This window comes from Gossypium raimondii, chromosome 9, assembly GCF_025698545.1.
Source record: "Gossypium raimondii isolate GPD5lz chromosome 9, ASM2569854v1, whole genome shotgun sequence".
In the NCBI taxonomy this organism is placed as follows: Eukaryota; Viridiplantae; Streptophyta; class Magnoliopsida; order Malvales; family Malvaceae; genus Gossypium; species Gossypium raimondii.
The window spans coordinates 7,342,210-7,414,298 of NC_068573.1; the positions used below are offsets into that span (position 1 = coordinate 7,342,210).

Here is a 72,089-nt window from a genome sequence, read left to right on the forward strand (position 1 = left end):
TACGACATAGTCATGTGGTGCACACGGCCGTGTGACGCTGGGCAGTTTCAAAAATAGCCCTTATTTTTCAATTTTTTTGAGTTTCAGTTGAAGTTTTGGGTTAGTTTAACACACCTAACTATATTTATGATTAACCACACAACCGAGAACTCACGAATCCTACAACCATTCATCAAATTACATCAATTAACCATCAAAGACCCATCCAACATCACATTCCCTTATCAAAATTTCAGTCCCTAAAGTGAAGTTCGAGCACTTACCACTCAAAAAGCAAAGTCGAAAACAAAAATTACCCTACTAGTGGGACTTGATTCTCACACCCTTCGCCTAAACAAAATCACGAAAACACTTAACACTACGTAAAAATAAAATTAAACATCAAGAACTCCTATCTTGTCCAAGAATAAATCCAATCTAAAATAACAAAAAGTTACTTAACAAACCTACACCATGCTTGATCCACGATCGAAGGACGAAAATTGCACACGAACACAGAAAACAAATGGAACAGCAACAAAGAAAAACAATAGACAAGAAATAATTTCTAATGAGAGAAAAAAAAGGAGAAAGAAGAGAATAGAGAGAAACCAAAAGAATGAAAAAAAAAGGTGAGGGGAAAGGGGGTAGACTATTGGGAGTGGGAGCAAACTTAGGGATAGATTTTTTTTATAATTCAAAATAAGATAAAATTAAATGAAATAAAATATTTTATCAAAATCTCATCCCACAAAATCCTATCAGTTTTCTTTAGAATTTGAATATAACCTAACTTCTAACACACGGCAAGAAACAAAAAATATTTTCTCACACTGCATACAAAGATTCAAACACAAGATCTAATAGTAAATTAACATTATACCACTGAACCAGCAAGCTTATTCTATTATAATTTGCTTAGAAATAAGATTTAAGCCAAATAATCAAAATAGGAATATAACCAAAAATTAACAAAATTTCCAAAGAAATGACTCAAACCCCAAACCTCATGCACACAATCACAACCCTCAACCACTAAACCAAGTTAAATTATTTAATATAATTTAGCATTCCAAACTTAAGAAAATTGGGGTGTTGCAATTTGACATGTTCATTTATTATTATATGATATTTGATACATTTATTATTATTTGATTTTAATAATACTTGTACAATTGTGAATTTTTTTTATCATGATATTTTGAAGTATTATGTGCTACACAATAAGGTATTAAAGTATGGGTCAGTATTTGGTACACTAATAGTGTGTTTTTTTTTAATTCCACAAGCAGTCCTAAAAATTTTCCATTTGTCTCTTTTTTAAAATATTTATTTTTAATATTTTACTATACCCCTGTAGGACACTTGTCAACCCCCTGACCCTACTTGTCGAGTTTAAAACCTTCTGTAATACCCCGAAAATCTTTACAGTAAGATATTATCTTTGATATAATAAAATAAGAAAATAAAGCGTCAAAAAGGGGAAATTTTGGAGTTATGTCAACATTGGGTCGTATATTATGACATATTAGTTCAAGAAAGGATTAAATCGTAAAAGTGAGAAAAGCTTTGTTGCCCAAGAGTAAATACTCAAAAATTAAGGGGTTAAAGTGTAAATATGAAAAGTTGAAGGACCAATGGTGTAAATGTCTTAAGGGTGGAATGATCTAGAAACTAAGAAAAATGGATTGATTAGGACCAAATTGAAAAAGGTGAACAAGTTTGAGGGACTAAATCACAATTTTACCAAATTAAGTGATGACTCAAGATGGAATTTTAAAATATCATGAAGGGCAAAATGTTCAATTAGAAGAGAGAGAAATCTAGAAGATAATGATGATGTTGGAGATATTTTAGATTAATTAAATAAATAAATATTAGTTTATTAATATTTTGATTTGATTTTTAAATGATATGTTATTATTTTATTATTTTAATATTTAGTATATATATGTGTGGAAAGAAAGATGAGAAGGAGGCAACCCACCATCTTTTCCATGCAATTCACGTTAGAAGAGAAGAAAAGAAAGAAAGTTTTACTTTCTTTACAATTTAGTCCTTCCACCAAAAATTCATCATTTTTATCTAGAAATCAAAAGAATTTCCATATCCATCAAGAGAGAGAGATAACAAGGAGACTATGGGGAGCTAGAATATCAAGTTAGATTCAAGAAATAGAAGCTGGAGGAGAGAGAAAATCAAGTTAAAGATTGAAATCAATATGACAAGGTAAGTACATCAAGATTTTAATATATTTTAAGTTTGATATTATTGAAAAAGCATGGAAATGATGTTAATGTAAAGTTTTTGTATATATGGTCCTATGTTCTTGATATGTTAGTGAAGAGAAAATAAGAGAAAGTGATGAGAAATAGTGTAGAGAAAGAAAATAAGGGTGTTATAAACATGGTAACAAACATCTTGCACTAAAATGGTTTTGGACAGTAACAGTGGGCTCACTTTGAAAAATCACCATAAATTATGATAATAGAATTAGAGTATGAATAAAATATGGATATAAATATTATTGAGTCTAGTTTCTCATAAAATAAACGTTGTAAGTAATGGAATTGTAAATTATGAGATATAATAAATTTTGTGAGACAAGGTCAGAATGAATTCGGGTTCCCCTGTTCTGACTTGGAAAAATCATTAAAAATTGTACAAAAATAGTTATGGGTTAAAATCTATATGTTTAAAATCTTTAAGGAGTCTATTTTCAATAGAAACAAATGGGGACATCATCCGAATTCTGAACAAAGAGATAATTAATTTTTAGTGAAGAAGGGTCGGAATTGTCAGACAGCAGAACAAATGTGACTTTAAAGAATAAACTGTACTTATTGGCTTAACCAAAAATTCTGAAAATTTTATGGTAATAAGGTATGTGAGTCTAGTTTCAGGAAAAATTATCAGATCCTAATTTAGAGTTCCGTACCTCAAGATAAAAATAATTTAGTGGCTATGACTCAAATGGACAGCTTTGAATAAATTTACAAGTAAATTGTGAAATCATAGATAATGTTACTTATAAGCATGTATTATAAATTAAGGATGTGGAATGGAGAGGAGGAGGAGGAAAATATATATATGAATATTCAGTTAGCATGGATAACTTGCACGTTTTAGACTCAGGGACTAAATTGAATAAAAGTAAAACTTTAAGCGTAAATTTGTAAAAATGTCAAAAAGTGACCAAATTGCATGAAATGAATTGTTTTATTATTTAAATTAGTAAATGGAATGAAATATTAATTTAGATCAAGATTGGGTGAAAATTTTAGAAAATAGAAAACTTCCAAAATATCCCTCAATTTTGGTATTTCGCAATTTAGTCCAGTAAGCTTGAATGAGCTATATTCGTAATAATTTTAATTGAAGTGAATGCTATTTGGTAATGAAAATTATATATATGTGTATTATTATTGGAATTAAATTATTATTGGTAATATGTATAATTATTTGATACATTTAATGATTATCTAAGCTAAATTGAGTTGGAAGCTTGTTGGAGATATATCACAAGATCCATTGGTTCTATCGGTAATTTTGGATGATTTGATTCTGGTTATAATGGCATGTATAAGTTAAATTGGTTAACGTTAGCTCATTAATGTATTGATTTTGATTGGTTATGAATATGAATGCTAGATAAAAATGAAATGTCTGAAAATTAATTAGTAAACTCCGGTAATGTCTCGTACCCTATTTTGGTGTTGAATATGGGTAAGGGGTGTTACACCTTCACTGACAATGTACCAAATATTATTTCTTAAAATATTGGTCCTTTGTAGAAGAAATTTTAACTTATATTCTAATGACAAATTATTTTATTTAACTACTTAACATTTTACTATTGATTGTTTATCACTTTTTTTTTATTTTCATTACTTTAAAAATGTTATTTTATACTCTTAATTATAATCAAACTTAGTTAACTTTTTATTCTAAATTAAACCAATTCTTATTCAATTAGTATAAATATATTTTTTGATATTATAAAAATATATTATTTAATGAATTAAAAAATAAATACTTAAAATCCTTTAAAAACTAATAAAATTAAAAAAATTAATGAAAATATCAAGATCGCAAAACAGATTTTATCTAAACCTAATCCCAATTTAATCATAAATTTTTTAATGAAAACCTGACCTATCTTGCCTCATCCCAAAATCCTACGAGGTCAGGGTGGGGGAAAACTTGATAATTTAAGCTTTTAGTTGTTCAGTGTGTACTAAAGTTAATTGGGGATATTCATCTTCAATATGTGTGAGATGTCTTCTTTGTATAAATATCTCAATTAGGAGAAGGGATTGTATAAAATTGTGATTCCACGTCATCCCTATCCTTTTTTAATAGGAAAATGACAAATCAGATTTTTTTCTCCTAATTTTTAACTTTTTCGTTCTTAAAAAATTCAAGTACAACTAAAATACTAAAAATCAGATGAAAAAACCGGGCTTTTCATTCTCTTAGCAAAAAGATATATGGATAACATGAAATTATAATTCCGTATTCACAACCAGTAACACAATGTGGAAATAACAATGGGAAAAACTGGTTGACTTCCAAACCCATGTACTTAAGTCAATTGGACACTTCATTTTTGTCTTTGGTTTGGTTAATGTTTGAACATTTCAAACAAATAAGCTGTTTTAAACTTTGCTTTTAAAGTTTCACAATAACACGTTAAGAGTGGTAAATTCAGGCCATAATTAGCGGAGCCATTGACGTACCTTAGCCCTTATAGCTGGCCTTTGTCTTTTTTATCAATACAAAATCAGCGGTTGAGATACAAATGAGAGCTTTAAGCACTGCTCCAAACACCAGCATTTGAACCCGAATTTAATCTAATTAGTTAGTCTATATGGCCAAGTTGACATCCAATAAATCTGGGTTCAAATTCAAGAATTTAGCTGAGTTTGCACCAGGACCATGGTCTGGTTGCAAAACTCTCATGCAATGCCGGGAATAAATCGAAGAACCCGAAACAGCATTCATCATTTTCATCCGCACCGGCAACTACTGATCCGAAGCATATAACTCGAAGAAGCTTGCTATTTGCTGCTGCAATCCCTTTTACAAGCACATCTTTGTGTATTCATTTCAAAAAGTAACATAATAGTAAATTGGAATTGAAAATTTTATATTGAATTATCATATTATTGATACACAGATACTTGTAGAAGTATACAATAAACTCAACTCTTTTTTATCTCTTAATTCTAGCTTTAGTCCATGGAAACCAATCCAAACTCTGTATATGCACTAAAAAAAACATTATAATTTGAAAAAAAACTAGGTTGTCTCTTTGTTGTTGTTGTTTTTAACTTATTTGTTCACCAATCAAATCCAAGCCAACTACTAGAAAAGTCAAGCCTTGAAACAACAAGAAATAGAAATGAACTCCATGTGCAGACAGTAAGCTTCTTGCAGCAGCGGTGAGTAGAAGAAAAGCCAGTACCAGCTCTTTCCTATAGAGTCGATTTCTCTTCTTCAAAGGGGTGATTTCTTCTTGTTTTTTGAGTTTATTCAATGTCTCCAACCCGGATTCGGAGTGTCTCCTCGTGATCTTTTCTTCGTTCAATGATTTCGATTCCCTTTCAGCTAAGGCCACTAAGTCGGATTCTGATGATCGACCTGTTTTCTTCGTTACTACCCATTCGTAGGCGCTCCCGAGCTGGAATAGTCCCGAGATCATGGCATTAAATTTGGTTACCGACATTGTGTTTTCGAACAGAAGGTACGGGACTAAGAAAGGGAAGGATTTCAGGGCCGGGAGGATGTTTAGGAATGACATGAAAATTGGGATATAACAGATAACCCAAAGGGGAAGTTCAGCTTCAGGAATGAACATTGTTAATGGAAGTATGATGCAGAACAATGTGAAGGAGTAAAATGGAAGTATAAGCTTCCTTAGTAGGAAAAACAGGAATATCAAGTTGGCCTTCTTCGATACCGATATCTGCATGGATCAAACACAAATCATTATACTCAATTGCATGTGCATTTTAAGGGATTCAGATCATCATAAAACAAATCAAACCTTGGATGTTACAATTGCAGGGAGACATAACCGAAACAACTGCATCGGACCTGAATGCCATCGGTGCTGCTGTTTCTTGTAAGCTTCATAAGACTCAGGCAGCTCACAAAGCACTTTAACATCATTGAGGAAGATGAATTTCCATCCATTTAAGTGTGCTCGAACCGCGATATCCATGTCCTCAACAGTTGTTCTCTCAAGCCAACCACCGGATTCTTCCAAGGCCTTGATCCTCCACACGCCAGCTGTCCCGTTGAATCCGAAGAAGTTGAGGAAAGCACCATTCACTTGCTGCTCAACTTCGAAATGGAAGCAAAGATTGATGTTTTGAAGCCTTGTAAGCAAATTCTCATCTTTATTCACAAATGACCAACGAGCTTGAACTAAACCAAGCTCAGGGTCACCCTGCAATGGAGATCAACAATTCAACATTGTTTAAATCATTACAATAACCAAAATGAACCCGAAATTTGAATCTTTCTATTGGAATTTTCATCGAATACCTTGAAGTGAGGCACGGTTTGCTTGAGGAAATCAGGGTTAGGCTGGAAATCTGCATCAAATATAGCAACAAATTCATAGTCCTTAACATAATCACATGCCATTGCTGATTTAAGGTTGCCGGCTTTGTATCCGGTTCGGATTAACCGATGCCGGTAGATTATGTTCACCCCTTTCTCACGCCATAATGAAACTTCATCTTTGATCAAAAGCTGTAAATTCCCATCATCTGAATCATCTAGAACTTGAATTAGAATCCGGTCTTTAGGCCAATCAAGCTGAGAAGCAGCTGCAATTGATTGTGCAAATACCTGGAAAATAAAACAAGGATTACTTGAAAACAGATCAAATGAAACTGAAGTGGATTTTAAGGCTTAAAATTCACACCTCTCTTTCATTGCACATTGGGATCTGCACTAGAACCATAGGAAAACTTGAGCCATCTTCAATATCATAAGCATCTCCATTGATTCTTGGTTTCAAGTTCTTATATTTAATCCAGAAACAACCCAAACAAAGAATAAGGCGATCAAGAGACTGAATCAAGAAGAGAACAATGCAGAATTTGGACATGGTTAGCACCAATGGAGCAACATAATCAACTCTAAATGACAACCATGTCATATAACACCATTGGAAGAGACCTTGAACCTCCCATGGTTGAATCATGTTCAAATTCCATTTCTTCAAATGAGCAAAGATTTCTAAAACCAAAGCAAATATAGAGATAAAAAGAAAGACTTTGATGAATCTATACAATCTTCTGCTTTTGGCTTCTTCTTCACTCACATCAGATAATGCAATGCGTTTCTTGACCGATAAAAACATGGTTTTCAAAGCCATTGGCAGCCATGAAAGACAAGCAAAAACTCTGTTAGCTTTGAGGAAAAGGAACCATGTGAACTGTTTGGGACTCACTGCTTTTTGTTTCTCGAGTAGCAGAGTTGAATCTGAGCCATTGATTTCCACTAAAGAGAACTTATTAGGCTTCTCAATGGTGACCACAACTGAACTTGGAGCCATTTTCAAAAACCAGTAGATTCAAAACCCAGATAAAAAATTTAGCAAATGAACTTAAAATTCAAACTGGGTTTTCAATTCTGAGACGTGGGAACAAGACAGAAAAATGTAAAAAAACTTGTTCAAGTCAAAACATGGTGGAGAAGAGGAAAAGGGAAGGCTTTTAAGTTTTAATACCGATCTATTGTTCTTTTTGAGTGAAGAAGAACTACTAATAAAGGAAAACAAGAAAGTACCCTGTTTACTTGCATCTGTGGTTAGAAATTTAACATCTTAAAAAACCCCCAAAAAATTAAATTTTCTTCTTTTTAATTAAGTGATTAGATTTAGATACAACCAAGCTTAGTCAACATGGGAACATCTTCGAAAAAGAAAATAAAATTATTGGACCAAATCCAGCTTTGACATGTGACCAATGTTCACAAGAATCCACTCATCAACACTCAATCTCATGCACCCAAATTATGACAACTAGGTACAGCCAAACTGCAACTCACTGCCAAAAATTACTCGGAAATTGGAGGATGAAATAGGTAATTATCCTTTTAAGAAATGATTAAAAAGATTAGGTTAATTATGGTAATCATAGTTGACGCGGTATCATTGAGATCTACATTCACATTTTATAAAACTCCAGAGTCCAGACCCAGCTGTACCTTCTAATCAAAGTCACTTTTTCAAGCTTTAATTTCAAACTAAAATTTTCATCATGATTTGTCAACTATTAATTTAATACCCAAACCATTTATTGAAATATATTTCAACTTCACTACCCATTAACTGACATACACCTGAATTTTGTGTTTTTCAAATTTCATACCTTGCTTCCTATATTCATTGTTCCAAAGTCAAACAAGGGCTTACCATCTTTATCCCTTTCCAATCAGATGGAAAAATCTGATTTATCATTCTCCTATTGTGAAGGGATAAAGATGATGTGGAATCATAGTTTCATACAATCTTTTCTTTATAATGATATGTTTATAACCTTCCTCTTTAAAATACATCAAAATTATTTTAAAAAAGTATTTTTCCCTTTTTATAATTGTCGAATAAAAAATTTTAATGGCAAAATTAATCGAAGGGATTAAAAGTTTTAAATAAATTCTTTGAATGCATGCTCATATAGTGAAAATATGTTATAAGTTTATGTATTTTAATTAAATTTAAGAGATTTTTATCTAAAATTTTAGTCCAACGCAAATGCAAAAGTGAGATTTTTTACTTACGAAAATGAAACATGAAAATATTATTGAAAGAGTTCATGGGGCTATAACTAATTAAATGAACCCTAAAATTAATTAAACTTATTCTCATGTAAAATCATTTGAGAGATAAATATGTGTATATAAAGGTTGACAAATTGGAAATTAGAGGGTCAAAAGTAATGGTTGCGTTCGGATATTAATTTTGAGAGGGAGTTGAGTTAAATTAGATGTGCTATGTAACAATCAATTTAAACATATAAACAATCGATTCAAAAGAATCAGTATTTCAACATAATAAATTATTTAAACATATAAACAATCGACTCAAAAGAAGAAAAAGCAGTATTCCACCAATATAGCATATATACAAAGGAGAAAATTGCAAAAATCTTAAGGGGACTTTGCCATTGGTTAAAAGGGACCTGCAAATATTTTATGTGGCATAAATAAGTATAATAAAAACAATGTTAAAATAAGTTATTAGTCTTTATATTCTACTATACTTAAAATGTTAAAAGTAAATACTTTTATTTTTGGGTTTAAACTTTTTAGTGCCATAATTAATATTATTAGTATTTTTTATATAAATTTTTAATTTAATACATTGGTATTGAAGAGAATTAAATATATTAAGTTGATAAATTTTAACAGAAAATAACTAATAATAATTGGATTAAAATCTTTACTTTATAAAAAGTATGAAAATTAATTTTTAGATTTAGAATATAATAACTAAATCGGAGTAAAAGTAGAGGTCCATGAAAAGCCATTTTTGTGGTCTATGGATCGTCTACTTAACTCGAACATGCATGAACACCATAATTGCATGCTCGTCGTAAGCATGCATCGCTCACATAGTGCCTTAACCATGAATGCATCACATATAAAAACTCATTTTAATTCCACTTCATAACGTAACTTGGTATTTTGTTTTTCTTCTTATTTCTCCTTCCCATATAAGATTCATATTTTATTTATTAAATTTCAGTCTCGTATAATAGTATACTTATTTTACAAAAGATTATTTGTTCATGGACTGAGTATGACGATATTTAAATGGTCTAATGACTTATTCAGTCCTTTAAAAGTAAAAAAAAAAAAGTCATTTTAATTTTTATTTAATTTTTTTCGTCTTTTTAGCTTTTACACTTGTCATGTTTGTCAAATCATCTTAAAATGGATAGGAAAGTTAACTTTGTTAACTTTGTTGGCTTAATATACACGTGGATGGTCACATGAATATCAACAATTAATTATCTTTTAAAATTTAAAATTCAAAAAAATTATAAAAATTATTTTTAAAATTACTAAAATTATTTAAAATATAAAATATATCTTTTAATATTTTTAAAAATAATTAATTGTTGGTGTGGCATACACGTGTATTGCCATCTTTAGCAAAGTTAATAGACATTAACATTTCCATTCATTTTGGGAAGATTTGACAATCAATGCAAGTTTAAGGGCTAAAAGAAGTGAAAAAATTATATGGAAGGCTAAAATGACTTTTTAGTAAAATTGGAGGGGTAAATAACTCATAATGCATATTTAAAACTAGTGTAATGCACGGATTTATTATATTTAAAAATAAAAATTTCATAGAAAAATTCTAGCAACTTAACTTTTTCAAATTAAATCTTTGCTTTGTTTGCAGCTGCACTAGCCTTCGGGTTAGTTGTTGGTCACGGTTTCTGCAACAATTTTTTCGTGGTTTTATTTTGTTTTTAATTTTAGTCCACATAATCGTTATTTTGTCCACATTTTCATAGTTTTACTTTGCCCGTATTTTTCGTGATTTTTGTTTTGTCCACTCTGTTTTCTTTAAAAGCATAAATTGTTTTATTTTTACTTTTAACTTTTAGTCATATTTTGGCATATATGTAAGATTCGCAAATATAAGGGTGCCACTAGATCTATTAAGAACCGATTTCGAAGAGCTTTATCATTATAGATTATAGTGATGGTAACAAACCCGAGATGATGAGGAGAAGGATAAGCCAACTGAGACTTGACCTTTTGTGCATCATTGATACAGTGGGTCTCTTGAGGCTTTTGGTAGTTTTTTCTTGGCTGATCGATTTTCATTGCCAGGTTAATTTGATGATTAGGAGGTTAATTTGATGACTAGGAGGTTATGATGCAAATTTTAGTTATTTGATCTAGTTGATGCATTTCTAGTTTGTTTCAGAATTATGTAATGTTGCAACGACTTTCAATCTGTCCTCCGGTATTTTTTTAGATTACTTTGTAAACAGACATCTTGGCATTAGTTTGAATGATTTATTTATACTGTGTATTGGGTCATTTCATTTTGTTATTATTATTCAAGGTTCCTATTAGTAATAGTATTTTCTAAAAAAATTAAAATTATTTTTTAAATATTGCTTTAAATATATATTTTTCTTTAAATTATTTTAAAATAATTTTTCAACAGTTTTTTAAAAAGTTTAAAAATTGTTCTAAATTACATTAAAAATTGTTTTAAGTTAAGTTAAAAAAAGTTTTAAAAATTGTACCGAATTGAATTTAATTATTTTATACACAATTGAATTTAATTTATAAAAAGTTTATTAAAACTATTTTTTAAAATATTTGCTCAAGTGGCACCATATACTTTTACAGGTGACCTTTATTCCATAGGTCAGGGGTTTGAATCCCACCAAGGGTGAGACGCTTACGTCATCTCGTAATGGGTGGTCGTACATCAACGTACGATGGAGGAGCCCCCCCTCCCCCCGTGAACCATACATGACTCTCCGCAGAGGGTGAGGGGCAAAAACCCTCTCCTAAGGGACAATACCTTCCATTGTTGAGAGATTGGGTCAGTGTCTCTGAGAACGACATTTTGAAAACTTCTTCCGAAAGAGTCAATCCCCCTTCAACAATTATAAAAATTAATGAATAAATAAAATTTTAAAACCCAACACTCTATAAACGTATATTGAATGAGATGTTTTACATTTTTTTTAAAAATTAAATAAGCAATTATGAAATTGAAATATACAAAGCCTACTTCTACTTATAACCTTTCACATCTTCAAATCGAAAGAAAAACGATTTAAACACACTTGAGTCCATATCCTTCCAATTATTACAATATTAATGATGCGATATAAAAAGTTTAGAGAAATTTTGAATAAAAAATATTTTTATTATATTAGTAAATTAATATTATATAAAATAAATTTTATTTTTAAAAATAATTGATTTTTATTCAATTATAGAATTAAGTTAAAGTTGAATTCGATGTATTAGAAATAAATAATATCCATTAATCATTAAAATAGATAATAATATCAATAATAATTTTATTTTTGGATACAATTTTATTGGTTTGAACTCCACAAATATTGAACATATTAATTAACTATTAATAATAGATATTATTTTAAATTATCATTTCATTAGTTTTAGAGTTACATAGCAATTAAAGTTGAAATTTACCATTATCAATATCGTTCAACACTTCAGCATTTTCAAACAAATAGCATCCATAAAAGATGGAGATGATTAGTATTGATAAGTTTGAAGTAACATTCAAACGACAATGTTACTGGAGAGAGATGACAGATTATTTTAATCAATAATGAGGTAAAATTATAATATTCTTTTATCGTACATTTATTTAGTTTGTTATCGTAACCTACTAAATTTATTTTGAACTCACTCTTGTTCATTTTCCCTATTATGTTATAATAATTGTACATTCTTGTTCATTTTAATTTTACTTTATGTTATTTTTCTAATTACTATTATAATTGTATTTTTACCATACAACTAGATGATTTAATAATCCTAGTAGTTGTTTCAATTACAAAAATGAAATATTTTAAATTTAAAAATATATTGTGATAATCTCATCCGTTGATTTAGAACAAGATTCATAAAATTTAATTTGATTATATTTGATACAATTTTATTTGGTTTTAAATTAAAAATAAATAATTTATCAATAAATAAATAAATATAAAGTGCTAAAATAATTTACAATATTAAAATTAAAATTTAAATTTAATGCTTTAGGATTAATTTTAAAATCAATAATTAATTTTATTTATTTTAGCCTACTCATGCAAATTAAATCAAAATCTAATCTCAATTCTCAAAATACTCTTCTTCTTTTTTTTACATTTTGGAATTTAATTTTAAGAATTTACATAAATTTTCAATATAAAGTTGTAGTTTTACCTTTCTCAACCCATAATAATTGTTAAAGTGATTCATCTACACTATTATAAAAATAACATTATTATTTAATAAAATTATTACTTCATTTGCATCAATTTTGTAGAGATTTAAAAATAAAATTGAGAAATAAAAAATATTTAAAATCATTTAGGTTCAAAATTACATGGATTATAGTATAAATTTTACAATAATATAAATTGCTTGAGGAAATTATAACCCTGTGCATCAATTGTGGCCTAAATGGATGATTTTTAGCTTAAATGGATAATTTCAATCAAAATATTAAAACTTATATATTCATTTAATTTTGATAGTAATATAAAATTATGGGTAAGCCTAATCACTCTTTTTACATCATTCAAGTAAAAAATATTATTAATTAAAAATAAAAATTATTATTTATTTATTAAAACTAAACTTTTTTTAATTAGATACATGCAAACAAATTTTCTAAACATTTTTTTACTCACTTATACTGACTATATATTTTAATCAATAAATATATATTATATATAACTATTATTAAGTTTGTATTTTTATATTTAAAATAAATAATTAGATTAATAAAAATTTTAAAATATTTATTTATTTATTTGCCACTTATCAAAATATTATTGTTTTTAAGATGCTTGTGTATCTTTCTATAAAATATATATATTAGACTTTAAGTACATAAATTAAGTAAATTTTTATATGAAAAAAAATAATTTTGGTTTGATCTTAAGGTCCTATTATGGTATCATTTAAAGGAATATCCAAGTCTACTAAAAGATTCTTTGAAAGAAAATGGGAATCAAATATGATGGCAGCATGATTGTAGGCAACCAAAATAAAGCAACATTATTTGATTTCTTATACTAAATTACTAATATTTTTTAATAAAAAATTATAAAAATACTTAAATATATGCCTAAACTTTTAGAAACGTGATGAATTGATCAATCAATACGCAATTTTAACCACTAAATATTGGATTCTCCTGAACAATGCATAATTCGAGAAAATCTAAATAATGAGTTGTGCATTTCATCACAAAAATGAAGAGGAGAGAATCCAAAATTTTATTTAGTTATTTAACACAAATATTTTTAAAATGCAGTTCTCAATTAATTTAAATTTTGAATTTCAATATTTGTAATCCATTTTTGAAATAAATATTTTTTGAGAGTATAAGATAAATATATTTTTAATAAATAAAATAAATGTCTAATGATGTAAGATGAGGATAGTTTTATTTTAAATTAAGAAGTAATATGCTAATTAAAAAAAGTAATATGATAATGTCACATGTAAGAATATTTAAAAAAGTAAAATATACATTTAATTTGTATACTTTTATATTATAAATTTATTTTATTTTATTTAATAAATATGTGTTTTTTATAGTCTATTGACCAATTATTTTATTTTAAACGTATTCAATAACAAATATAAAAATCATTCGATAGAACTTTTCAATGAAAAATCATTGAAAATATAAGTAGATAAAGAGTAACTTAGCACTTAATGATATTCGGTACTTTCTTATGGTAAGATTTCAATGAAATGTAATTATGGGAATGTGATTGTTAAGAATTTAATTATCGTGAACATATTGTTACAATTTTTTTTGTATTGTACAGTTACAATGTTTGGCATACATGAGAAAGTATTAATTAAAATCCCAAGAAAATTATATTGATACATTTGGTTTACTAAGCATTTTACCAGAAATGTGATGATAAATTTTGAAATTGCCCCCATCAAATAAAATACAATTTTTATTAATTTTAACATTTGTCAATACTTGTCGATTGAGTATGGACATTATTGTCAAGGCAGGAGGACATGGGTTTAATTGCACTGAAGGGCATTATCCTCCTATTTATGGATTGAGAGGGACTATAGGTAGTTCTAGGTATTTCATCGAAAAGAGCAGATATGATCAAAACCTATAATGAGATTGTTCAAATATGTAATTAAATACTATTAATATATTAAATATGTATTTATAGTTTAAAGCTTAATTAATAATATTTAAAATAAATTTAAAAATAGATAGTTTTCTTATTTTGTAATGAAAATATTGTATAAAGATGGATGGACACTTTGTGTGAAAATTCTCTTTGTCAAGACACTGGTGCCTGTAACTCCTCCATGGAGGATTTAACTCCTAAAAAGGTTCGTTTTGGAGATAAATATGATGATGTGGGTAAGGATATGCTCATTGATTCAATTGTTGAACCAATACTCTCTTGGAAAGACAAATTATTGGGACAATCGTCCAAAGCTAATAGAAGTGGTCTAGAAGAAGGTAATGATTTCAATCTGATGGAAGGGGATATCCAGAAATCTATAGTTAATGGTATTCCTTCCATTGATTTTTCGGAAAGGATCCATCAATTTCTCATCAAGGATATGGAAAATATAGTGGTTTTGAAACTCTTTAGTTGAAATATTGGGTACTCTATGCTACACAATAAGATTTACAACATTTGGAAGTCATCATCTCCATTTCAACTAATGGACATCAAAAACGGGTATTTCCTCGCTAAATTCCAGAATAAACTTGATTGTGAAAAGGTTCTCACTGAAGGCCCTTGGATTATTTTCGGTCAATACTTGATAGTGCAACCGTGGACGATGTCCTTCAGCAAGTCACAATTATTCCCCAGTGTGGTTATGTCGTGGATTAGACTTCTAGGATTTCCAGGCTACATATATAAACATAAGATCCTCATGGAAATATGAGGAGTAATTGGAAGGGTTGTCAAGCTTGACATGAATACTGATAACAAGGTAAGAGGGCGTTTTGCCCGTATGGCTGTTTATATCAAATTGGACAGACCATTGATTCCTTAAATTCTTATCAATGGTAGAATTCGGTGAGTGAAATATGGATTCTTGCCAATGGTTGCTTCCACTGTGGACGTTATGGTCATGTGAAGGAAGCATGGCAACATAAGAGTACTGATCCTAACACTAGAAAGGAAACGTCGACATCTGATTCATCTCCGATAAGCAAGAATATGGTCACTGATAGAATGGGGGAGAAGAGACAATCGTTTGGACCGTGGATGTTGGTTGAGAAAAAATCTCAACACAAATCGAGGGAATCCCGACATCTGGGCACAAAAAAATCGATAAAAAATATTGAAATATCTCGATTTAGGGCTCTAATTGATTCTGACATAAATGAGGAAAATAATTCAACTGCTACAAATGTAACTTTAAGAAATCAGAGTAATAAGGAGAAAGAAATCGTGCTTGGCAATTCCCAGGGAGGAAGATTTATGCAACAAAAATTGGATGAAAGTGCTAGTGGGCCTCAGTTTGACACTTCTCATAATTTGGGATTCAAAAATACAGCAAATCAGTCCAAGATTAAAATCATGGTTAATAAGACAATTAATAGGCCCGAATCATCCACTAATAAAGTGGTTTCTCAAGACCGAATAAACACTGGGCCAACTAAGACTACTGGAAATGAAGATTTGGTCGCGCACAGGGGTTCTTCTGATTCCAGCCAAAAATGTTGCTGATGGCTTCAAAAAAACCTAACTCAGTGGTAGATACCCTAGTTCAAATCAACATGTCTATTGTAAACGACGGTCTATATCCCACCAAGCATACGGCCGTTTCGTTTAAAAAATCCCAAAATCAGGTGATCGATGATCTATTGGTGGAGAATGCTGAAATGACAACGGGAAAACGCCTTGCTCACTCCTCAGGGCAACCATTGATGGAGAGCCTTAGAGGTGGTTAGAGCAGGAAAAAACTTTATAAGGTTATCCAAGGGAGGGGCAATCGGCTTAAGTTCTTAAGAAACTCAACAGTCCTCCTAAAAGGTTTTATGGTTAACTTGGCTGACGTTATTGGACAAAAGGCTGTTGGGCTTCTTGAATTTAAAAACTCGACCCTTGTGGCAAAATAACAGATAAGGGAAGACTCTCCTAGGCAGTAAACTATATTTTAATTTTTGTTTAATTATTATTTTTAATTTTTTATGGAACTAAATATGAAAATTTTTTCGTGGAATTGCCAAGGTTCTACTAGCAGTAAATTTCTTCGAGTTTTTAGGGAATACAACAAGGAATTTGGCTCAAATATCGTGTATTTGTTAGAACTGGGAATCAACGGTAAAAAAGCTAACCATATTATTGATAAATTGGGTTTTAGTTATTCTCACCGTGTCGAAGCTATTGGATTTTCAAGAGGCATTTGGATCGGTTAGGAGGAATCTTTAAGGATTGAAATAATCCATAGTCATCCTCAATTTATTTCCTTTGTGTTTTTTTATAAATTCCCTTCCAAATCTATTTTTATTTCTTTTATTTATGGTAGCCCAGATAGAAGGAAGCGAAGAGAACTTTGGGATGATTTAAAAGCAATCATGCAAAATAAAACCTCTCTGTGGGTGGTAATGGGCGACTTCAATGCAAGTTTATCCCCTGAAGACAAAAGGAGTAGCCATACCACAGGTATAACATGTAAATTTTTTGGTGATTTTGTTGAATGTTGTGAACTGCAAGATCTAGGGTGTTGGAAAAACGAGTTTTGAAAATACATCAGAAAATAAATTTAGGGAAAAATCATATTTTTAATTTTTTTTTCAAAACAAGATCTTGATTGTGATATCTAAAGTAATAAGCATTTAATCAAAACTGTACATTTTCGATTCGTCTAGGATGAGCACTTCGACCGAGTAGTCTTCTCCGCTATCTTCAAGCTCATGTCTGTCAAGTGTGGGCTCGCTTCGAATCAGAAAATTTTTCACAAAAATTATTAGTGGGGTAATTTTGTAATTTCTCTAAACTTTTGGGTCAAGTTGTAAATCAGAAAAATATCTCTAGAAATTTTCTGGAATAATCTCTTCAAAGAATTTTCTCTCTACAACTTTCTCTTAAATACAAGTGTGTGTAAACAATGACCCAAGGCTCTCTTTATATAGGAAGAGTTCAGAGAGTTCAACTATGATTAAACTTAATCACTTTAATATTAAATTTAATCTAATATTTATCAAGATAAATATTAGATTAAATTTAATATTAAATCTTATTAAAATAATAGAATGTTTATCTACAAGATAAACATTAAATTAAATTTAATATTAAGATAATCACTTTAATATTAAATTAATAAAAGACTATTAAGATAAGTATTAAATTTAATTTAATATTAAACTATTAAAATAATATTATTTTTGGAATAATTAATCTGAAATCAAATTCTGTGGTAAAATCTCAATAGGAGTATAGCTCTTCCACTACTCAACCACTAACGACCAACCATCGTCGGCCATCAGGACGCCGCCATCGCAGCCACCGGCACTGTCATGTCCGGTGATGCAGGTGCGACACCCTTACGATACCCCTAGCCGGTTCGACTGCTACAGATTCGGTCCAAGTCAATGACGACCTGGTAGTCCGGTCTAGCCACCGATTGGACCGTCGACCTAGTTTCACATACCAGGCCCAGTTCGACCAATTTTTGGGTCTTGGTCTCAATTTTGGGTCCCAGGCCCAATTTACGATCTCATGTCTAATTTTCAAGTTCAATTACCTATTGGGTCAATTGTCTGACTTGAAAATTAACTTCCAAAAATATTATATTAATTTTAATTTATTTGATTAACTTAAATTTACTTGATCAAAATTAATTTTTTCAAAAATCACTTAGATTTTTCAAATTAATTTTTCAAGAAAATACTTTAATCAAATTCTCTAGTTGAAAAATTCTCACGACCACCTAATTTAAATCCACATCAAATAAATCGACTCAATTAAATTATTTCCAAAGTCATAGAATTTTCTTCTGATTCAAATGTAGTCTGATCGAGCTTTTGTTGAGCTAGCGGAGGGACCAATCAGACATATACAATTAGGCTTTAGTCATTACAATTATGTCCAAAAACATTGTTCCAATAATTTGTAATTACTTAATCATGGAGTTGGTCCACAAGAAGTACCATGATTGAAAACTCCTTATTATATACTTTTTTTGCAAAAGTAATCCATCCAATTGTTTTGTCCAATGACCTCGTCATGTGTGTGTTACCCTCATATGATATCCTTAATTCCTTTGAGTTAAATCTTTTCACACAATACATTCTTATTTTATCTCATTGTCACAATTGTGTCTTCTTAATGATTACTATGATCACTGTCAACAAATGACTGTGATAAATTGTTCATTCGAGAACAAGCAACTCGTGGTCACATTTTATATTTTTCAATCCACACAATGTCAATGATAGGATATCATTAACTCTTTAATTGAGCTATGAATTCCACTATTGCTAGTAAAGCCATGTCGTACATAAGTCATGTAACCAACATACCGGCTATGGGCTCAATCATCTTTAGATCATAAGTCTCCACTTATATCAAAGCACATGAGTTGCATATGCACGGTCAATGACTAACTCAGGATTTAGGTAAATTACACCATGGACATCACAAGTGAATTAATTCACAAACGGATTCAGAATTAATTCATCTTGAGTCCAGTTCAATGTATCATTCTACCAATGAATACATCTATTTCTCTACTCGTGGAGTCAACTGCTCCGATAGCCAAGACTAGTCATCTCCTTGATAGGAACTGTAGATGACATAATAATCCTTCTCAGTATTTGAATCAAATGCTCACTTTGATTCTTTTATGAGATTATGGACTCATTTAGATTATCTATTGAAGTAAGTTGTCTTTCTCTCAATGTAAACATTCTTTACAATGTCACTTATCTTCAGTTTAAACTTTCGACAATCAATGAGCTAATATTTGCTCGTCACAATTTCGCTATGCATGCAAAATATAAAAGACATAATAGTGAAATGTGAAATTAACTTTATTTATTTATTCATCATTTAAATAAATAGAACACAGTTACATGTTTACTATAATATGGGCACATTTCCCAACATAGGGTTCATAAGCTTATCCTTTACCTGGCAAAGAGGTGATATGTGTGAAAGATTAGATCGAGCTTTAGTAAATGATTCATAGGTGTCAGCTTTCCTACATTGTTCGGTTTCTCATCTTCAGTGAATCAAATTTTATTATAGACTTATCCTTATAACAATGAGACCGGATGTCAATTCATTCAAAGATATACCCTTTCATTTTCTAGTAAGATAGACAAAGCATGCTAACTTCTCCACTTTTTTCAAAGATAAGTGGAGGTTTTTTGGTAATATGGCTGATTCCCTTTATGAATTTACCTCACATGTAAAGGAATGGAATAGGTTTGTTTATGGTTTTATAGGTACTCAAAAAAGGCAGTTAATGAAATCTCTTTCTAGCATTCAATTGGCTTTAGAATGGTCTCCCTCTAATTGTTTAATTCAGTATGAGATGGATATTTGTGATGAGCTAGAGAAGGTTCTCATTCATGATGATCTACTTTAGAAGAAAAAGGCTAGATGTGACTGGTTGCATTTAGGTGATCGCAACACCAATTTTTTTCATAGTCGCACAATCCAAATAAGAAAATTCAATCATATTACTACCTTGCATCTTGGTAATGGGCAATGGAGTTCTGATCAGAGCATTCTTAGAAATGAAGCAATGGTTTTCTTTGAAAAGCTTTATAGTAAGATACCACAACCCATGAGACATCTTCCACCCAACATCTTTTCCCAGCTCAATCCCTCTGACATTAATTCCTTGGAGAATTCAATTTCGAATGATGAAATCAAGAAGGATCTTTTTGATATGGCTCCACTTACAGCTCCGGGAAGTGATGGCTATCATGCGCATTCTTTCTAGAGTCAATATGATACTCTTGGTAGTGTTATTTGTCAGCGGGTCTAAGGGGTTTTTGCTGGCAATGCCATCGATCCAGAACTGTATAATACCCTGCTCGTGCTCATTCTGAAGATAAATAATCCTGAGACTTTCACCCATTTTCGTCCCATTAGCCTCTGCTCTATCTTATATAAACTAGTAATGAAAGTGATTGCTAATTGCTTTAAATTAGTATTTCTTAACTTTAATTCACAGGAACAGGCTGGTTTCATTTCTGGGCGAGACATTTCTGATAACATCATCATAGCACAGGAGGTTATAATTCTATGCGAAGGAAATGTAATAGTAAAAATTGGATGGCGATTAAGCTAGATCTAAAGAAGACTTATGACCGATTGAGTTGGGATTTCATTGATGTTTCTTTACAGGCTGTTGGGATACTTGAGTTTCTTAGGAAAGTAATTATGTTAGCCATCTCCTCCTCTACTATGCAGATACTTTGAAATGGAATACCTACTTAGAAATTCAAGCCTGTTCATGAAATTAGACAGGGATACTCGTTATCATCGTATCTCTTCATTCTTTGCAAAGAATGGTTAGGATACATTATTCACTCAAATATTGAGGATGAAAAGTGGTGCCTTATTCGTTTTTCAAGATCGGGTCCTAATTTGTCTCATCTCTTCTTCGCAGATGATCTAGTCATCTTTTGTAAAGCTGAGTTAGAGCAAGCGCAGTTATTACAATGCATTCTAAAACACTTTTGTGATTTTTCTGGGCACAAGATTACTACTCAGAGAAGCAACATCTTTCCCAAAGGTATTGAACGAGGCTTTGGCTTTTATGAAGTTCAAAACTTTGGAACCTATTTAGGAGTCCCACTTTTTCATGATAGGGTTACTAATAGTACTCTGAACTTTATCGTAGAAAAAGTAAGACGCAAATTATGGAGTTGGACGGCAAGAAAATTATCCATTGCTAGCAGAGTCACTTTGGCCCAGTTAGTTCTTTTATCTATCTCGAATTACTTCATGCAATCATTGATGATATCGAAAGGTATTTTTGTTGAGATTGAACGTTTGGTGTGCCAATTCATTTGGGGTTCTTTCAATGGTCATAAAAAACTCTCTTTAGTAGGATAGGACTCCATATATCAATCAAGGTCTCGTTGAGGTCTTGGATTTCGACATATGTCTGACCAAAACACCTCTTTCCTCATGAAGATTGGCTTCAATTTAATTTCCAAGGATAATACCTTATGAGTAAGGAACCTCCGATCAAAGTATGCCTTCAAGCAGTAACTCGCATATTCTATAATAATGAGTAAATGTTCACATATTTGGAAATCACTTTCCAAGATATGGCCTCTTTTTCGTGAAAACTTAGCCTGGTCAATAGGTAATGGCAACAATATCCGATGTTGGAAGGACTCTTAGATTCTGGAAATTAGTCCCTTAATATCGTAAATTCTAGCACATACTAATCTTGATTTGGATTGCACCCTTAAGGATTTTGTTATGCCTAATGGTGCTTGGAATCTTGACTTATTTCGTATCTGGTTGTTAGAGGACATGATTAAATATATTGTGAGCATTCCACCTCCCACCCTGCCTCAGGTCCTGATAGAGTTGTTTAGACATGAACGACATCAGGTACCTTCTCTATTTGATGTACTTTCTGGTCTTTAAAGTAGGCATCCTCTGGTTAGCTTTCAAGCAAAGACTCCTTACCAACTCAAAACGAACTCGTCGAGGGATTGTAAATAGCAGCTCTTGTCTACTTTGTGGGCATGACACAGAAGATATCATTCACGTGCTTCAAGATTGTCTAGCAGCTAAGGAAGTATGGTTGCAAGTGCTTCCATTTGCCCAACGACATAGGTTTTTCTTTAAATCCTTTCAATCTTGGTTTTCTTCTAACATTTATTGTCATATGAGATTGCAGGGACGTGGCACTATTTGGTTGAGTCTTTTGGATTAATCACTTGGCGCATTTGGAAAAATAAGAATTTATTCATTTTCCTGAATGTCACTTTGACTGCATCTGAGGTTATTAAAGTCTCCCTCAGTTGGGCTCAATAAATATGAATCAACTCAAAGGGACCTTCAGAACAATCATCATATTTTGGGCCATCAACTGATCTCTGAAAAATTGCTAATTCATTTATTCATGGACGGGGTTATGACTACTTCAACCGGGAATACGTTTACTGACACTGTGGCTCGGGATCAGTAAGGAAATTGGATTTTGGGATTCAACCGACACTTGGGTCGATGCACGCCTTTTGAAGTTGAACTTTGGGGCATTTACAATAGGATACTCATTCTGCTTAGTAGAGGATACAAACAAGCCACAATTCAATTTGACAGTACAAAAGTGATCCTAGCCCTGATTGATAATAGGATGGAAGATTTAGGCATTATAGTGCTTAGAAGGGTACTACAACTTTTGAGAACTGAAGGACAATGGTGGTTGAGACATATAACTAGAGAATATAATATAATTGTATATCGTTTGACAAAGTTGGGTCTTACGTGGAAATCAAGCTTACAAATCTTTGATACTAATCCTAACGAAGTCTCAGAAATTTTTCAACAAGACAGAGCGAGAGGCACTTTTGATCTATTTAATCTGATGTAATATTACTGGTTTTTATCACCAAAAAGTTTTAAAAAGTAAATAAGAAAGAAAAATAATTATGTCTAAAAATAAAATTTAACTTTACAACTACGTAGTAAAATTATTTTCCCACCATTAATTAGATGAATCATTGCAAACCAAACGCAATGAAAATACATTCTATGAATTTATAATTTTTTTCTATTACATTGCAAACCCATCGTGATTATTTAAATTAAATATTTATATTATTAGTTGGGATATTGTTAAAATATTTAATTTTTAAATTTTATGATATTTTATATTCAACACTTTAACTTTTACTAGATATTTTTATATTCAAATTAAAGAGAAAATTTCCAAAATTTAACATTTACATTTAATTAAAATATATAGTTATATTCGCGCTTAATTTTCGACTAAACAATTTGTATAATTCAAGTTCAACACTTATCAAATTTAACATTAAAAATTCAGCACTTAAATTTTCGACACTTAATTTTTAGTTTAACAAAGAATTAGTAACTAAACATATTCTTTTAATATTAACTACCTTTTAGTATCACATGTATTGCATGTGATTTTATGCATTTAGTATTAAATTAGTTTATTTAAATTAATATTTTTAAATACAGTAATTAACGTAAATTAATATTTCTTATGAATTCAAATATTATAATAGAAAATTCTCATAATAATTAAAGTATTTTAACATATTCAACATACAATAAAATTTTATTTTATGTAATTAATGCAATGTAACATTATTCAAAATAATAACTAATTAACTCTAATTATGATGCTTAGAATTATAATTATTCTTAAATGTATAATTATCACAACTTCTATTTTATTTTAATTTTTAATTAATAATTATAATTAAATATAATAATTATTTTTAAATATACATTTTACAATATGATAGAAAATAAAAGATATTCTAATCCGTTTAAAAAATTTCAAACTTGTGTTTTGTTTATATTAAAAATAAAATATAAATATAATAACTTTTAAAATATCTTAAAACGTAAACTTATTGAAGGAGGGAAAAAATTAAGCTTGCCCACATGAACCAAGCGTAGGAAAATTTTATTTTTAACTTGAATTCAAACTAAACTAACCTCAATTATTTGGTCTTGAAACAATATCTTTTATGTTTCGAGATGATTTATTAAGTAAACCTTAGCTTTGATGTCTGGTTGTCTTGTGACAAAGTTTCTCTATAGCTTACCTTAGCTTCAATTGACTAGTCTTGAGAAAAAATGACTTTTGCCATGAGACAATGTTCTTTTGAAGCATTTTTAACTTCAATGTTGGTCTGTCTCAAGATAGACATGTTTGTGTATCGAAACATGTTTGGGAACCTTAAAAAATATGATTTAGAAACTTTTTAAAATACTTGGAGGATTCTAAAAACTTTTGTAGAAAGATTAAATCATTTAAAAACTTTGTTTTTGAATTTGTAAGTAAATTCATTATATCAAAATAATTGAAAATAAAAACTAATAAAAGTTAATAGTAAAAATATAAAATGAATATTTCCAAAATGAATATTTATATTTATAAAAAACATATATTTATACTTAACACTTAATTTGAAATTTAATTTTCATTTTCAACAAATAATGCATAACTAAACCTATTCTTTTTTTTTTTTTGAACAATCGCATTATAGGCTTTGATCATATCTATTATTTTTGACACCATATTTAGAATTACTCATAGCCTCTTTCCAGTCCATAAATAGGAGAATAATACATTTCAGTACACTCAAACTCACGTCCTCTCGTATTGACAATAATATTCATGTCAGTCGAACTAAAACTCAATCGACAACTAAATCTATTCTTTTAATATTAATATAAATATAATAACTTTAAAAAAAAAACATAAACTTATTCAAGGAGGGGAGCAAATAAGCTTTCCCCACATGAGTCAAGCCTAGGAAAATTTTATTTTGAATTCAAATTAACTTAACTTGAATTATTAATTAATAAAAAAATTAAATTATTAATAATTTTATAAGAACAATTATATGCCTTCATTGATACTATTTACTAAATTTATTCAAACCAAACCTTATTTTAATTCTTTTTCAAAAAAACAACAACAATTTTTTTTTAAAAATGACACAATCAAGGAACACTTTTACTGCTAGAGCACTCAAAATAAAATTATTATTAGTTTTTGGAATTTCAAAAAATAAAATAAACAAAAGAGGAAGTCTGTGTCATAAGAGGGACAGCATTAAGTGGTGTGGGGTCAAAAGAAGTTAAAAGTATAGGTTTCCCCCATGTGAGCCTAACTAATACAACCCCTTTTGTGGGACTTCAGGATACATATCATTCTTCATTTTATCTATTCTTCCCCTATTTTCCTGTTTTTGTTAGTTATTTACAGTTGGAATTTAACCACCCCCCCCCCTCACCTTGTAAAATTTAACCAACTTACTAAATTTAGGTTTCCACTTAATAACTCAAAGTTAGAGGTGACTGAAATAGAATTTTAGTGGTGAAAGTATATTAGAGGTTATTATATGGGAGTTAGACTGTATTTTATTTTATTTGCTTAAAAGAATACGTAACTTTATCTCTATATGTTAGATCAAATAACAAATTGATTTTTTTAAATTTCCATCTATTTTTTCTATTAAAAACTAGCGTGACTGATGAAATAATCAGACAATTACATGTGGCTTGGCATTGTTCCTTATGTTGACGTATAAAGATCAGTTTTTAATAATGGATGAAAGTTTTAATAAAGAATCAATTTGTTCATTTTTTTAAGTAGAGGTAAATAGAATTCGACTTCTATTATAAGGATCTCCATGATACTTTTTACTAAATTCCAATATAAATATTATCGTTCAAGGAATCACTCTCTTAACAGTGTTGGTATCAATTAATCAGATATTTTCTAGATAAATTTTTGTCATTTTCACTAAAATCTATAGGGATTAAAAAAAAAACCAAATGGGGTATGTGATATGGTGATAGTGTGTCCTAGCAACCATGCATTTGCTACTCAAAAAGACTCATCCATGGAAGCCCACAAGTAGCTAACAAGCAAGCATAAGAACATGGCTAGAGCTAGAAGATATTTTAAAAATTTTTTAAATTCAAATTTAAAAAATTTTGGAAAAGTGGAGGCTCTTTGGGGGGTTATTTGGCAAATTGGCATGGTGTCACATGTGAGAATGGCTGTCCCCTGCTATTAATCCCATGTGATTAGCTACGCTGGCCATCGCTGTACCCTGCAATTTACTACAATATCAACTTTTAAAAACCTGAATTATTGATTTTATATACATACATATATCTTACAATGTATTTGAAGAAATAATATTTCTATCATTCCATGTCAGTAAGATGAGTTTTTTTAGATCTAAATTTTTACATATATTATCGGATTTGAGTGTAAGTGTTAGATATTAATACGAAAAACAAAAGAGTTTGCAGGAAATAATATTCAACAATGGAAAGAAAAGCATCAAATCATTCAAGTGTTCAGATAGTGCTAAATTTAGATACTCTTCTCAACAGTAAGCAAAATCAAGATGTGATCTTTTCCGTCTTTGCAAAACAACAACTGAAATCATAGGATATAGGATCATTATAGTTTATGCATGTATTTATTTGCATCTTCAATGAGTTCCATCTTCAGTCATGGGGCACCTTTCAAATAATTGAAGACGAGACATATATGTAAGCTGCTATGACACATCAACAAAGTTAACAAATGACAACTTTTTCATCTATTCTGGGATGATTTGATAAGCATCACAGGTTTAAAGACTAAAAAAATTACTAAAATGATTTTTTTTTAGTTAAATTGAGGTATCACATAAGTCATTATGTTGTTTTAGTGATATTTAACTTAACGATGGAATTACCAAATCAAACCATTTGTAGTTTATAAATTGATTCGATTTTTACAATGCGGCATGACCAAAAATGGAAACCTAACTAATTAACCAAAAGGTGATATTAAAAACGATCCAAAAGCTCTACAAATGGTTAAAAATGGAGGACCAACAAATTTTTTTTTCCAGTGTTGGAATTGCAAACAAAGAGAGGAGGTATTTAACATCTGTATCACCAGCTGCCGACAAAGAACATTTGCTGATTGTCCATCACTGAGTTGAATTATGGAAGTAAACTAAACCCCAGCATATATACATATATATATCTATGTCCTTATCCAAACACAACCCCTTTTTATATGTCTTGTCTTTATTGTTCAATTGATAAAAACATTGAATAGCCGCAAGAAATATACTTTTACTGCAAGCCTTTATCATCCACGTAAGCTGACAATACTTGCATGTTATGCTGTTCCACCTCTTAATTATTTTTATTTAAAATATATATTTTTGACACATATTTGAATACGAGTATGTCGAAAAAGGTTGGAGTTGGATGATAGAGGAATGGGGAGGAGATGGTTAAGATAAGAACAGAATGTGAGAGTGGCTCAACAATTTTGTCGAGATTCTAGCTAGTTTGGTGAGATGTCCCATTTCTTAATGCAAATGGTTCATCATGATTGAACCAATGGCTGCCCCCCCATGGCCTGCTTAACTACAAAAAATGTGGTTCGAATATATATATATATCTGCAAATTGCAGAAGACTAGCAACCTTACTGTGTCTTCTGACTTGCAACGTTGTTTACCTAGACTTTTCATTTTATCTGAAGTAGTATTTCATGTTGAAATTCACATGAGGTTTAAACTTAAGCAGGGGATGTTTAGTGTCAGGTAGCTATAACATGACCTCTGAAACAGGTGCTTAACCCATTATAGTGGATCTTGTCCTAAAGGCCCTGCATATTTGTTCAATAAATGGATTGAAATTCCAAACTGCGTAAACAGCTTAAAAAGATTCCTGATCCCAGCTGCACATTTTGATGTTTGCAATTTTATCAATGAGGATGAAGTTTAGATGCTATATTTAAGTGTGCAATTGAATGAATTAACTAAATTAAATTTCGGGTTTTACTTGTTAACACTCATATGCCACTGAAAAACTATCACTAACTTGCCTAATATATCAAGTTATCTGATTTTGATGCTACTTTCAGCCCTGTTCTGAATTTATTTTATTGAATCAATACCTAGTTTGTAATCTTCCCTGGAAAGGGAAAAGGGGCCAGCACTTGCTACAATTATTGAGCATTTCATCAATAGAATTTCCCATTAGTTGTAAAAAGCTGAATTTCAATCAATTAGGTGATGGGATTAATTACTATTGAGGTGAGATTATTAGTAGGGGTGAAGTGTGTGTTTAGATTTAAACATAAATATAATGATGAGATGAAAATAAAAAATTGACTATATTTAAATTAAATAATAAAATATATTTATATTTATGTTAGATTATAATTGAAAAATATATTTATATTAAAAATTAGATGTATGAAAGAAGGTTGAGTATTTGTTACACTGACAGTGTTCTTGTTTTTTTATTTCATAAGCAGCCTTAAAAAATCGACATGTGTCTCTCTTTTTTAAATATATATTTTTAATAATTTACTATACCCTTACAAGACACTTGTCAATTCCTTGACCCTGCTTGTGGAGTATAAAAATTTCACTGGCAGTGTACCAAATATTTTCTCATAAAAAAATACTTATATTATATATATATAATATATATATTAAAATAAAAATATTAATTAAAATCAGTATTATATTAATGGAGGGGTAAATGAGAATTATACCAATAATGAGAAGTTCAGTTTATGCCACTGAAACCCTAAGCATCAGTTACAAAAGAATTATACCAATAATGGGACAGAGATGAGTTAGGCCCAAGTACCTGGAAGAACAATGGACTCGTGTATGGCTCTCACTTGTGAATCTAAAACTCTTTACAACAAACCATAAACATGCATTAATAGTTTCAGTTCAGGTTATTCAGAGATAACTCAACTGAAAACAAAAGAAAAAACTCTGTCAATTTCCTTTTTTACTAGCTTACTTTTCTGATTTTTTACCGACTTCTGAAGAAACCTCTCCGGTCCCCTTTGATAGAATTTACCTGTGTCATATCCACTGCCTACTCAGCTCGTCACCACCTGACATCAACAAGACGTAGCAGAAACAGAATGAAACAATGGCACCAAAAAGAAAAACACGATATCGAACTATTATAGACAAGTCAAACATCAAGATTCTGAAGGAAAACCCCAAGTTTTTTGTCTATAGAACTGACCATTTCTCCATCCGGGTGATTTTATTGGCATCATACTAAGAATGTCTCATTGCAAGTCTCAATCTACAGGGATTATGATCTCATTTATTCCTCCTATTGAATGAGTAGTTTCTGGTATTTTCTTTTGATGTTGTGACTAACAGGGACATCAAGCCTGGGTTCATGTATCTTTGTCTGATTACAAGGGTCTAGAACCATGTCCTTATGTTGGCCTCTTGTGATGGCTGCTTGCATATTGTCTGAACAAGCACAACTTGCTAGAAGATTAATGGATTGCCCTATTTCGTAGTACCAGTAAGCAAACATAATTCTATGAAGATTTCAGGATTGGAGCTCAAGGGCTATATTACCCAGACTTGGGATGAGTATCATTACGAGCGTGCTCATATTTTCCAAAAACTTTCATATTTAAAGGATCGTATTTGTACCTCCTCCATACTCATGTTGGAATGTGTCAAACACATGCGTCGCGTACGGATAATTTAGAAAAAGTTTGGATAACATAGCTCAAGGGATCAAAGAGAATAAATTGTACTTTGATTTGGTACAAGTACCACGAAAGTTCAGTACAGGGACTTAAATTACATTTTAACTCTTCTACTAAAAAATTGAGTAAATTAGTCTCTTATGTTAAATCAAAGAGCAAATTGGTCTTTTTTATTAAAAATTTTATCTATTTGTATTATTAAAAACTAACATAGCTAATAGAATAACCAAACAGTTACATGTGGCATGTGGCATGTGAACCTACCTCATGCTAACACATAAGGATCCATTTGTAATGGTAGAAATGGATCAAATCTTTAACAAACAGATCAATTTGCTTTTTAATCTAACGTACAGAGACTAATTTACCTATTTTTTTAGTAAAAGAGACAAAATGCAATCTTACTCCAAGTACAAAGGCCTCCATAATATTTTTACCCTTTGATTCCAATAGAAAAGAATGTCCATGTACTCGGGAATCAATCTTTATGAAATTTGGCCTGTTGATGGCACTTCTGGTACACCAGTGGCTCACCTGCTGTTAACCACATTGTTAAGAACCAGCAGGATTTGGCTTTTTATGAGTTGCCATTAAGTGAGGGAAAGGCAAAATGTCAACATATAAAAAATAGTGACCTAAATCTATGTATTTTTATAAATGTGTGTATGTATGTATGCCAATAACATGTTTCTACCATGCAAACAAAGATAGGAGATTGATTATTTGAACCAATCCGATATATTTTCTTCCCATCCAATATTTTTCTGGCCTTTTATGGAATGGTAGAACATATACTCATCAATGTTAGACAAACATACAAGACATTAGATGCGACAGCAACAACAAAAAGCTCATTTACTAAGACAAAAGATTAACAATAGGTATCGAACACATACGTTGCATACAATTACAGATACAGAACCAATCTTTAAGAAACTTGGGCTGTTGATGCCATTACTGCCTTATAGGCTTAACCATATTGCCATCAACCAGCAGGATTTGGCTTTCCTATGAGTTGCCAATCCAAAATGGTGAACTCAGTATTTGTAAATATATGTATGCACATGCCAATAACATGTTTTCTAACATGCAAACCAAGATGGCATATTGAAAAAAGATTTGAACCAAACAAATACATTTCTCCTCATCCAACAATTCTCTAGTCATTCATATCATGGTAGAACAAATCATCATCAATGTTAGAACTCAGACAAACATACAAGAAGTTTAGATGTAACAATAACTAAAAGCACATTAACTGGTAAAAGTATCATGTAAACCCCATTACTAGAACTTGGATTGCATTTTGACCCATATACTAAAAAATGGAAAAATTAATCTCTATATGTTAGATTAAAGAACAAATTGATCCTTCTATTAAAAATTCCATTCATTTTACTATTAAAACTTGTCCCTATACATCAAGATAAGGTACACGTGGCATGCTATATGTTATTATTTGATTATTCATCAAACCTCAATACTAGAAGTCAAATTGTATTTTGACTTATATACGAAAAAAATAAGCAAATTAATTCCTCTACGTTACATCAAAGAACAAACTAGTCCTTCTATTAAAACTTCAATTCATTTTACTATTAAAAACTTGTCCCTATAGATCGGTACAAGTAGCATATCATATGTTATTATCTGATTATTCTATTAGCCACATCAGTTTTAAAATTTTTAAAGAAAAGATCAATTTGCTCTTGATCTAATGTAAATCCACTTATTTATCCATTTTTAGTAGAGAAAGCAAAATGCAATTTAACTAGCTGTAATTTTGCACTCATTTATTCATTGGGATCCTTTACAATTTCCACCATTCATGTTATGTAGAAGACTAGGATAAAAGATAAATAAAAGGTTTGAGTTAAGCCAATCCATTTGTTATCCCATCAAAACATACTTTTGTACAAAAAAATGCAAGCAATAAAACAAGATATGATAAACAAGTAAACTTTGCAACTAAGAATCCAACATTCATTACTAATTATAGAATCTATATTAGCAACACATCAAGTAAGCAGAATGAACAGAAAAAGCAAAGACTAACACTGTAATAATGGACCTTCCAAATCTCTATGTGTCTATGGAATTCCCAAGTCCAAATGAGAAATGTTCACGAACAGGTGAAAACTCCACTAATCCAATATCCATTGCATACCCAGAAACAGGCAATTTCAACTCTCTCAACACACAAAAAGCCTCAGCCATTCTTGTTTTAGGCACTTCTTGAGCTACGGGACAATAAGGGATCCAAGCATCAGCTTTAAACTCTTCCCCAATTTCAATCCCTTCTTTTTTAATTGCCTCACATACCTGAGCCTGGAATTGTAGGAGAGACATTGTTGGAGCTGGTGAAAGGAAGAGAACATTGTTTTCATTTGGGAAAGCCCCAATTGAAGAAAAAGAAAGAGGTAAAGGTTCTTGCTTTGAAGCAAAGGACTTTATAACGGATTCAAGCTTTGCAGGATCGAGAAAAGGGCTTGAAAAGAGAGTAATGTGTGGCCTTGATTCGATTTCAATTAACTGAGTGCTGATTTGACGACGAGCCAAAACATTCCAAGCTTTTAAGACCTGGTTCTCAAGTGCTGGATCGAAGTAAAGCTCAATTGAGAAACCTTGTGACATTGAAAACCTTTTTTTTTTTTTTACGATAACAAAAAAGGATCCCAAAATTTTAAAAAGGGGAGATCTAAGAGTACCCAGACAATGAAAATTGGAACTTGATGGATAATTAGGGATACCCAGGGAGGGGGGAAATTCAAAACCCTAGAAAGAACATGGGAATTAAAGATGCCCAAATTAGATTTGGTATTGTGAAGGCCAAAGAAGAAGGAACAAAGTGAAAAGAAATAAAGGAATTTTATGTTGTTCTTTCACCTCTTTTGGCCGAAGATAGATAATAAAGAGGGGGAACTTTGTATGGGCATTTTGGAGTATCCATCGCCGTCCATGCGGCTCGCTCATAAAAGAGGAAAATTTTCTAAAATTCAAACTGAATCTATATTTTTGGCTTAACACCGCTTTTCACCCTTGTATTATACCTAAATTATCACTTTGGTACCTATACTATTTTTATCAGTTTCGACCTTGTACTTTCTTTTGTTATTAGTTTGCCCCGTATACTTTAATTCTATACTCTTGTACTCTCTCAAAATTTAAAATTTACTCCCTATACTTTAGTTTTGAGACATTAAATCTTTGTATTTTTTATTAAAAAATATTGATCTCTCCATTTAATTTTTCGTTAAAATTAACGGTACCAAAGGTAAAATAATTTTTTTATCTCTCAATATTTATATTTTTTGTCAATTCGGTCCTTACCCTTTAAAAGTACATAAAAATTTTAAAAATTTTTCTTATTTTAAATAAAAGCAAAAAAATAAGAAAAATTTAAAACTTTTTTTCAAAAAAATAAAAAATTATGGAAAAAATAAAAATGATTTTAAATATATTCCAAAATTCAATGTTATCTAAACTGCATCTGACCAACCAGTCGGATTAGGAATCAGTTGGGGTATCAATCCGACGAGAGGTAAAAATAGGTTGACTTGCGAACCGGTACAGATTGATTGAACCAAGCTAAAAATTGGTTGAACGAACAATTGAACTATTTTCGAACTAGTCTAACCAATTGATTCTCAAAACGACCAACACGATTGGTTCAAATCAAACAAATTGTTTTAAAAAAATCAAAGTTATAAAATAGGTTCAATTTCTAGTTCTACTAGTTTTTTAGCCTGGTTTAACCTGTCCATACCAATTCATGAGTCAAACAGTTTTTTACCTCTCACTAGACCAATACCCCATTAGTTCTTGATCCAATTAGTTCTACATAAAAGTAAATTTTAGAATTTTTTTTATAGTTTAAAAAAATTATTTTTATTTTGAATTTTAAAGTGTTATTTTTTTCAATTTTTTTAAAAAAATTATAATTTGAATTTGAATTTGAATTTTTTTTTATATTTTTTACAATAAGGAAAAGAATTAAATTTTTTTAAAAAATTATATGTACTTGGTATGGATCAAATTGACAATAAACTGTACATGTTAAAGTCTAAAAAAAATTAAAAAATGTAAAAACCGATTGACCCGCAAATTGGTATGCACCGGCAGAATTGGGCTAAAAATCAATAGTAATTGAATTGATATTTATAATTTTTTTAATATTCTTATTTTTAATAATTTATTTGTTTTGATCCAATCGGATCAGTCGTTCTGGGAACCAATTAATCAAACCAGTTTGAAATCGGTTCAACTAACTTTTTAGCTTGGTTCAACCAATTTGCACCAATTCACAGGTCACCCGATTTTTTTACCTTTCACCGAATTGATACCTCAACTGGTTCTTGAACCAACTGGCTGGTTTAGATAACATTGAATTTTGAAATTTTATTTTATATTTTTAAAATCATTTTTATTTTTTGAATTTTAAAGAGTTTTTATATTTTTCATAATTATTTTTATTTTTTAAAAAATATTTTTATATTTTATTTAAAATATAAAAAAATAATTTTTTTAATTTTTTATGTACGTTTAAAGAGTAAGGACTATATTAACCACGAAGTTAAGTGAAATGGCAAGGGTCTCTTCTACCTTAACCAATGGTTGAGGGTTCGATCCTCATCCTGGGTATGGAGCAACTTTAAAACTCATGGCCAACATCTACACCTTAATGGGTTTACAAAATATGAAGGATTAATTACTGGACTCGCTCCAGTAGATACTTTAAGAAAAAAAAAAGTAAGGACTATACTGACAAAAAATTATAAATTTGGAGAGCTACAAAAATTATTTTTACCTTTGATGCTATAATCCAATTTCAATAACTAATATTCATAAATTCCAACTCAATTTCTCCAAGTTGTCATAAATGGTAACTTAATCAAAGAACAACTAATGGGTTGGTTGAAACAATCTTAATGCGTTGAAAATCTACAAGCATTACTCCAAAATAAGCTTGCTTACCTATTAGTCTATGGTGGATTACGAAGAATAATCTTTAGTGGAAATGGATGGTGATGATTATATTTAGCCACTTACCTTAACTTAATTATGGCATAATTGATTTTAAGTCCATGCTAAATTGTTACACAAGTGTCTCTCATTTATTTCATCATTTGTTAACTTCTTTAATTTAGTCCTCATATTATTTATTTAACAACTTAATTAATTTAATTACTAGTTAATTCCATTTCTAATTCTCGTATTTGACTTGTAAATTTTCTTAGTTTAACTTACCGGATGGTTCGACTTAACAAATTCAATCTCGAAACTAATTTTTCTGAAACAGACAAAAATCAGGTCATACATTATGACATTTTCAAATCAATTTCCATATCTAAGTTTCACCAAATTGAGTTAGTTTAGCTCATTTCAGAGCATCATTGGCCCCCAAGGCTTGTAATATCCAATTCGCATGATCTTTTACATGCTATCATTAATTATACTAATATTTACATTCAATTAATCGAATCAAGCATAAGTTATCCATTTCACATATCAAGTAGAATCATCAATTACATAATACATAGTTTGTGGCCCCTACCAATCGAACACGGGCTCAAGACAGATACACAGATCATCCTACCATCACACTAATATAAATTGCATCCATTGCGTCATTGGTAAATTCGGAGTAATATGTACCTTGCGCCTCATCGGTATAAGTCAAAGCAATGTATGCCCAGCACCTCATCAGAATGTCCAAAGTAATATGCGTTCCATGCCTCATTAGTTAAACCGTAATAATCCCGGTATAACTAATCCTTATGACATGTCAACTATACTCGACTCTATCTGAGACCATTTAATAGGATATTCATCATATCAATGTATAACTAATCTTTATGACATGTCAACTATACCCGCCTTGATCTGAGACCATTAATTTACATGACATTTGCATATCATTATCATACTTTCACATGCTAATATTTCTTTCATTTTCTTATCAGTCTTTCTCATATATTTCAAGCATGAAAACACATCTCCATATTAGCATTCAATCACCATAATACAAGTATTACTTACCAATCATGAAGCAAAGCACCAAATGTTACCTTACTAAAATTCAAATATTGGAAGTACAACATTATTTGCATTCATCACCAAATATTTTCACAATCTCAATCATGTCATAAGTATAAGCTTATTTGTATATACAACAAATTAAATCATAATCAACTAACTTAGCATATATATATATATATGTAACATGATTCCTACCATACGTCAATTATCATAAAGCCCATGTTAGCATATTTGACTACATGAACAAGCATAAGTATAACTCATCATTCTTCTTTATAAATTGTTTATGTATTTATTCACACATATATATCATCTATTAGACTTTTAATCTTTATATATGAAATGCTTGTATCTTGATATTTACTTGATCGAAATCAAAATCTAACTTCATATTTATTCTTTAGAGACCTCAAACTATCAATCAATAGCTTTTACTTTCAATTGCTTCCTCTCTTATTGGTTTGGTCCCTAATAATATTACCTAGATTTAATTTAAGCTTAATCAACAATGCTCACTATGGATCCAACAAAATCTTACCTTAATCTAAGCTTAACATCCATTAATTCATCACTTTCAAGCTTCAATTTAACCAAAACTCAACCATGGCAATTTAATTAAATATCATCAATTTCATAATTCAACATTTGGGCTAAGCTTATCTAACCATTCTAACTATTAATCTAATTAAAAATTGAAAAGAAAACTCACTTAAAGCTCTAGCTCGGTGGTTTCTTAGAGAAATACTTAGACTCAACTCAGCCATACACAATCTAACCCATTCAAATTTATTTAACTCATTACACAACTTAAATATCAAACCCACAATTAATATTTTAAAAGGTAAAATTAATACTGTGAAGACCTTTATATTAATAGTTGAATTGTATTTTGTCCTATTTACTCAAAGAAAATAAATAAATTAATCATATAAGTTAAATCAAAGAGTAAACGTAATCTAATTTCTAAAATCGGAACCTCTATAATACTTTTACCTATTTTAAAATTAATTATTCGATATAACTAAACTAAAAAATTTAAACCTAATTAACTTCTTCAACTTTTTTTCTTTTTCTTTACAAATTTTTAAGAAAAAAAATTCAGAGCTAGACCTGCTCATGGGTCCGGCCACTTGCTTAGGCTCGAAGGCCTGCCCGAAAAATGAAAGGGTTTAGACAAAATACGAGACTCAAAAATGGGCTTGGATAAAATTTAATGCCCATTTTTTGTATGGGTCAGGCATTGAGTAAGATTTTTTGGCCCAAACCCTGCCCAAATATATTATGTTATAAAAATATTATATTAATTATATATGTTAAATAATAATTATATAATTATATTTATATTAAATTACTAACTCAATAACAATTAAACCGTTATCCAAAACCTAAAAAACACTTACCCAAGTAAATAACCCAAAATATAAAATATAAAATTATATTTAATACAACAAGATATTTATTATATTTATGGTAATGTTTTAATATAAATACTTTTTAATGTATGTTTAATATGTTAGAAATCTTTTAATTTAACCTTTTTGTGCATTTAGTGTATTATATATTTTTAAAATATTTTAAATAAAAGTTAATCTAAAAAATCAAATATGGGTAGACCTAAATTTACCTTTGGTCGAGTTTGAGCAAAAAAGTAAATTCATTTTTCAGATGAAATTGAACCCAAATTTAAAAATTACTTTAAATACTTCCAAACTTAACCCGTTTGATTTATGATCACCTCAAAAATAAAATAAAATAAAATTGGGTTTTTCAAATTTTAACGATAATTGTGATTTTTTTTTTGCCAACGAGATAATTGTCAATTTATTCAAAGTTTCAAACTTTGGCAAATATAAATTGAACCAACAGTATGATCACTCTATAAAATAGTAAGGCAGAAAAGAAAGCCCATTTTTGGGATGAAGTTAACCCAAATTTAAAAATTAGATTAAATACATTACGTGAAATCGATTTATGATCATCTCAAAAATAAAATAAAATCAATTTGGTTATTTTGATTTTTTCAATGATTTATTATTATTATTTTTTGCCAACGAGATAATTGTCAGTTTATTCAAAGTTTCAAACTTTGGCAAATATAAATTGAACCGACAGTAAGGTTATATTCGTAAATGAAATGTCTAGAGGGTAAACATGGAAACCCAAAACCCCTCGCTATTTTCTCTCATGACAATATAATCCCCACAACCAAAAACCCTACTATTGGGCCGCCACTAACCTTCACCTTCCCAAAATGACAACCCGCTTCAAGAAAAACCGGAAGAAGCGCGGCCACGTGAGCGCCGGTCACGGCCGTATCGGGAAGCACCGCAAGCACCCGGGAGGTCGGGGAAATGCCGGAGGCATGCACCACCACAGGATCCTGTTCGACAAGTACCACCCTGGGTTTTTCGGGAAAGTGGGTATGAGGTACTTCCACAAGCTACGCAACAAGTTCTACTGCCCCATCGTCAACATCGACAAGCTCTGGTCTCTCGTCCCGCAGGAGGTGCAAACCAAAGCCAACAAGGATGCCGCTCCGATGATCGACGTGACTGAGTTCGGATACTTTAAAGTCCTCGGGAAAGGTGTTTTGCCGGAGAACCAACCGATCGTCGTCAAGGCTAAGTTGGTGTCGAAAACTGCTGAGAAGAAAATTAAGGAAGCTGGTGGCGCCGTTGTTCTCACTGCTTAGGTTAGGGTTCTTCGTTATTTTTTTTACATTAATGTCGTTGATTTTGGGTTCACTCGATATGTATGCTCTCTGTGCTATGTTTCAACATTGCTTTTTTGCATTTCTAAGTAAAAATATTACTTTTAATTTTTATAATTAAATTTTAAAAACTATATAAATATAATTGTTTTGTCAAAATGAAGTAGCTTTCTTATTACAAGTTTTTGAAGAGTCTTCGGATCCAATAGTTGTATCCGATTTTAATTTTTAAGTCAGATCTTGAATAATGTATCAAATAATAACTACCAAGTCCCAACCAATTTTCTAACCCTTAAACGGCCTAAGCCCATCTTTGGTGGCCTTCTAGGTCTCACTCGTTTAATTTTGAAAATTTATTCGAAAAGTAAGATGATTTGAACAAATATATTTTTCAAAAAGTGAGATGATTCGTAGTTAAATTTGTTTTTATATAAAAATATAATAACTTTTTAGAATCGAATCAGCGAATCAAATCGGGGTCGATAGTTTGACCAGTTTGATTTTAAAAATATTAATTTTTGTATCTGTACCAGTTGATTAGATTTGCCCATAGGTTGAATTAAAAATTTAAAAAATTTCAAGCCCCTGCTTGACGCCGCCCCATATCACTATTTAAAAATAAGGGTAAACTAAAAAAATGGTCATTAAATTATTGTCATTGTTTTATTTTGGTCACTAATTTTTTTTTTTTGAGTTACTGAACTTTTTGAAAATAAATATTTTGATCACTCTCCCGTTAATTTCGTTGCCACTTCTTCAACCTTGCTTTCTAGATTTTTGTCTTATCTTCTTTAGTTCTTTCCCTACCTTACAATGGAAAACAAATCGGAGCAAATCGAAAATCAATTCAAATATATTTAAATTAAATTTTATTTAGATTAAATTATGATTTCGGTCCTTTTACTGTGTTTAAGTTTGGGCTTTAGTCAGGTATTTTAGTTTAGTATAATTTGATCTCATTACTTTTATAATATCTTTAGTTGATTTGAATGATTGACAAAATTTGTCATTTGGGTTAAGGGTTGCATTTGTTGAAGTTTTTAGAATTAGAATTAAATTAAAAATTTTATAAATTTTGAGAGCTAAATTTATTAAATTTTTAGAATTCAAACTAAAATGATAAAATTTGTAAACATTAAGGGTGAAATTTCTTAAATATTTTATATTTAGGGTCAAATTGATAGAATGCGTAAATATTGGAGGGGTAAATTTGTTATTAGACCAATTAAAAAGCTCGCATCAATGTTTCGCGACTCATCTAGCGACAACTAACCAAAAAGTGACCAAAATATTTGATTTTGAAAAGTTTAGTGACTAAATAAAAAAAAATAGTTTAGTGACCAAAATAGAATGAAAGCAATAATTCAGTGATAACTTTTGCAGTTTACCCTGAAAAAATGTTACTAAAAATATATTATTTTATATTAATATTTATTTATCTTATAATTAAATTTAAAAGAAATATTAAAAAAACTTATTTAATTTAAATCGGGCCAGCCTGATTGAGGGATAAAATCTTTGCTCAAGTTAGGCCGAGCCAATCGGGTCGGGTGAGCCACCTAATCCATGGATAGCTCTACAGTTAATATGTATTTATTTATTATTTTAAATTGGTATTGAGTAGATACATTTCATTTTCATCAAAATTTTGATGTGTCTTGATTATTTTAATTATTTAGATTATTTTTAGGCTATATCGACCTCTACTGATGCTTATCGACTTGTCTAGTTTAGTATAAAATTTTGATATTTTAAGTTAATCTATTGTTTGATAAATTAAAAAATTAACGCTATGTTTGATAAACTATTATAAATTTTCAATATTTAATATTTTAAATGTGTTTAATAATCATTTTAATTTTTATTTAATATAAAATTTTTAACAAAAAGTAAATTAAAATAAATTATCATTTTTAAATAAAATGAGATATTCAAATTACCATATGTATTTTTTATCCAAAACCATCAACATAATATAAAATATTATATTAATCAAATTAAAATTATAAAAATAAATAATCTTTTAAAATCAATATTTACTTTTCTTAAATAATATAATTATATTTATTACTTATATTTACTAATTTACTAAACAAAATTTTAATATAAATTTAGCACTAATAAAATTAGGTGTCAAAAATTAAGTTTTGAATTTAAATTATAAAATATGTTTGGTATATCATTTAAAATTAAATACAAAATATAATTAGGTTGTTTGATAAAAGAAAATTTTAATTAAGGTTTTATTTTACCTTTATTATCTTTAATTTTAAACATTGTACATTAATTTTAAAAATAAAATTTTAAATTATAAAATATTTCTAATAAATTATAATATTAAATATAAAATATTATAAAGTTTTCAGAAAAAAGTAAATATTATATCGAAAACAATGTCATTTAAGTAGTAAAAAATTAAATATAACCTCAACATTGATTAATCAAATTGAAATCCCCAATTGCAAAACCCAACAATTTGGGTGTTAAAAATTTAATGTCAACAATTTGGACTAAATTTTCTATATTAAAATATAAGAATTGAATCTCAGATTAAAGGGACAAAACCATCATTTAATCCAAAAACACTAAGGAAACTAGGTTTTAGGATTTACAAATATGTTTTCATGTAAATAATTTTAACAAAAATTCAATTGTTTAGGTGAATAATCATTCAAAGTAAGTAAATAATTATTCTTTAACCATTCATTTGTGAGTGTGAGTTTTGCTTTCAAATGTAACCTCTAATTTCTTGGATGAATCTTACTTATTAGTTTAAGAACATTGTTACTTTTGATTTTCCAACAACATTTGAGATAAATTTTATTAACCAAGTCATTTAGTGTTCAAACATTTTCAAAGCTTTTGAGATTAACAAAGTAAAAAAAAGAGTTTCAAATTTGTATTAATTTATCTAAATGTCTTTGAGTCAATACTGAAGTTTTTGATAGGTAAGTATTGATATTTGGGTTTGGTACTAATACATTACAAATTGATTTGTCGTAATTTGATACGTCAAATTAGGCTTTCCATTACACTTGAAGAGCTTATTCTCAAGAAATTTGGATGTCTTTTTCATGCTTTTATTTAGTTTTAACTTTTCGCTTGAATAAGTGATTTTGTGTGATTTATACAATTACTGAAACCTGATTGGCCAAATGCGCCATAAGGAACCTAATGAGTCAATTGGGTGTTGTGGGGAGTCAATGGTGGCCCGAACGTGAAGAAAACATTACCTAGAAGGGTATTGTGATATCGAAGCATGGAAGTCGTGATACCCCTTGACAATGTTGAAACGAGAAGAATTGAGACCATTTTCAATGTTATTACAATACCAGCCATAGGTATCGCGATACCGAGACACCCAATAACCTCCTTGTTAAGACTATCATCGATATTGCGATACCGGAGCCTGGGTATCGCGATACCCTTGTCGAGCAGAGACAAAATATTACTTAGGGGTAGTTATTGTCTAAGCTCAACACCAATCAAAAATATTACTTAAGGGTATCGCTGAAAGGCATTTTGGTTACAAAAATTAGGTTGTAATCAGCTGAAAAGCTATCTTTTGGCTAAGAGAAAAAAAAAGCATACTTTCACGTTCTTCAACTTTTATTATCTTTTTTAGCTTAGGGTTTAGTTACATTCTTTATCTTTTTAGGGTTTAGACTTGAACTTTTCTGGTTTTTTGTTAAGTAGTTAGTTAATTAAGTTTTTGTAGCTTGGTGCTAATTGCTATTTACTACCTTAAACTTTCTTTGTTTTTGCACTTCAATCCTTAGTTTTAATATAACTCAACTTTGTTTTATTTTTATCTGATAAAAATCTCATCTATTGTGCTTTTATTTACCACCATTGCTGCCATTGTTGTTTTCCTCAAGTTTTTGCAAGAAAGCTGGAGTTGTTATCAACTTTCTCTTGTGTTTACTTTGATGTTTCTTTTGCTTGAATGTTGGATAATTGCTTGTTTAGGAATGAATATGAGTAGTTAAATCCTAGGTGGTTGGTTGATAAAAATGTTCCTTGGTTAATTTTTGGTTCAATGACTAAATAAAAAAAATTTGGACTAAATTGAATAGACTTCAAAACTTAGGATTGATGGGAGGAAAAATTTAGACGAGTGAGACCGAGAGGAGATCTTATTGAGCACGAATTTGATAGTCCCGGATTAGTATGGTGAGGTTGAGAGATAAACAGAATTAATTTGTGTAACTTGGTAAAATTGAGACCAAGAGGTAACATTAAACCAATTTAGGCGTGCAAGTGATTTAAATCCCTAATCTGAAGGTTAATTAACAACATGAAAGTCAACCAACTACTATTTTTTTTTTGATTTGTTAATTTGTTAATTTTCCTTATTTTACAATTTAGTCCTTGTTAGTAGTTAGATAATTAATTAGCACACTTAACCTCCATTATGACTCGCAGTAATATGACACTTAGTAAGTAGTTAGCTAGACTCCTTAGTTGCTTGCCAATTGTTTAGAGATCACTTAATCCCTGACTTCTTTGTGTTCGATCCTTGGAATACTTAGGTGTTCCATTAAACATTAAAATTATTACAATTGACTTATCACACTTGCAGATATTGCATTATATTTGATTGTTTAGTGTTGATTCTCAGCCCTGGTGTTTGCATGCCGATGACGGAAGCGGTCAAGTTGTTGGCACCGTTGCCGGGGAGTTGGTGCATGATTGAGTGACTTTTGTGTGATTGATGCATGCTTTTTAGGGAGATAATTAACCAAAACTAAGTCTATATATACGAATTGTGTTTTGTTTTGTTTTGTTTATTATTTAATTTGAAAGCCACTTGTTGATTCGTTGGTGTTCTTTTTGTTTGCAGGGGGTAGTATATGACTTTGGCTGGTAATAAGGTTGTACCATTTGAACCAAAACTGGAAAGAATCTTGACACATGTTTGAAGGGGCCAACTTTTGAGAGGAGCCCAACCTCTAACGATAGACCCATTGATTATCGATCCTTCAATCAACAATCCGAGAGTAAAGGAACGTGCACCCCTATTTCGCCAAACACAAATGGAGCAACGCACGTTGCGAGACTACGCCATGCCTAACCTAAAGGCAGCCCGAGGGAGCATTAATCATCCTGAGATTAATGCAAATAACTTTGAGATAAAGCCGATGATGATCCAAATGATTCAAGGGAACCTTCCATTTCGAGGGTCAATGAATGAGGATCCTAACCAATATTTTAAGCGATTCCTAACCTTATGTGAAACCTTTAAGTATAATGGGGTATCCGATGATGCCATACATCTTTGGTTATACCCTTTCTCTTTAATTGACAATACTTTTATGTGGTTAGACTCGTAACCGGTAGATTCAATCAACATGTGGGATGAGCTGGCTAATCGGTTACTAGCCAAGTATTTTCTGCTGTGCACGAAAATCATTTTTGAATCGAATTTTTTCCAACAAAACAATGGCTGAATTTTTTCTTGTGCTTCACCATCATCCTTAAACACGTTGTCTTGTCTATTTCCAATAAAGCATCTTGATTTACTGCACACTTGGCAAGAGTCTTGTTCTTTTCAATCACCCTAATAAAGCATGTAGTTGATTGGACACCTATGAATTTTCTCAAACTTCATGCCAGGATATTTAATAATCTTTTTTAACTCTTTACACGACTAAAGGATCTTGGAAAAGGAAACATGTCTTTAAGTAACTCCAATAACAAAGTGAAAGAGTGTCCTATCAAACCACCTAAGCATTTCAACTAAAATGGTCAAACACAAAAAAATAATTTTGAATGTTTTGGTCCCTTGTAAAGTTCTTCATTAATTTAATCAACTTACAAAACTTTGCTGCTTCTCCATTTGGTTGTTGATAAGATGAACCTCTATCCATTTTAGGAGAATCATTTGATGGACGGACTTTTTAAAAAGAAATTCCAAAAACATGGTCTCACATGTTAAATGCATCCCATAACATGCTTTCCATGCCATCTTGCATTCTAAACTCATTTTCATGATTATTTGAGCAAACAAATTGAGTAATCTTAAAGGAAGATGTAGAATGCACAAACTTTCCAATATATATATATATATATATATATATGTACTCGAGAAAAAAATCTTTACATATCAAGTGACATGAACAACATTATGACTAATCCAATTAATATTAGCATACCTTACACAAGGACAATCTATCGATTACCTTCACTTTCATTTTAAAAAGCAAAATTGAGAAACATTTACACATCATCTTTATAATTTTGACTTAATATCAACTACATCCAACTCTTATCTATTTTACGATAAAGTCTAATTTAACAACAAAACATAAAATCTATTTAGTACTTAGGTGGTATAACTCATGGTCCTAAAATTATATTTAAATATGTTGAGAATTTTTTAGATTATACATAAAGTTAAAATTCTATTAAAATAATTACCCTTGAAGAGCTTGAACTCATATTATGAGGAAAATTACACCTAATAACATAAATTATATAACAAATGTGATTAAATTAAGACATTAATAAACCCAATTGTCTCTTAATTTTTGCACTATGGTAGGAGCACGAATTGAAACAAATACATCATTAACTTTTGGTTCTCATGATTTACTCTCTTAAATTTATGTGATGTATTATTCCTATTTAAGTTGTGGAAATTAGTGTTTTTTTCCCCTTTTGTTTCTTTTATTTCTAATTGATGGAGAGAATAAATTATTCTTATTTAAGTTGTGGAAACTTGTTCTTTTTTTCTTTTCTTTTCTTTTTTCTTTCTAATTGATGGAGAGAATAATTTGGGAGGTGCACTGTGTTGGTAATGCAAAGGATTGTTGGTAAGTGGGTATATCCTACATTGGTTAAGTATAGGTTATTAAGAGGGATTATTTATAGCCTTACTTCTTACTCTCATTGAGTAATTGGGCTATAGGCCTAACACATGCACACCATCACCTGCTTGGTTCGTGTTCATGTTAACACATGTTTTCGACATGTACTGCGTGTATTTCTTTTTTGTATAAAACTCTTATATTATTTTCCAAAAAATAATTTCTTTAAAATAGTTTTATTTTTTCCCATTCTTGACTATTACGAAAATCTAGAACATAATATTTTTTTGACTGTTGCGCGGAAATGGTGGGTCAGTTTTGCAACTGACCCTACGATTTTTTACTCTTTTGCCCCTGCACATTTACTATTTTACCCATATGTTACTGGTATACATAGAGAGCTATTTTCTTCATTTTTCACACATAAAGCAAAACACAACAATCCAAAAACTATTTTCTCCTTCTCACCTCTTTTTCCATTCCCTTCTAAAATTCTGTCATTTTTCATATTAGAAGAAATTCTGTCTAGAAGTTTGGGTTTTAAGCGAGACCGACTGTGACCCTTCCAAACTTTCCTGAGAATTGATCCTGGTGTGATTTCCCTGAGAAGAGCAATAGCAATTGTGTTCCATCTTCCTCATTCAGGTGTATGAATTTGAAAGCACTGTGTTAACCTTGGGGGACAACGTCCACTACACGATTACACTGATCAGGGAAAATTCATTTCTAAGGTAGTGGTTTTTACATGACGCAGAAAATTTTGATTTCTTAATTCTTGGTTTATTTTTTCAATCAATGCTAACAAATTTATTTTGCAGTAGTGTATTTTCAACAATTTAGAAACGAATTACTATTGTTTAAACATGTCTACCTCGATCAACAAATACATCCCTAATCTCTTCAAGCTCGAACCTTTTGACAAGACTAACTACCGCCGCTGGTCTCAAAGGATGGTCATCTTCTTTGAACAACTTGAAGTTGACTACGTCTTTTTCAATTTACCTGTCATTGAGAAACCTGGAGATTTTGTCACCATGCCTGAAGACTCAGATGTCATAGCTATAAAAGCCAAGATTGAAAAGGACAAAAAAATGGTAAGAGGTCTCATGTTAAGCGACATGGATAACAACCTCTTAGACTTATTTGTCAAAAATAAGTCAGGTAAATTCATCTAGGATACATTGGAGAAGAAATATAGAGCCGATGATGTAACACCAAAACTCGGCCTGAACGTTATGGCTGAATCTGGCGATGTCACATGATAGTGCATTTGAAAACCGTATCATTGCTAAAATCATTTTTCGTTTAGAACTAATCATTATCTTTCATAAATTCTCAAATCATTCATTTCCAAAACGATATACTTTGCAGAAGCTTTTAAAATAGTTTACGTGTGCGTGGTATTTTGATAAAACATTCATCTCTTTTGAAAACCCGAGTTTTACCTACTTCTAGCAGATATAACCAGAAAACAGTATAAAATCAAAATTTTAGATAAAAATCCATAGAGGCCATTATTATAGAAAAATACCCCAAAATAAAACTTAAAATCGTAAATAAGTATCAAATAGTAAAAAGGAGTTATGTGGCCACTACTGAATCCTTCGCCGCACTGATCCACCTATGTCTAGGGAGTACCTGTACAGATTAAATAGAAGGGGTGAGTTTACATAAACTCAGCGTGTAATCCCCATGCAAACAAACAACCAATAACAGATAATCTCAGTTTAGGCCTAAGCCCTTTTCAATATCAGTATCAGTTTAGGCCTAAGTCCATTTCAGTATCAGTAAGCATTAGAGCCTTAGCCCATCACAGTACAGTAACAGTGACAGTTATGCAATTATAAATACTACCCAACCAGCCTCTACACTCCATCTCCGTCCAACCCCACACTCTATGTGGGGATATAATCAACCTACCTAACCCTACACTCCAAATAGTACCGAATGCGGCACTAGACAGTAGTTACAGCTGAACTGCCAGTAAGTTAGGCTTGAAGCCTTTCAGTACACTTCCTCTAATCAATATCAATCCCCAACCCAATGCAATGTATCATACAGTCATGTTATGGTATCATGGATAATCAGTATAATGTATATAGCATGCGCAATATACAGACATACATATCTATCTCATATAGGCATATAACAATCTTTCAATCATTTCAATCAATTAGGGGTCTAGGTAACCTTACCGACCCTACAGTAGGTTCACACTCGAATTGGGCGACCCGTGCAACCTTAGTAGTGAAACGGTGAAAATGGGCCCACAGGCCCATGTTGCATGCCATGTAGGCCCACATGCTCATGTGGCCTACACGGCTCAAAATGGCCTTGGCCCAATAAATTCCAAACGCATGTGTGGTTCACCTGTGTGGGCCCACGCGCTCATGAGGCCCACATGGCCCAACTCAGCTCGGCTCATGAATCGCATATGGCCAGCCTCATCGATCACGCGCTCGTGTTTGGTTACATGGCCTACCACATGAGCGGTCCCATGCACGTGTGGCATAGATAATCCTATTATTTGGCTTTTTGCAGACTAACGTTTTCAGTGATGTGATTACACACCTAAAACATTTTTGATGCTAACGGCACCACGATCACTCTAGTACCCTAAAACGTCAACTAGAGTTTAGAATAGATTTAATCACAATCGAAAAGTGGTAGTCAAATAGACAACACCAATGATTATACAAAAACTCACTTACCCTCAATACTTCAACGATCTAACTACAAATCAATGCTATAACAGCCTCAGTTCACCCAATTCCTTGCTGTCAAAACATAAAGTAACCCTCTAATCAGTTACTTTTAATCGATAATTAATCAAAATTTGGTGATGTATACCAAACTATAATCATAAAAGAAAACCTTACCTTTGGTTAATCAACAGAGATCCTAAACACTTAAATTGTTGAAGACCACTGTTCAGCCTCTCGATTAACACCTAAAACCAATCGAAACCCCTCTTAATCAATTAATAAGAGAAAGAATCGATAGTTTAACAATAGTTTCAAGCTTACCAACCACACACAACACAACGATATGTAATGTTGAACAATAGAATAAAAAAATACAAGTGAAAGAGGAAGAAATGATACCAATTGAAATTTTAGCAGCAACAATGGGGAGTTGAGGGAGGAAAAATGATAGAAAATGGGGAAGAAAAGCAAAAGAAAATAATGGAGCAAAAAGAAAAAAGGAAAAAAGCTATGCCAAATGACCGAAATTGGGAGAAAGAGAAGTGAGAGCCAAAATTATCAGTCCACCAAATCGGGATAACTCCACAATCCTATATTCTCCTCCTAAAATTACTCCAACACTCCAATCCCATATTTTCCTCCTAAAATCACTCCAACATTCCCCCACCATGCCGCTATTACTCAGAAACCCAGTCGAAACAACCTTTTGCCGAAACAAAGAGAAAAAATTATCGCCTTTGCCCATGCATGGACTCAAACTCCAGACCTTTTGCAACATTAGCACTCCACTTAACCACTAGACCAGTAGGCCCATTCTGACATATTTCACCAATATTTATTTATAAGGCTACTGGTTAGAGATAGAGGTTTATTCAATTAAAACAAAAATTTTGCCTAAGTCAAGGCTTGAACCTAAAACTTCCTAGACACTCCCAGAAGATATAACCACTGAAGTAGACATATATTTGTGTCACAAACACACAAAAATAGATATATAAGGGATTTTTAAGGCGTTATAGATGATGCTGAGGTCAAGAAATATGTTATTGGAGAGTGGCTCAAGTTCTAGATGACTGATGATAAGCCAATTATGGATCAAGTACATATCTACGAGAAGATGGTCTCAAACATCCTAGTGGAAGGGATGAAGATGTGTGAAATTCTCTAAGCAAACGTCTTGATTAAAAAATTGTCAAAATCCTGGTTCGACTACCATAATCTCCCAAAGCATAAGAAGCGGGGAATTCCTCTAGAAGAACTAATTAGTCATATGAAGATTGAGGAAGCCAATCGTTTTAAAGATAAGGCTTTAGTATCCTCAACTCAATTTCCTTTAAAAGCTAACATTGTCGAATCTAATTTTAGTCCCAAATTTATCAAGTTTAAAGATGTCGAGAGTTCAAAGAAGATAGTAAAACTCTAGAATAAGAAGGCTATCAACTTCAAGAGACCAAAGAAGAATAAAAAAACCAACGACCATGTGAAATGTTACATGTGCAACAAAGCTGGGCACAAAGCATACCAATGCTACCAACATTCTGACCACTAGAATGAAAACAAACCACAATCGCATATAATTGAAAATCTAGAGGGAGTTATAAATATTGTGGTTTCTAAAGTGAACTTGGTTGACAACAACGCCAAGTGGATTGTAGACATAGGCGCCTCCAAACATTTCTGCTCCAACAGAGAAATGTTCACCGAATTTGAAAGTGTAGCTGAAGGTGAACAAGTCTACATGGGTATTCTAGCAATTCATAAATACTTGGTAAATGGAAGATTTTACTCAAACTTACTTCTTGTAAAACGTTGGCATTGAATAATTTCATTTATGTACCTAGCCTATTTAGAATTCTGATTAGTACTGGATTATTGAATAAGGCAAGCATTAAACAAGTCTTTGAGTTCGATAAACTTGTACTTTCCCAAAATGGAAATTATGTGGGGAAAGGTTATTTGAGTAAAGGTTTATTTATGATTGAGACTGTGTTTAATAATAATAAAGCCACCAGTTCTGCTTATATTGTTGAATCTTTTGACATGTGGTTGTTGGAAAAAAATCTGGTTTGAAAACGGTTTTCTTGCATAGCGAAAAATTAAAATTTTGAGAATCGACCGGTTTGTGATATTTATAGCAATAAACCTTAACAAAATTTGTACTCGTATTTTTAGATTAACAAACATTTTTGTTTCTAACTTTTAACCAAACGATCTTCTCTGCTATTCTTGTACCATGAACTACTTCGAGTGTGGGCTTGAACCAATTGAATCAAAACACGGAACTATAAAAAGTGTTCTCTCATTTTGGGGTGAAAATGAATATTCTTTCTTCTTAATAGAAATCAATAGAATTGTTATTCCAAAAAAAAATATATGTAATAGTTGAGAATAAATTGCTAGCTCAACTACAAAACATGATAATATTTAGGTGATATATGTTTTATGTTTTGTGAGCTCAAAATTGTTAGTAATTATAATTTATTTTATACATGGTTGATGTTTTTCTTCATTTATTTATGCGATCTACTGTATCGAAGAATTTTGCATCCTTTACCATATGTGTTGTAGTTTAGATGCTCATTCAGTTGCTACTATTTAAAATGGTAATAAATTAAGTTTTGCAATCCTCATCCTGTTCATGAGTATGAGTCTTGCCTATGCTAATCTCGGCCTGTAATAAGTCTTAGCCATTTTGGCAGTGCATATTTTCTATAGATAAAGTGTAGAGTTTTCCTACTAGAAAATCATATTGGAGACTTAGTATTTCATGATAATATGACTAAATTGTCTAAAGAATTTGTAACAAAATTTTGGATGTTGCCTTATGAATTCCTATTTGAACATCGCAGATTTGATATGACCTTTTGTCAATTTGCGGGGCCTATGTTGTTGAACCATCTCTTACAGGTTTATGTTTATTTTCCTATTTCTAGGGTAAGTAAAAATAATTAAAGAAATGACCTATTGTATCTCTTTGTTTATTCTGCTATAGAAGAGAAATGTTGATTTCAAATTCAATAACCCTATAGTTCTATTGAAAGTTCAAAGAGATGCTACCTTGGAGAGCTGATGCTACTACTGTTCTAATAATGTGACTTATTTTGACTCATTTTAGTTATGTGTTGTATTGCTTGAGTGCATGCAAAATGTTTGGCGTGTTGGTTTTCATCTACGATCTACTCTGGTAATATAGTTCCTTCCTCCTAAAATAGACACAATCAAGCACATGGAGCCTCTTTTGCTTTTAAACTAGAGCAAAATTGCTTTATTTGGAGCTGAGTTATCCATTTCAATTTGGTGACTTAATTGCAATTTACTGTTTGTGTATGTAAAATTTGGTGACTTAATTTCATGGTTGTGTTGGTGATGTTTTGGTAACTTTTTATATAAGTAATATTGTTGTAACTTTTTGATGCTGTAAAATTTAACATATGGATTATGACATATAAGGTAATGACATCATGTAACTTTTTTTTACTGTATGAACATTATGTTTGGATGTAAAATATAATTCTCAAGCTATTTATTACTTTTAATATTTTGTTTTTAGTTTAGAGAACAATTAAATTATTTGTTTCGCTAATGATATTCTAGCACATTAAATATGCATTGCGTTTAAAAATGATAAAGCATGCTATATATTATTTTTCTAATATTATATATTATTATTTTTATTAATTCATATTATAATAATAATTATATTAAGAATTTTATTAAATTATTTATTCCTAGGATCCGAGGATGAAATTTGGAACTTGATAGCCGTAATCGTAATTTGTAATTTGAAATTAAAATTTGAAAGATTGTTTGATTAAATTTTTGAAGAGGAAAATAATTTAAAAACTTAAATTTTTGAAAACTTAAAAAACTTAAAATTTGGAGAAACGACTTTTGATCTCTCTGAAATGAGTATTTCAAGTCACGCCTTTCATTCTAAATCTGATAGCCTTTATAGAGGGCTATTGTCTCTTTACATCATTTGAAATGGGAACTCCAATCCCTTACATCATTACATAATTGAAACTTTTCGGTGAATATATTCTCTGGTTACAAAAATACAAACTACAGAGAATATTCACTAGTCATGCCAGAGAATATTTACTATTCATGCCAGAAAATCTTACTGTTTTTGCCAGAGATTTCTACTGTTCACGCTAGAGAATATTTCCTGTTCACTCGTCTTTCTTACATGGAATATTTACTGTTCATGCGAAAGAATTTTTCTTGTTCATCTTTATTCATTTCTTTCTTTTGCATCATTTTTTCTTGGTCCTGGTAATGGTTATTGAGATGGTATCGTTTGCAAGGTCCACCGTTTTGACTGAAGACGTTGAAGATTTCTCATCTTCGAATTCAGAATCCATTAAGCTGAGCATTTCAACCATGAGTTTTTTGTATTCCTTCTTAGTCTTGGCTTGAGCTAACATTGCACTAAATGTTGATTTTGCTTGAATGAATTTTGCTGTGGTTTGATCCGGGGCTGCGGACTTGCATAATCTCAGATTCTTGTTGAAAAAATTATCTACATATTTTGAATCATATTTTTCATCAGTAAATTTGTCCCACCATTTAGTTCTGAATTTTTGAACTAATAATGAAATTCTAGTATATGGATCTTGTTCATAGGAGTAATTCCAAGAAATAATCCAAGAAGTGCATAGTTTTGAGAAAAAAATGCATTGTTCTGTAAATGAGTTTTTGGCCTGGTTCAGGTTTAAATTTGTCAAAGAATTTGGGCCATAAGTTTTGAATTTTTTCTGGTAGGATCTCAAAAGATGATGGTCCATACCAATTCCACCATTCTTGGAACTAGTTTGAGAATTTGAATTGGGTACCATATTTGAAATATATGAGCCAAGAATGTCTCATATTTTGATTGTTCATTAAGAAGGCATTGTACCATGCCATTTGGTAATCCTAATATGTAAAATATGGGTGGTGGTCAATTTTGGTAGTAAATTTGGTTGGAAATTTCTTTGGAGAATTTGGGTTTTCACCCTAATCCCTTGGTCGAATAATTTTTAATATTTGGGTTGTTGAATGGGTAATAAAATTTGAATCTTTTGGGTCTATGTAGTGTTTGAACAGTACTGATCCAGTATGTTTTCATAATACTACTGGGGTTTTTGAGAATCCAATGGCTTGAAATGCCATCCATTGAAAAGTTCTTTTGCAAGTATATGTAGAGGTTTTTCTAAAAATTCTTCCTCCATAATAAGATTTTTTTTTCAAAATATTTGTTTGGAAAATATTGTAAGGATTTTTGTGTAGTGGTCTATAAAGACACTACTATTTCTTTTGAAAAAAACATCTTGGAGAGATGAGTCTTTTAAAATATTTTTGAGAGATTTTGGTTTGGGTAAAACAATCTCTTTATTTTTTTGAAATCTTTGTTGCTTCACTAGCAGTTTGCTTGAGAGGAGTTTCCTCTTTCATTTGAGAAAAAGGCCAATGCCACTTCTGAAGATTGAGAAAGGGACTCGATCAAATTTTTGATTTGAGAACCAATTTCATTTGGATCTTGTGTATCTTGAACGAATGTATTTTTGGAGGATTTTGATGAGGATGATGATCTCTCATTTTCTTCTTCATGGCAAATTTCATACCATGACTTATTTGGTTTTGAGGAAATTTGGGTTTTGGATGTTTCTCCTATTTTTCCTGCTCCTTCATCTCAGAGTTTGGGTGGCATTTTTGAGGAAACTCTCTGGTGAGAAAATCAAGCAAAGAATTAGTTTCTCCTTTGATGTATTCATTATCAAAATCAAATATGCTCAAAATTGCCTGCCATCTTGTAAAAAATGATTTTGAGATAATACTTTGAATATCTTTTTGTAAAACTTCCTTTGCTGATTTGCAATCAATTCGTAAAAAAAAGTTTTGATTTAATAAATAATTTTGAAATTTTTTAATGCATAAAACAATTGATAAAATTTCTTTTTAATAGTATTATAATTTTTCTGAGTTTGATTCTAGTGTCTAGAGGTAAACTAGACTATTTTCTCTTTTCCCCCTTTAACTTGTTTTAGGATCCCACCGTATCCTATCTTAGAAGAATTTGTATCTCCTATCTTGGGGGCATTTGGATCAGCTAAATATAAACAAGGAAGCTTAGTAATTTGTTTTTTTTTTAATTTGGGAGATAATATTGGTGTGGTCATTTGTCCAAGGTTGTGGATTCTTTTTGAGCCTATCATATAATGGTTTACATAATTTGCTAAGACCTGGATAATAGTCTATGACATAATTGAGGCTTCCTAAGAATCTTTGTAATTGGACTTTATCAAGGATTTGGTCTGGGAATTTGCTAGCAAATTCTATGGACCTTTCTTTTGGGGTAATAGTTCCTTGGGTAATGTAATGACCTAAAAACCTTACTTTGGTTTGGAACAAACTTATCTTGGATTTAGAAACTACTAAACCATTATTTTTTATGACTTTTATAAAGATGGATAAATTTTTGAAGTGTTTTTCTAAATTTTTTGAAAACATTAATACATCATCGATGTATATTATTGTCAATTGAGAATATTGGTAAAAAATATCATTCATTATTCTTTGAAATTCGGATGGAGCATTTTTTAATCCAAAAGGCATGACATTCCATTCATATTGTCCAAATGGTATAGTAAATGACATTTTGTATCTTTCTTCTTCTTTTATTTGGATTTGCTAAAATCCTGATTTCATTTCAAATTTTGAGAAAATATTTGCATTGCAGAGTTTTTGTAACAAAACTTTTTTATTTGGTATTGGGTACCTAATCCATTTTAAGGCTTGATTGAGAAGTTTGTAATTAATTACTAATCTTGGCATTCCCCTTTTGAGTTCTGCATTTTTCATTACATAAAATGCTGAACAACTCTAAGGAGAACTGTTTTTCCTAATTAAATTTTTTATTAAGAAGATCTTATATTTCTTTTTTACAAAATTCCTCCATTTCTTTGTTCATTTGTATTGGCCTTACTTTTGTGGGTATATTTCTTTCATCAAAATTATTTTCATTTCTTCCTTAATTTGATTTATCCTTTTTGGACTTCTCTTTTTCTAATTGTTCACTCAATTTTTAAAACATATTTCTTCTTTCAAAAAGAGATTTGTTTTTGTTTATGACTAATTAAATTATTGATTTGCCTATTATGGATGGATAAGAATTTTAATAAGTTGAGATTTCTTATTTTGGTTTTTCTACAAAAGGAATTATTTGTTACTTTATATGGTTTGAGTAAGGATATGAATGGGGTTCCTAATATGACGTCTTGGGTAATATCTTTTACCATTAGAAAACATGTTTGATATTTTATACCTTTGTTGCATATTTCTACATTGCGAATTTTGGAAGTAATTTTAGTCTTTTACCATTTGTAGCTTTAAGAGATTTTGATTTGTGTAAAACAATCTCTTTATTTAAAAAATTATATTAAAATATGATTTAATTATTTATTATTATTAAATTACATTTAATAATAACCCTATTAATATTTAATAAAGACAACAAATCATCAACCTAAAAAAATTATGCTAAGGGTACTCTAGTCATTTCAAATTTTTTTTCTTATGCTATTATAACATCATTTTATTCAACCAAACACAAGAATACTATTACAGTTCTATTCCATTCCATTCAACAGCTCTATTCTATTACAACTCTATTCCATGACAGCGAACCAAACATGGTGTTATATCTTTGTTGAAATGGTTAGTTTTGGCAAATGAACTTGAATTATACTTGGTAGTTTAAAGTAGCATATTTGAGTTTGAATAATAATGGTTTAGGTGATGGTATTGAAATGATATATTTATGAATGAGTAGGTTGAATTTGTATAAGTTGGACTGATATTGTAACACCTCGACATCTGACCTGGTCACAAAGTCCAAGTTTTGAGATGCCACACTCATTTCCAAAGCAACGACAAACAAGTACGTGTAATTCATAGTAGTCAATAATTAAAATTCCATTAAAAACATACATTCAATATGAAGTAGAGTCAATTTCGGGTCTTACATGAGCTTACGTAAGCTCTAAAGCTAACTCGAGGTAGGGATAAGACTTAATTGCAAAGAATTTAAAATTAGGGGTCGACGTTGTGACGTGAGGGAGTTCCTCATGACGATGTGACTCACTGTCTGGGTCTCGTTACAATGACATAAATTCTTGTCCCATTGTGACCTGGGCTCAGGCTTGTTTTGACGACCTGTATTCGACATTGCAATGTGGTTGACTCATCGTGACAACGTTCAAACGACGTCACGATGTCACCTACTATTTTGGCAAAAAAAATGTACCAAAAGGTACTTAATACTATCCAAACATTTCAATTATAATTTCATACCTAATTCAAGCATGATTTACCTGTATTAGACACTTCAAAACACTACCTAAACATGCTTAGATTATTCACTTTCATTCTCCAAGAACTTATCAATTCATATCTATCAAACTCAAACCATATTCATGTTAATATAAACACAACAAATACATATCCAATTCATATCCAAACACCATTCAAGCATTAAGATCTTACCAAAAAATTTCATATACAAACATATCCATTTGTTCCTAGTCCTCTATATAAATGGCCTCCAAAGATTATCAATATACCAATGCTTATAATACAAACCATTCCTAATTGCCTATCAATCAAACATATCATATCCAACCATTAAGTTATATATATAAACATATTATTCATACAATCAACCATCACTTATACCTCAATTAAAACATAACCACTTTGCCATAATTTCATACCACTTTACCTAACATTCTATCACTATAACACCCTCACCCGACCCAATCGCCGGATCTGGGTAAGGAGTGCCACAACTGAACCTGACTAGTCCTAACCATTGACTTCAAACTTGTCACACCTTAAATTTGGCGAATACGAGAAGAAAGCATGTAGATGTGAAGTTACCTATTTGGCGTAGTGTAATCTTTCAATTGATAGTATTCTGGAGGATTAGAGGTTGGCATAAAGTATCTACCATAGAAGTAATTAAAGATTTTATCTCAAATTATTCTGCTATTTAAGAAAAGAGTATGACAAGTGAAAAGTAAGCCTGGTGATAATTACTGCCAAATGTATAGTATGCCTAATTTGCTTGAGCACTATATTAAATTGGGTTTTGTAATGTGATCTAGTTAGGAGCCAATTGAATTGACTGGTCAAATGACATTTGTACAAGATTATTATTTATATTTCTCCCGAATTTTGTAGGTCATTTGTTAGGAAAAATTCTGGATACAATCGACACTTGTGAAGTTCCACTATGGAGAACTGAGTGTACATATATGGTGAGAAAGGTTTGTCTTGATGGTTTTTCTTCCTTCAATATTAATCGATGGTTCTTCTTCTTAAACTTAAATGTGCTCTTCTCCTTTATTAATTTGGAAGCTAAGGTTTTTGAATTAATAAGTGAATGTTCCACCTCGTGGTAAGCCTGATAACTCTGCATGTTAAGTTTTTGAAAGAATAAGGTTGTTAAGAAGCATATAAATAACAAGTTAGGAATAAGAGGCCCTGTATGGGGGTCATCTGTAGTTGAGATGATAGAAAATTATCTGTAAACAAGTTTTTGATGATGCTTCCATGTTCTTGAAACAGTTGTTACTGTTGGCTCGAGATGGATGTTTGAGTTCAAAACTCCAAACTGCAGTAGGTGAGTATCCGGTGAGTCTCTATCCTGGCTCCTATATGTGAACTGTTAAAGTAGATATATATAATGAATGATAATGACATCTCAGATAACTGGTAAGTGTGTGAAACATAGTAATATGTTACATGTTCACATTTGAGGTAAAAGATTTACTATATGAATAAAATATTGTGTGATGTAAATGCATGAGTATTAGGTATGGAAAGATGAATTATGTTAAGAGACAATGAACAAGTTAGGTATGAAAATGAATTTGGGTAAGTGTATTTGTATGGGATGAGCAAACATCCATTTTTGATGCCTTTGGTAGGGCAGGTACACTGCTAATTGAACTAGAAGATCACGATGTTAATGAGAATACTTATGGTGATACCTTCAATGAGACGAAGACTGGACTAACAGATCACGACATGAGGATGTGTAAGTCCATGTGGTTAAGACCCATGGCATAATAAGATAATGAGAATATTTATGGTGATGTCTTCGATAAGATGTAAACAGAACTGGCAGATCACAACATGAAGATATCTGTAAGTCCATTAGGGAGAAATCTATGGCACCTTCTATGATAGTCCGTCGGGGCAGTAAACATGTGATTCTGTGTGATTTTTGTGTGGTGTGATCTGCTAAGCCTTTATGTCGTATTCTATATTGCCTTTGTGACGAATCTTGTAACGCCTATGTGGCATATTTGGTAAGGTCTATGTGGTAGAATTTGGTTATGCGCCTTTAAGGCACGATCTGGGTAAGTTCTGAGGTTTCCTCCATAACTAGTTCTATGATAAGGATCTGATAAGGTTGAAGTTAACTTATTTTGTTTCATTTTGTAATAAAGTTTGATAAGCTTTAAGGAGAATTTTCTAAAAGAGAATATGCATCTATTTTTCTAAAGAGAGGCCATAGTAGTCTGTCAGTACAAAATATTGGCGTATTCATATTTATGAAAGGTCTGAATGTTCGTTGGATTGATTTCGTCTACACTATGTAGGGATGAAATCAGAAGTTATTCGGTAACTACCATATTTGAATAATTTTCATGTCTTGTTGAGGACCATCTAAAATCTAAGCAGTTTGTCAATTTGGGTGTTTTCATGTTATGTAAAATAAGCGTCTGAAATTCTTCTAGATGATTATGGAACGCTTATCAGTTTGATTTGGGATGGACTCAAGATATGATCTTTTGGGAGGTTTGATAGTTACCAAACTCAGTTTGAGAATCCTCAAAATGTAAGATCAGTTAGTAATTATCTGCCAAAGAGTAGTATCTGTGAATAACCATTCTGGGAAAATTGTTAAGGGTTTGTTTCAAGAGGAAATTTGTTGAAAGTAGGCTCTGTATAAATATTCTTCTGAGAAGTACCTATGTTGTTCTAAGAATGAATAATATCTATATCAACTGGTAAGATCTGTAATTAGCCAATGAGCGAAGTGAAAGTTGGTACGTTTAAGTATGGTAGCCGACGCATAAGTATATGTCTGATATTAGCAAAGTATCCGCCAAAGGCAGGGTGGTAATAAAAAATCTTCAAGATGAGGAACTCAATTAGAAAGAGTACATGGTATTTTTTTTAAAAACTCACTAAGTCCACGTCAACTTACAAGTGTTTGTTCATGTTTCAGGTATTGCTGTAAGAGTGAGTACGCCAGGAGGAACCAAGCCAGGAATGCACTAGGGAAAACAACGAGTGGGGATATTATGCATACAAAGGACATCTTAGAAGTATGGCGTATAGTTCTCTATGCCAAGAAGAGTCTATCTTTAATGAACTTTTGTGTTGTAATGTGTTATAATATTTTTAATAGTATGTTGTATTCTTGAATGTTTTCTTTATCTCTTTTGCTTAGAAAACATTTAATAAAATAATAAGAAGTTTGTTGAAAAAGGATTATACGTAGATGGTTTAAAAATTCGCGCTAAGTGTTTGTATGTCGTAACATTTGATATCCAGATTTGGTGATTCGGGTCGGGTAGAGGGTGTTACAAAACTTAACCATTTAAAGACAGACTTTATTGAAAAATAAATGTCTCTCACAATAGAAGCCTTAAATTAAAATAAAAGTATGTTATCTCCAATCTCAATACTAAAGGAATTATTCAACTACAATTTATTCAACCACGTAGCGAAGCCCTTGAAGGTACCCCTTTTCCTATGTGCATGAAACATTACTAACGCTGATTCTTGATCCAACATGGTCTGGCACAACCCCTCCTCGAGTTCCTTATTCCACAAATCTTACAACCACAGGTCAGAATTCTGTAAGTTCTAACAAAACTTAGTGAGTCTCCTAACTGGATTACTTATACTTAGACCCTATCTCGCAGGGGTAGTAAAAGAAAATAAACTAAATGCAATTAAATCCTTACTTGTGTGGGAAAATTTCTCTTATCCTAACGTGGCGAGGTCTGATTTATTTCCAAACCTATCCATTGGTAGATAGATTGTTAAGTGATTTTCCCCTTGGCAATCCTATCATCCTTCGATCAGTCTAGATGATTCCTGAGATGTTTCACTATATTCGTAGGCTTTGTCCTTTCATTACTTGTATTCTTTCTTCCATTTATTCCCATTATGGATTCTTCTTTCCACCATGTCCTTATAAGTTAGTCCTTCAGCCTATACTCCTAACGACATTTGAGTATGTCCCCCTTAGTGATCATTCCAAATCTATTTAGTTCATGATGGACTCTTTCTCTTAATATAATCTCGAAGGACTTATTGACATCTCATCTTTTGGGATAATTAGTGGGGCCCCCGCCACTATGGCGGGCTTAGTCCCACTTAGGATGAGTAGTGATTGGATTATTTTCTTGTAATCCGCCTTATTCGCGATACCATGCTTATAAGTGTAACATATCCTTCTGTTGGGAACCAATTGGGCCTACCGTATCTAACAAACTGTCACTTGAGTGGCCATTTGAGTTTATAGTTTTTCTTAAGTGATGGTTCTCTACAGAACTAGCCCTTTGGCGGGTACTCCGCAATATAATCTCCTTAAAGTGGAGTAGTCTTGATAGACAGATCTGTTACTCTGTTAATCCTTTCTAGTACATTTTTTTGTCAATGGGTTCTATCTAACCCCTTCTTTACCGATTATTTGGAGTATCGATAAGTAATCCTCCTCATATAACTTTGGCATCAACGAGCCTTATATTGGGGCAAAAATCTTAATAACCTTCTGAGGTTTTCTTTTAACATACAAAGCTTCTTTGAGTACTTCTAGGCGGCTCTTAATAGCGGATCCTTATCTGTGATCCTCATATGAGCCTTCTTACAATTGCCTTCAGATTAGGCATCACGGATGCGTCATTTCCCATGTCTGACTCTTGCTGGTTTACCACCCATGTGCCTCATCGGCTTCCTTAATTACTATTTTGGCATATTATTTCCTTATCTACTACCGTTGCCTTGATCCACAGATTCCTCATAATCCGCTTGCTAACTATCGCTTTCCAACACTCGTATTTTTCTTCAAATCTCTTTTTCTTTTTCAGCGAGATTACCTTCAATTAGCATCTTGGCGGACCACCCCATGTTTAGTGTCCTAGTGGACTCCATATGATGCCATAGTCGAGCTATGTTCTTACACCTGAAATTCTTATGTTTAACGTCCTAGCAGACTACCCTGTGTTTATTGTCATGGCGGACTACCCCGTAATTACTGTCTCGATGGACTACCCTATGTTTACTATCCCAGTGGACTACCCCGTGATTATTGTCTTGGTAGACTCCTCGTGTTTACTATTTCAATGAACTGCCCCGTGAATACTGTCCTAACAGACTACCCCGTGTTTATTATCCCAGTGGACTACCTCGTGTTTATTGTACTGGCGGACTACCTCGTGTTTACTGTTCCAGCAGACTATATTGGTTTCCATAGCCGAGCTATGTTCTTACATGTTAGACCTCATTTGAGGTGTCGCCCCGTATGACCTTACTACCGTCACAGTGTCACCCCATAGAGCCTGTTTACTGTCATTGCGATGTTGCTTTATGAAACCTAATAACTGTCGATATCGACCCATTTCATATCCACGCTGATCCTCAAACACCGAAATTTCCTCTTATACTTAGCAATACCATATGACGGTATCTTAATGAAATTCCATTTTTCCTATTCCTTTATCCATTCCTCCATTTCACCATTCCTAACATTGATGCTCGAACATCGTAGTGTCCTCTCTGCAGGGCCCGGAGCTTCGCACATCACAATTTGCACTTAGCAATACCGTATGATGGTACCTAACATAAATTCCTATTTCCCAAGTCCTAACTTAATCTAACCTGTCGATAATTTCTTTCCATACACCACAATATATATATAAACATGCATTATATGTCACTGAAACATTTTGTCATGGAGTTTGCTACCTTCAGGCATAAGGTTATTACCATTACTTTTGTAACAAACACACTAAAGAATACTTATAAAACTAGTCAACCTTATGCAAACAAGCATTCTCAAGCAACATAGACTATACATCATCATGTTAATCGTTCTGGATTCAACGCATATTCATGCCAAATAAATAAAATCCCAGAAATGAAGTATAAAAACACACCTGGTGACTCTTACCTCCCAAGCTTAGCTTTTCTAAATGTCAGAGCTTCCATTCTCTTGGCAGCTAAGCATTATAGTCAAAATCATGAGTTAAGCTCATAATTTTTCTGCTTAAATCCTTGATTTTCTAGCTTAAAACCCCAGTTTTCCAGAAACATGCAGAACCCCTCAAAGGTTTTGTAAAATTTTAACCCTCAAAGGTTTTGTAAAATTTTAAATTTATATATTAAACTTACGAGCTCTAAAGCAGGGGTGTTCAACCGTCAACCAACCCAAAATACCATTAATCGAATTAACAGACCCTTTTAAACCCTTAATCATTAACCGAACCAAAATTTTTTCAAAAAAATTAAGCAAATCAAAATTTTTCAGTTAATTCGATTAGTTAACCGAATTAACCGAAAATTATATGTTTTTTATTTTTGGTTAAAACAAGTATAAAAATTAACTGAGTTAAAGTATTAATTGAATTAAAGTATTGAATCACTACATAATTAAAAACACTACATAAGTCTTAAAATTACCGCATAATTAAAATGTAAGTCTTTAATATTGTCCATTTGTATTCATTTGTTCTCTTCAAAATATCTCAATTTGCATTATACCTACAAAAATATGAGCAAAAATGAGCATATAATAGAAATATATGCATTTAAAAATCAAATAATATAAAAAATGCATAGATTGTAAGTTAACAAGAATAGCATGCCCTTCAACTCACGAAAGCTCATGAATTTAGGGTAGGCTCTGATGTATTCCAAGAAAAGTATAAACATTGAATTCATTAAATAAGTAGGACTGATATGATAAAAAAATATTGAAACTATTAAAATAAAACAATAAATATACCATTTTCAATCTTGTCAAGCTCTTGGATTTGTTTTTCAATCTTTTTGATGTCTTCTTGTGATGGATTTTTGAATCCAATCTTGAGTATACATAAGAGCTTGTACAATTTTAGGAGTTAAAGACTCCTGTATTGATCAAGCACACGCCCCTCGGTGCTAAATGGAAACTCTGAAGAAACCGTAGAAACTGGTATAGCTAAGACATCTCTGGCCATCATTGAAAGAGGGGGAAATCTAGGGATATTCACTTTCCACCACAATAAAATATCAAAATATTCAAAAAAATCCTCATTAGCCTCAGCTAGATATTTATCAAATTCAAATGTTTTATCCTCACCACCATTTTCCAACTCATGCTTTTTATACAAAGCTTATGTTCGCCTTTTCATTTTTTGTTGTGGTTCACCGAGAGAAACATGTGTTGGCACACTCGATTGGCTACAAGTACTATGAAGTGGAGGCTTATACTCATCAAATAATTCATACAAAGATTCTTTCAATGTTTGTATCATTTCACAAGCTTTTTCAGAACTAGACATTTCTGACTGCAAATTCAAGATACTTTAGTATTTGTCTAGGATCTAAAACACAGGCAAAAAAATATAAGCAAATTCATCTTATCAATATCACCCCAATACTTATCATACTTCTCTTTCATCTTGATGACCATAACATTGAAATTAACATTAATATTTAATTGAGCATCTCATAAAAGAATATCAATTTTAGAAAGTTTGTCAAAAAAATTATTGGGCGTGACATATGAGGTGCCAAATATATGCAAAGTGACTTCATAAGACTATTCCTAGAAATCCCTCAAGTTTCTAATACTAGCCCAATCATCCACACTAGGCCAACCCTCTCCCCTATCAAGTTCAGCCCTAAAGTTTGTATCTTGCTCCTCAAATCTCTCAAAAGCTCTCTCAAAGTTCTGAGCAGTGTCGAACATTAAGTAGGTCGAGTTCCACCTAGTACAGACATCAAGACACAACATCTTCTTGCACTCTATCATTTCCACCACAACACACTCCTTAAACTTTTGTAATCTAGCTGGAGATTGTCTCAGATATCTAACAGCCCCCTTACACGTTCACCAGATTTATTCATTTCCTTTAAGCCTTCAACAACAATCAAATTCACAATGTGTGTCATCATCTCATATGAAGATATTTACCATTTTGAATTAAACCCCCTCAAGGGTTAAATTTCTTTCTCAAATAACCAATAGCAACATCATTTGAACTTGTATTATAAACAGTAACATTAAACAACTTATCAATCCCCCAATTCAACAATCATTTGTTAATTACCATCCCCATGGACTCACCCTTATGACTAGAAATTGGACAAAAGTTTTAAATTTTTTTATTCAATTTCCAATTGTTATCAATAAATTGAGCAGTGATACACAAGTAATTAACTCTTTGCAAAGAAGCCTGTAACAACCCAGTTTAGACCCTAGTCGGACAGTGATTTCGGGACCACAAATCTGAGTCAGAAAAATATTTTAATATTATTTTCTGTCCTTATAATATGGGAATTGATATGTGTGAAATTTTCGTAATTTAATTTATCTGTTTGAATGCTTAATTTGGAAAAAAAAAGGCTAAATCACATAAAAAGTAAAAGAGGCTTTCTATATGTTAAAGGTGTTTATTTGCTATGGCTTGTTAATTAGGAGGTCCTTATAATGTTATTAAACCATTAGTATCTTGAGTGGACCATTATGGACATATATTAGTTTATTATTATGTTTTATAATTAAGGTTAAAATAGTAAGTAATAAAATAACATATAATAAAAGTACATGAAAAAAACAAAATAAGCCATGCATTTGTTCATCCATAGCTGGAACATCAAAAAGAAAAGAAGAAAGAAAAGAAACCTAGGTTCGACACTTTAGAAATTCAATTTAGGTATGTGTTTTACTCGGTTTTTGATAATTTTTACGTTTTTGATATCATTGCTATGAAATCTATAAAGCCAATGTTTTAATTTTTGAATTTAATGATGATTTTGTGTTTTGCTATTGATGATAGCTTGTGATTTTTGTTATTTGATGATAGAAAATAAAAGATATGTGATAGATTATAATGTTTTGTCTTTGGATTTTTAATGAATTTGAGTAATTTGGGCTAAATTGTGAAAATAAAAATTTGAGGGACTTAAATGTTAAATAAATAAAATGCATGGACTTGTATGAGCATGAGGACGATTCGGCCCAAGCATGATGTGTGTAAATTTTGCATGGTTTGTGTTTTGTGCAATTTGGACTAAATTGTAAAAAGTGTTAAATGTTAGAGGCAAAATGGTAATTTGCCCATTTATGTGTTTTTGGATTAAATTGAATGGAACTATGTTTGAATGAGTTTAATTTGAATATGTTTAGATCAAGAACTAAAGAAATTAGATTTGGATCGGGGGAAAACAAAAATAATCGAATAGTCGTTTTATTTCATCTGTCGTTATCCGAGGTAAGTTCATAAGTAAATAAGTATCGATAAATTCTATTGTATTCATTTTTTATTATGCCGAAGTGAATTATTACTTGTGTATATAATATGCTGAAATGAATTAAGCATGGGAACAATGTACACGAGCTTGAAATGATCGAGTTTTGACATCCGAAAGTCCCGTACGAACCTTAGGAATAGTTAGGATACTTATGTAATGACATAGGATTCCGTTATATGTTATTGTATAAGACCACATCTGGGACGTTGGCATCGACTTGTGACATACGTGTAAGACCCTATCTGGGACAATGGCATTGATATGTAATTACATATAAGATCACATCTGGGATGTTGGCGTTGTACAAAATGTTCGATTATCTGAGTATCCTTTTTAATTCCAAATGGTTCAACAAGCAATAATAAGTTAAAACCGAGTCCAAAAATCGAGTTAAAAAGGCACAGCTATGTATTCATACAAAGTTATGAAAATATGGCAAGTTGGATGTTTGAATTGATGATATAAATATTATATATATTAATGTAAACTATGTGTATGCATATATGAATATATACATTAGCCAAATGAAATATATGTGATATTAAAAGTGAGAATTATATATGTTCTTGAGTACTTCTGCATTCTGTCATATGATGTTAAAATGCTAATGTATATTTGATAATATATAAACTTGTGAGTGCGATATGTGTATATTTAGTTAAGGTTTGTATTGATTTAGTTAGTTGATTTAGTGTTAATGTTTATTTGATTAATATTTGCTTATGACTTACTAAGATGTGAAAGCTTAATGTGTGTGTATGTTTGCTCTTTGTTTTATAGATTTTGGTAGTCGGTTACGAGCTCAGGGATCGTCAGAGAAGTTCATCACACTATCGACTATTTTCGGTATTTTATTAAGTTTGAATTTGAACTTATGGCATGTATAGTCTAGTTAAATGTTTGATTTTGGGATATGTAAATATGAGCCATGCGAAAATGCCTTATTATTTTGGTTAAGCGTAGTTTCTATGCTTTTGATATAATGGATATATATTAATGCTTGAGTTATATAGTTTTGGTCATGATATATATATGTTTTGGCATGAAGTAATTATATATTGCCTATGATTAGTTCATTTGGAAAGCTTGATACATGTGATTGTGGAATGTGTTTGGGTTATGGATTGTTAATGACTTATTATAGAGATGCATAAATTGAAACATGATTCAAATTGAATGTTGTTAATAATGAAAATTAAGTATTTGTTCATGTGATAAGTTATAAGTGATGGTCATAAGTTATTTATGATTCAACAATAGTATTTAAATCATGTCATTAAGTGATATTTAATACGTATATGTATATTCGCTAAGGCTTTGGATTTATAATGATAAGTATGTGATTTGGTTTGTATCATAATTTCATAATCATATTATGTATTGAATGTTGTCATGATTGATTAAATATGTATTCAATTGTTTGGTTTGTAGTTAACTAATTAGGTCCAAAATATAAGTTGATGATATATTCGGCCTATGCTAAGTAAAATATTTATATACATATCAATGATATGCTTTGCTATGGTTAAGTATACAAATGTCATAATAATAATAGATTTTTTTTTGCTAGTGAATAAATGTTATATGAAAGTTTTATTAATTGACCAAATATAAGATATGTTAGTTTGGTTGTGTGAATGAAATTGGGCATGATTAAAAGCATATGGAAGTGTTATATTTTGATTCGCTAAGTACATGGAAATTGGCTAATAAAAGTCAAGTGAACATTAAAATGTGTTATGAATAAATGTTGCAATATGCATTTGGTTTATAAAACGAAATAGGTTTGATTATAAACTAGGTATTCGAATATCATATATGTAATGTTAGTATGTTTTGAATATTATACTTATAAAGTAAAGTAGTTTTATTGTGAAGCATGAATAGTTCATGTATTAATGGAAATATAGCATGGTTGGGTTTTAGTTGATCCATTGATTTTATATGTATAATGGTTTATATGAATGTGTTTCGATTTATAAGCCGTATGATATTTTTTATTTAAATATAAAATCATGTGTATTGATGTGATTGTAATACGAAACATGAAATGTAATGAATGCCTATTTTGAGCTATGTTCTGTCGGTAATGCCTTGTAACCCTAACTCGGCGACGGATACGGGTAAGGGGTGTTACAAATCCCATGAGTCAATAGTTAAGCAAACTCTAGAATAAGAACTTCTCAAAAGTTTTTTTATCTTGACCCTTTCATCTAAATACAATTGATAAACATCCCTAGTCATAGTAGTTCGTGAAGGAATATGAAACCTAGGACATACCATGAACATTAATTTCTTAAAGCCTTCACTTTCAACAAACTTGAAAGGTAATTCATTAATCATAATCATTTGTGCTAATCCTTTCCTACATGCTTATTGATCAAATCTCCAAGTTGAAAGATGCACTGGCCCCCTTCAACACCTTTTCTAGGTAAAACTAGTTGATCTTGGCTAGTGTCAACATCATTACTAGGAATTTTCTTACATGAACCAATATGATATTTCAATAATCCCGTACAATTTTTTTTCATATCACAACAAAATTCATTTTCACAAGAATTACATTTAGCCTTACTTGCACCCTCACTATTAATAATCTTAGTGAAGTGAGACCAAACTTTTGACCTTTGAGGAGTGGCTTTTCTTTTCCCCAGTAGTCCTCTTTGTTTGGCTTGAAGCTTCAACTCCCGAATTTTCAGAATCTATCAAAGTAGGAGGTGTAACACTAATCTCAATAGATGTTGGTTCGGTGGACATTCTACAAGAAAAAAGTTTTATAAAAAAATAAAATACATTTATAATATTAAACATATTTTGATGTTAAGTTTTAGAGAAATAAAACACTATTTGTCTTTTGATGTTGAGTTCAACATATACTATTACATATTTTGTTTGGTTTATTTTCCTTCATTTAATTAGGCTTATTTATGCGAAAATCATACATAAATAAATTTTAATTGGATTAACACCATTTATAGACAAGTGTTACATTTATGTGGCGAGGAAAAAAAATCCTTGAAATCACATTCTCTTACATGATTTGGTACATTCAATTTATTTTCTTCAAGATTATGAAAAGATAAAATCTTAGTTATTATTATTGAAAGAAAGTATGTTATTTCCTTGCGTCTTGAACTAACAAGCATCTATTATATATAAAAAGAAAAAGAATATAACAATAAAATGAAATAGAAAAGGAGACATTTCAAATTTAATATGATTATGAGATATGAAAGTATAGATGATAATATACTTGTGAGTACAAATAATTATGTAATAAATTTAATATGATTTTTATTGAAATATTAAAATTGAGGGTGAATGTTATGGTTTTTTTTTGTTCAAATCTCCTCATGATTTCATAAATTATAAATTATAAAACCAAAACCAAAACAAAAGCAATAGCAATGTTAAGTTTTTAACCCACAAAACAGACAAGAGCACAAAGCCCAATCCAAATTGAATAAAAAAACAAAAACCAACCAACCCAGAAACAAAACAGAATTTATAAAGCAGAAACAAATAAACTAAGAACGAAAAACATGAAACCCCAAAAGCACTTCTCCAGTCAGCAAATTAGCTGGCACCCACTCCTTAGAGAATATCCCACGCTCAAAACTTGTCGATACCAGTTCCCAAAACCAGTAGCCTTCCATAAACCATCCCATTTACTCTTTTTTTTCTTCTTCCAGAACTATCTCATCTTCTACTATCAATCTGGTTCTGTTCTTCTTCGTCTCGATAATCCATAATCAACAACCACTGGCACACTTCCACTCAGGTAGCTCTTTCCTTCATTTTTTAGGCAATCAGTGGCTAAATTTTGTGCTAAGATATTAACATATCTGGGTATGTGTTTGAACTGGATATTATAAAAAGATTTTACATTTTATAATTTGATAATTAAATTGAAATTGTAACACCAATTCGATATAACATAACAAAAAGCATATGTAAAGTAAATCTTTTTATTGGGTCAAAATAACAGAGTAACCCAGGAGATATGTTCTTCTTAAGCAGGCTTATTAATGATATCCATTTTAGCCTGTGTGAGTTTGTTCAAATTTCACCTCTTATCATTCACAATGGCACTTAATTGGACTTGGAAATCGTGTTTCAATCAATTTTTTTATCGTGTTCTAATTTCACCCATTTTCACCCCAAATTACTATCTATTCCATCTTTCTCATCCCCTACATTCAGGCACCATTTAAGAAGCAAATTCCTTACCAAACTTTATCTCCCGACAATGGCTGCTAAACAAATCTGGATGAGAAAGACAGACACTACTAAGAAGAAAAGACCTACAAACTTGACAACAACTACAAACATGAGAGGAAAAGCCTACCTCATCTCATCGGTGATAGTGACCTAGTAGACGGCGAACAATGTGACTGGTGAATGCCGGACGGTTCACGAAGGTGACTGGCAGTGGCAGTAAAGAGGTTTTGGGAGATTTCAAATTAGGGATTTTGAATTTTGAGGGTTAGGATTTGTAACACCCCAAACACGGCCTAGGAGTTATGGCCGAATTTGGCGGTGTCACATTGAGGTGTTTAGTGAAAATTGAACTCATTGGTAAAAATTCATTTCTAGGTTTAAAAACCCATTTATTATTATTTAACAAATCATCTAGTCAAAAATGTTTACCTTGTTATCTACTATTTTTATAAAAGGTTGATCTAAAATCGCGAAAGCTTTTGAAAACTTTAATGTTTGAATTTCGTGTATTTGAAAACAACAATTATTTTAAAAATTCTTCTTCTACTAAACTAGCAGTTTAAAATAAGTAAACAAAAGCCCAACTCAAAATTTAAACAAACATAAATGGCCTTATTAAATAAACAAAACCCAACACAAACTTTAATTTTAAATAAAATCAAGTGTAGCACAGCTGCAGTTGTGTGGCCACCTCCGAGTCTCTCGCAGCACTGACCCGCCTACAACTAGGGATTACTTGTAAAGTTAAAAGGAGGGGTGAGTTTACAAAAACTCAGTGTGTAATCCCCTAACAAGCAAACAGTCAATTAAATTGTAGATAAATGCAGTTTGGGCCTGAGCCCGTTACAGTGACAGTCTAGTTCAGTGTGGGCCTAAACCCTTTCCCGTAACAGTAAACGATTGGGCTTAAGCCCATCATAATGCCAATAATCAGTAGGGCTTTTGCCCAATTTTAGTAATAGTATCAATAGGGCCTTGGCCCATAACAGTAGCAGATATCAGTCATGCAGTGAACAATATTTAATATCATTAATCGATGCAGTAACAGTAAAAAAATCATTAATCAGCGCATATATGTAGTTAGAAATCCTACACAATCTAGCCTTTACACACCACTTCGTCCCGCCAAACACACCATGTGGGGATAAAGTCGACCCACCCAACTAGACACACCAAGATTAGCACCAGTTGAGGCACTAAACATTATTGCAGCAAAGCTGCCTGTAAAATAAACGACATATAGCCATCAGTAGGTCCACAGTCGTCTTGGGCGACCCGTACAACCATATCAGTACGGTACACTTCCTCCAAATATAAGAACCCATCCCCATGCAATATATCGTGACATAATATCATATGTGTATGCAAAATGTCATGCTCAATCATAGTCACACATATCATAGAGCAAATCAGTCATACATAACATAAGGTCATAACAGTCATTTCATCTCCTAGGGGTATAACAGTCATTTTACCCAATGGGGGTATGTTGGTCATTTTACCTTATAGAGGTATTTCGGTCATTCTACCCTATGGGGGTATTTCGGTTATTTTACCATATGAAGGTATTTTGGTCATAATAGTGTAAATGGGCCCAAGTGGGCCCACACGCTCGTGCGACTCATTCAGCCTAAATTTTTCCTCGGCTATGGAATCCACATAGCACAGTGTAGTATTTGCCTTAAATCGTGGATTTCGTCCATGTGGGGCCCACAAGCCCATTAAGCCCATATGACATATTTCGGCCCAACGTGGCCCATTTCAGCCCAAGCCCATAACTTTGCTCACGGAGGCCTCTACACTCAAACGCCCATGTTTCGCGAGTTGGGCTTTCCACACGAGCGATCATACACCTATGTGGTCTCAACGCCGTATTTCGGCTTTTCGGCTTTAGTCGTTCTACAGTTATAGTGGGGTGGTTACACACCTGTTGTGATTTGCAGATTCCCTTTGTTCTGAACACTCTTATTCCAAAAATCAATGATCATCGTACCCTTGGTTCCTAGGCAACGTGTCAATCAACCTCGAC

The 72,089-nt window shown here is 31.3% G+C and overlaps 3 protein-coding genes across 8 annotated transcripts; 1 reads left to right on the plus strand and 2 right to left on the minus strand.

Moving 5' to 3' along the window:
• Window positions 1–5,107: 5,107 nt before the first annotated feature.
• On the minus strand, window positions 5,108–7,767 carry LOC105798295 (xyloglucan glycosyltransferase 4). Its single transcript, XM_012628313.2, has 4 exons — window positions 6,917–7,767; window positions 6,532–6,840; window positions 6,029–6,433; window positions 5,108–5,947 (listed from the first exon to the last, which is right to left on the minus strand). Exons 1-4 carry the CDS (start codon window positions 7,550–7,552, stop codon window positions 5,309–5,311), a joined length of 1,989 nt encoding a protein of 662 aa, XP_012483767.1. The 5' UTR covers window positions 7,553–7,767; the 3' UTR covers window positions 5,108–5,308.
• Window positions 7,768–28,963: 21,196 nt separating this feature from the next.
• On the minus strand, window positions 28,964–32,981 carry LOC105798296 (uncharacterized). Of its 6 annotated transcripts, none has more exons than XR_008189045.1 (3): window positions 32,065–32,981; window positions 29,507–30,527; window positions 28,964–29,369 (listed from the first exon to the last, which is right to left on the minus strand). XR_008189045.1 is itself a non-coding variant. In XM_052621458.1 (2 exons), exon 1 carries the CDS (start codon window positions 32,625–32,627, stop codon window positions 32,076–32,078), a length of 552 nt encoding a protein of 183 aa, XP_052477418.1. In that variant the 5' UTR covers window positions 32,628–32,981; the 3' UTR covers window positions 28,964–29,369; window positions 32,065–32,075. The 6 variants fall into 6 exon arrangements, 2 of the variants coding, with proteins under 2 accessions (XP_052477418.1, XP_012483768.1); XR_008189044.1 differs by having other exon boundaries at window positions 29,507–30,530; XR_008189043.1 differs by having other exon boundaries at window positions 32,050–32,981.
• A 5,194-nt stretch (window positions 32,982–38,175) lies between these two features.
• Window positions 38,176–44,043, plus strand: LOC105798297 (60S ribosomal protein L27a-3). The gene is made up of 2 exons (XM_012628318.2): window positions 38,176–38,724; window positions 43,586–44,043. Exon 1 carries the CDS (start codon window positions 38,284–38,286, stop codon window positions 38,722–38,724), a length of 441 nt encoding a protein of 146 aa, XP_012483772.1. The 5' UTR covers window positions 38,176–38,283; the 3' UTR covers window positions 43,586–44,043.
• The last annotated feature ends 28,046 nt before the right edge of the window (window positions 44,044–72,089 follow it).

Bases quoted from the DNA above. Each gene is read 5' to 3' on its own strand.
- LOC105798295 (XM_012628313.2), bottom strand. From the start codon at position 7,552: ATGGCTCCAAGTTCAGTTGTGGTCACCATTGAGAAGCCTAATAAGTTC. The intron at 6,841-6,916 runs GTGTGAATTTTA...TTTATTTTCCAG, and splicing joins CAATGTGCAATGAAAGAGAG to GTATTTGCACAATCAATTGC. The intron at 6,434-6,531 runs GTATTCGATGAA...TCTCCATTGCAG, and splicing joins AAACCGTGCCTCACTTCAAG to GGTGACCCTGAGCTTGGTTT.
- LOC105798296 (XM_052621458.1), bottom strand. From the start codon at position 32,627: ATGTCACAAGGTTTCTCAATTGAGCTTTACTTCGATCCAGCACTTGAG.
- LOC105798297 (XM_012628318.2), top strand. From the start codon at position 38,284: ATGACAACCCGCTTCAAGAAAAACCGGAAGAAGCGCGGCCACGTGAGC.